The sequence below is a fragment of the Taudactylus pleione genome, unplaced genomic scaffold (assembly GCF_031769625.1).
Source record: "Taudactylus pleione unplaced genomic scaffold, aTauple2 ptg000127l, whole genome shotgun sequence".
Classification (NCBI taxonomy): Eukaryota; Metazoa; Chordata; class Amphibia; order Anura; family Myobatrachidae; genus Taudactylus; species Taudactylus pleione.
In genome coordinates this window covers 8,087,477-8,159,565 of record NW_028284529.1, presented here as the reverse complement: position 1 = coordinate 8,159,565, position 72,089 = coordinate 8,087,477, and the positions used below count along the sequence as shown (strand labels likewise).

General features: G+C 43.2%; 2 pseudogenes; one reads left to right on the top strand and one right to left on the bottom strand.

Annotated features, from left to right (window-relative positions):
* The first annotated feature begins 26,686 nt into the window (after positions 1-26,686).
* On the top strand, positions 26,687-60,237 carry LOC148523817 (uncharacterized; annotated as a pseudogene).
* Positions 51,306-51,423, bottom strand: LOC148523818 (5S ribosomal RNA; annotated as a pseudogene).
* Positions 60,238-72,089: the final 11,852 nt, after the last annotated feature.

Sequence of the window (72,089 nt, the reverse complement as noted above, 5' to 3'; positions counted from 1 at the left end):
ACCTAGGGGTCCACACAATTCATTAAGAAAATCATCCTTGATTCTCTTTTTTGTAATTCCTTGCTTGTGTCACCCCCCTAATTCCTAGATGTATTTTCTCAAGTCCATATGCTTTCAGATAGCAAGGATTTCTGTAATGTTTTTTCAGAAAATGCCTTGCTACACTTGGAATGGATTTGAATTTTTCTTGATCTGTTTTTCCATTTTTTATGTTTCTTGCATGCTCCAAGATCCTTTGCCTTAATTGTCTTTTGGTCATGCCTATAATAGTTTAATCCACAAGGGCAATATAGGCAGTAAATTACTCCTATGGTCTTACAGTTAATGTATTCTTTGATATTTATCTCATTTCCATATCTATCTTTAGTTTTCTTTCTTTGATATATGTATCTGCATGCTGAGCAATCACCGCATATGAAACATCCTGTCGTTTTTTTCATATTATTCTTCATCTGTTTGGTATATTCACTATGTACCAATTTGTTTTTCAGGGTAGTTGATTTTCTCCAGCTGATATTGACTCTGTCTCTTAAAGTTCCCTCCAAATCTGGATCCAAGGTTAGTATATTCCAATGTTTTTGTAATATATATTGTATGTCCTTCCATTCACTACAAAATGTACTCACAAATCTTACTTTTGAGCTTTTTTTTTCTTTCTTCTTTTTGTTATTTGAATAAATCAGTTGTTCTCTTTCTTTTCCCTTTGCCTGATTGTATCCTTTCTTTGTTCTTCTTGCTTTATCCTCGATCTTGTAATCTGTCTCTAAGTTCTTTTGCTCTTTTCTCAAATATTTCTTCTTCCATACAATTCCTTTGTGTTCTTAGAAATTCTACCTTTGGGATTCCTCTGATATTTGCTGGAAGGTGAGCACTGGTGGCATGAAGGATACTGTTAGTAGCTGTGTGTTTCCTATAAAAATCTGTAACTATTTTAATGTCTTCTGTCATTTCAATTTTCAGATCTAGAAATGTTACTACCTTTTGACTTATATCACTGGTAAGTTTCAAGTTGTTATCATTACAATTCAGTTTTTCTATGAATTCTATTAATGTTTCCTTTTCACCTTCCCAGATAATCAAAATATCATCAATATATCTGAACCACAATGTTATATGTTCAGTATATCTCTCATTCTCTATTGAAAAGACATGTTCTTTCTCCCACCAACCGAGGTACAGATTAGCATATGTCGGTGCACAAGTTGTGCCCATCGCTGTACCTCGGGTCTGTAGGTAGAATCTCTCATTGAATGTAAAGTAATTCCTTGTTAGAATGAAGTTTAGAAGTTGAATAATACAATTATTAACATCGTTTTTTTTCTTTCATATTTAGAAAGAATTCAACTGCACATAAACCTTGTTCATGGTTAATGCTTGTATAAAGCAATTCAATGTCACGTGTGCTTAACAATGTATTAGATGTCACTGTAAGATTTTGAATCTTTCCCAAAATATCCAAAGTATCTCTGGTGTAGGAGGGTAGTTCTTCTACAAAGTTGCATAGATGGTTATCTACAAAAATGCTCACTTTCTCTGTTAACCCTCCTATACCTGACACTATTGGTCTACCTGGTGGTTGTTGAAGATTTTTGAGAATTTTGTGTAATACATAGAATGTTGGTACCTTGGGATGTTCAACCCATAGATAGTCTCTTTCACTTTTAGTGATATATCCCAAAGAAAAGTTGTTTTCTATAGTTTTCTTATATTTACATCTATAGTTAGCAGTAGGATTAAATATTAGTCCTTTATAACAACTGAAATCATTGAGCTGTCTGTGTATTTCTTTTACATAATCATCCTTTTTCCACAAAACCACATTTCCTCCCTTATCTGATGTTTTAATTTCCGCATCATCCCATCCATCAATTTCTTTCAATGCCACAGATTTATATTTTGATAGATTACAATTTTTTTCATAATATTTCCTTTTTTGTATAATTTATCTAGTTCTTTAGAAACCATTTCCAGGTAGATTTTGGCTTGTGGACATATTTGTGGATTTGGGAAAAATGTGGAGTGTTTCTTAAGTGAAGTTTTCTTAATTATAGATGTTTCTGGCTCATCATTTTCTTCTTTTAACTCCTCCAGAATCTGTAGGGCTTCTATCTCATCAATATGAGTAAATACAGGATCAGCCATATTTGGTTCTAATGGTTGGTCTGGTCTCATTTTTTCAAATGAACCTATTAGAATACATAATGCCATGTCATAACACACTTAATCCAATGAAATTCGTGACAAGAGTATTTAAACTGGGAAAGGAGAGGGCTCGGATTGCACCGCCCATAGGTGAAACGCGCGTTGGTGTTTCCTGGAGTAACCGCTGATCAATATCATATTATAAAAAATAAATCTTGTCACTATACACCTTCCAATTATATCCGAATATTACAACTAATGTGAATATATGTGTGCTATCTATGCTGACAGAGTTATGAGCAAGTGAGATACGGGGATAGAATCCGAGCGTTCACAGTGCTAAAAGCCGGGGTTATCTAAGAGGCTAAATTTATAACACTGTAACTTTTGTACTGCAATATGCTTGACACAAATTGTACTAGAAGGGGATTACAGGAGAACAAACCCCTTTAGCTAGCACTACACTATATCTCCATTGGGATTTATATTTGAAATTTGTGCTTAAAATCAAAGTCGGGATTCATAACACATTAAATCCACATAGTGATCTGTGCTTACAGATCTCTGCTGAAGTTAAAGTCAGGATACGTAGAGACACATAACCTGAGTGAGCTTAGCAATAGGGGATAAATGTTGTTACAAATATACAGCATCTTGCAAATATAAAATAAAGATCTGGGGAAAAGGGGTTCAATTGAAGTATCAATAATCACAGTTGTTAACCACACTAGAAGGGGATTACAGGAGAATAAATCCCTTTAGTCAGCACCACATCACATCTCCGTTGAGATTTTATATTTATAAATTTGTGCTGAAATTAAAGATGGGATTAATAATACATTATATCCCCGCAGTGATCTGTGCTCACAAAGGAAAGCCAGAATACGCAGAGATACATAACCCAAGTGATCTTAACAATAGGGGTTAAACATTGTTATAAATACACAGCAACCTGCTAATATAAGCTAAAGATCGGGGGAAAGGGGTTCAATTGAAGTATTAACAGGCACAGTTATTAAAACATGGACCTGTTTATTGGCGCTTAACATAAATTAACAGACAAAGATTATTATAACTAATCTCTGTTTTATTGAACTGTAAGATATATAGTGTAATCTATGCTGGAATGAAGCTATAAAGAGATCTAATTCCCATAGGTAATACTGTAATATATTCCTGCAATTAGCAACAAGAGAATAATTGCAGCAGATAGAAGTACACTGGGTAGGAGCCACCAATAATTAATCTACCCAGTTATTACTACACTATAAACACATTTCTTCTTTATATTTGGAAAAAGTGATACAGGACCCTGGAATCACTGACTTGGGTTTTATACAAGTCATTATAATAATTTCTTAATAAAGAATAGGATCAATCGGTAGTGTAATTATATACAGTGATCAGTGGTGAAAAGGGAATTTTTAAATATAAAATACAATTTCTAAAAGTAAAAATATATCTTTTTCACATTCTTACTTTATGCACAATTTATTATTTTAAATTAATATTTTGCCTACTTGTTGAACCCATTATTTTAAGATGGAATTAATAAAGTTTGATTAAATTTTAAATATTATTTGACAGGATATTTATCTAATACTGATTCTTAGTGCACCAAAATAAAAACTCTGCCTGTTTCTTCTTTTTCTGTATAAATATTTCCATTATTAGTAGGCATGTGTGTTGGTTTACTTTTTGTTTTCCTGGTAAATTGCACTTATGACTTCCTACGTAAAGGGGCCAAAGAGGGGGTTTGGAAAGAGCGTGTAGACTTAGCCAAGTACAGTAATTTGTGGGAAATGCTCTTGCTGTTAGGGACATGGAAAAATTTCCCTAAAGATCATTGAGGTGATATTTTTACATCGTTTGTCAGATGATCTCTGCATTTGCTGTATGAGATTGGCTTATCAAGCAAGATGAACACTGTGCAGCACTCCTGATGTCAGGAGCCAATCTGACTGGTTTTAGAATGACAATCGGCCCCAGGTGCTATGTACAAACTGCACAATAATTGGATGGATTGGCCAATAATTGGCTTATCGGTCCGATTATTGCACAGTGTGATCCTAGCTTTACTCTATTTGGGAAGGGGAAGGCTGCTGATATACAGTAGTCATATTTGCCAAATGTCATCTACCATATGTCCTCTTCATACTTTTCATATTATTTGTCATATGTCATATGCATCTCCTCTCTGGGCTACTCTGGGACAAGCCCAGAAAGGAGATGCAGATGATATATGATGGAGCCGTGGCACTATGCGTCATTATGCCCCAACCCTCACAGCAAAATGTTGCTAATTACAGGACCACGTGGAGGGGACAGGATTCCTGGCATTATCCTCGCCATCCGGCACCCTTCATTAGGAAGTGGGCAGGATGTAGGAGGACCAACCACTGTTTCCAGGTCCAGCGGAATCCCTGCAAGTTTGGGAGTCTCCTGGCATTTGTCTAAGGGTATGTATGGATATAGGGCCTGATTCAAAGATATACGTTAATCTGATGATTAAAGTACATCTCCGTTGTTGAGGGGTCTGCGCCTTAAGTGACAAGCACCTGGTCAGACTACAGGATGCTTCAGCTCCAGCAGCCTAGCCAAAGGAGCAGGGGCGGTGCTTCCATTAGGCAGCTGCCTAAGGGTGCAGGGACCTGAGGGATGGTCTGCTGAGACTGCCTGGGAGAAAAATGAGACATCCTTCTTTTAGAGCAGGGGTCAGCAACCTATGAACACTGGCACAAAGAGGGGGTGGAGCAGGTACTTGTTGGGGGCCATGGGTGCTGAGGGGGACAATGGAGCCACTATTGCCTCCTCAGGAAGGACTGCACCAATCGCTACATTAGCAGCATCAGCCAGCTCTCCCTTCTGTGTGGAGGTGTTCATCGGCAACTGCATAGGATCCGGCAGTGGTCAAACAATCTAGGACGCAGCACCGCGGGAAACCACTCATCGGCAGGAACGGAGATTTTCTCTCTGCACCACAGGATAGTTGAAAGCATCCAAACTACACCTGTGACACACTGATTGCTGCCCGCAATGTGTAGGGCGCCACAGCAAGTTCTCACCGGTGAGAGCAGAGAAAGTCTTTCTGCACCACCGAACTGTGACCAGCGGCGTCTACAGCAGGCTTGCAACAAGTTAACCGCAGCCAGCAAGTCAGCCAGACTGGCTACGTGCAGATGCGAGTGGAAAGCAGAAATCAACCACATCAGACAACTTCGCCACCGGGAGGGAACCAGGAAAGGTACATTACTAAGCTCATTGAACAGCATCAGTGTACCAATCAGACTTCTCATTTACTAGGACATCCCCAACTTACCCCCTCTTTCTCACCCATCCCTATCCATGTTTTATTGTTGATTGTATGTTTCTTTGACTCGTGTGTGTGTGTGTATATATATATATATATATATATATATATATATATACGGTATATATAAAGTATGTATTCATTCCTATTCCTATACATTTCCAATAAATAATCATATTTTATTATATATATATATATATCTATACATCCCCATCAATCTCTCTCCCTCTCTCTCTCTCTATATATATCCTGCCTTTGTCCCCCCCCACTCCCTACACTACAGGCCTGAGAAACTCTCAAATTGTCATGTCATGCATAGTGCTTTTTTACATATTATTGTTTGGAGGGGTGTTTGTCTATTTGACAGCAGTGGTTGTGGAACTGGTTACACACTGGCATATTGGCCATTCAATTGGGCGATATATTGTGTGCATGTCGGCCAGTGTGTACAGACATATTGTGATGGCTGTGAAACACAGCTGATGACAGATATATCTGCTCATCGTGCTGTGTACACTTGTTGCAGAGGCCAATGGTGAGGGGGTTGTGGCGCGAGCCCCAGGCCAGCAGAACCCTTGGCCAGAGGCAATGATGGTTTTTCAGTGTGTATGAACAACCATCATCTGCTGATATAACTGCAGATCAGTCGATCTGCAGTTATATCTTTCCAGTGTGTACCCATGACACCACCTCCACTTCACTTTAGGGGCTGAAAAGTGGGTATGGGGGGGCATAGGCAAAAGTTTTGCCTAGAGTGCCGAGAAACCTTGCACTGACCCTGCAAAGTAGTAACCCTCGCCACCATCGGTTGCTGGCACCCCTGAATTTGAGATGGACGGAATTGCACAGCCACTTGTGTGCGGCTCTGCAAATCCATCCATCTTTGAATAAGGCCCATAGTTATTAGTGTGGACTTTAAAAAAGTTAAAATTGTATATTTGTGTCTTCTTCAGTTAGCAATTCACATGCTCCAAGTGCATTAGGTACTTCTTAACTAAACTTTCCTGTCATTTACTGTAAAGTGTATGAATTGTGTGCTGTTCTTGAGCAGCTTTTGTGTGCACAGTGATGCCATACCTCCTGTCATATTTCTGGCGCATATGCTCCTATTACTTGCTTGGGGAGGGACCCACATTTGCTACCAAGGCATTGCGCATTTGCGGCCAATTCTGAATAGGTAGCAATATGCTATATTTTTTCATCTGATCACATTTTAAGTTTGCTTTTAGCTCATATATGTTACTTTATTCAGGAACAAATCACAACTTATTGGCTTAGAGAAATGGTCCAGGATCATGCAAGTTATACACAAGCAAGGAAATGTTTGGCTTTAGAGCACTATACTGGACAGGCTGCACTGTATGTGCTCTCTATCAGAATATCTGGCACTAATTATTACTGACCACAGACAGTAACCTCGTCTGTGGTCTGCCAGAATACAATTAGGTCAATAAACGCCTAAAATCTCTGAGTCTGCACACTAAGGCGTAAGATTCATCTGGTATAGGTAAGTATTATGTTAAGTTATACTGTCACGGTGTGTGTGTTTTGTCTTTTTTGAACTATTTATTTTACAGTAAAGTTACAGGTACCGCATGTCTGCTGGCACTTGTTGTTCCACAAGTGCAAAATGGCAGGCATGCTGGCACTTGTAGTTCCACTGTAAAACACAATAGTTTTACATTATTTGGCCCCCCCATTACCCCCATACCAACTGCTCCAGGGGTATTGGGAAGAGCCCCGGGCTTCGGTGTAAGCCTGGGGTGCTCGGGAGGGGGGTACCCTTCTTTAGGGGGTCCCCAACTCCCCTGAGATCACCGGCTTGCACTGACTGACTTGGGGTGCTAATGCTTTGGACCTGCAGCCCTGGTGATTGGGTCTCCGGGCTGTGGCATTACACCCCGGTCGGTTGGGTCTGGTGCTTGTCTTAAATAATGGGGGTACCCCATGTCTTTTTTGCCCCCTATATTTAAAACCAGCACTAGTCCCTGCAGCCTGGTGTTGGTTTCTATAATACGGTGGAACCGTACACATTTTGTTCCCCGTATTTTTAGAAACCACCACTGGCTGGCAAGCCTGGGGCTGGTTTGGCTTTTTGGGGGGAGACCTTATGTCATTTTTTTTTTAAACTTTTATCCCGTTTTTTTACAGGTAGAAACATAACGGGAATTTGCGGGAAATATTCCAGGGGACACCCTAAAGATGTTTAGACATAGGGGATCACTATGGGTACCCCCATTTTTATCTCCTAAAGAAAGTCGGGATTTGCAATAGCCGCTGACAAGTGCATTTTTGCTGGATTTATAAAAAATGACTTTAGCAACTTAAAAATATGCTAGTACCCATTTTCATGTACCCCAAATTTGATGGGACCACTTAAAAAACTGAAAAAAAAACCTAACTGCTCTACTGCAAGACGGGAAAAAAACACCTGCCGCGGCTATTTAAAAACCCCGACTTTCTTCTGCAGGCAAAAACGGAAGTACCCATAGTGATCCCTGAGGTCTGAACATCTTTATAGGGGGATCTTACAATTATTTCCTGAAAAATTCCCATTTTTTTTCGCCGATCCAAGTATCGCCAGGTCCTGTTTTCGCCTACTTTGAAATTGAGCACGGGGATACGCGCTCACGCACGCGATACTTTAACGCCTGGAAAACAGGCGAAGTTGGTGTTAAATTCAGGCTGCATTAAGTTAACGCGGCTCGGCTCAAATTGAATACGGGCCTAAATGCTTCCCCTCCAGATAACTAATATACCTTTCCTTAGTAACATGCAAGATAAATTAATAAAATAAGAGCCGTAATTTTTGCCAGCAAAAGATAACATAGGGATATTGTGGGTCTTTTCTCAAACAACTGCTCACTATCAGTTGCATCTTCTCTACATACACTACATGGACAAAAGTATTTGGCCACACCTGTTAATTATTGAATTGAGGTGTTTTCATCAGACCCGTTGCCACAGGTGCATAAAATCAAGCACCTAGCCATGCAGTCTCCATTTGCAAACATTTGTGATACAAAATGGGTCATTCTGAAGAGCTCAGTGACTTCAAGCGTGATAAGACGGTTGGTGAAATTCATCCCTGCTGGATATTCCACGGTCAACTATAAGTGATAGTATTAGAAAGTGGAAGCATTTAGGAACAAAAGCAACTCAGCCACAAAGCGGAAGACCACGTAAAGTCACAGAGTGGGATCAACGACTGCTAAGGTGCATGGTGCTTAAAAGTCGCCAACACTCTGCTGATTCCATAGCTGAAGAGTTCTAAACTTCCACTGGCATTAATGTAAGCACAAAAACTGTGTGGCAGGAGCTTAATGGAATGGGTTTCCATGGCCAAGCAGCTGCATGCAAACCTCACATCACTAAGTCCAATGCCAAGCATCAGATGGAGTGGTGTAAACCACACTGACACTGGACTGTGGAGCAGTGGAAACATGTTCTGTGGAGTGATGAATCAGACTCCACTGTTTGACAGTCACATGGGCGAGTCTGAATTTGGCGGATGCCTGGAGAATGTTACCTGCCCGACTGCATTGGGCCAACTGTGAAGTTTGGTGGAGGAGGGATAATGGTATGGGGCTATTTTTCAAGCTTTGGGCTAGACCCCTTATCCGCAGTGAAGAGAAATCTTAATGCTTCAGCATACCAAGACATTTTCGACAGAGCTATGCTTCCCAGGGGAGTAGCGAGGGTAGTTACGGTGGAGCATGAACTCTGGGCACGAAAATGGACAGAGGGTCCCGGAATTCATGGGGCGCTGCACAGTATGATGGCTGCCTGTTAATTTTATCTCATGTGTTTGCTCTATCTCCTAAATACGTTATGGATCTGAGATCCGTTTCTACATTTCATGCTGCCTCAAGCTGCCCAGATTACCTCCCCTCTGGCCCTCCTTTCTCTGTGATCATCTTCTGTCACCTCACCTTTCCTGTCAGATTGATTACATTCACTTCTCACCGCTTTAATTCCCTCCCCTCTCTTCCCTGCGATCGGCTCTTTGCCCCTCCCCTCTCCTTTCTTATTGGCTTTTGTCACCACCTCTCTCCTCTCATTTTCTAATTGGCTTCTATAACCACCCCTCTCTGATTGACTCTTCGCCTCTCCCCTCTCCTTTCTTATTGGCTTTTGTCACTACCCCTCTACTCTAATTTTTTTATTGGCTTCTGTCACTGACCTGAAATAATAATAGTGGTGATAGACAGAACATGACATGGTTAGTAGTACTCACATAGGTGCAATGTATAGTTGCAAAGTAGGAGAATAGCTGAGAAGGGAGCTTCCTATAGGTGTTCCCACTCCAGTGATAGCTGTTTGGGGCAGCAATTGCAGTCATAAGCTGTGTACCCTGTGGCTTTTAACTCTAGCACATGTATTCTGTCAATTTAAGTGAAATGCTCAGAATATATAATACAATCTCCTCTATTGACTAATAACTATGATTCAAAGGAGATAAAAGTCAGATCTAGGTGCTATACATAAAGAAAGTAGTGCCATAGGAGCTACCCCATAATGTCAGATTCTATTCCCCCAATGGGACCTCAATGCCCAGCATAATACTGCCACTGTTTGCTGTTTTCTTTTCACTTCAGTATTCCCCCCCAGACTGGCCATCCCACTGGCACAGTTTGGTACAGGGGGGTGCTCTATGACATGCACTTTCTCCGGGTGCTATGGTTCCATGTTGCTCCTCTGATGCTTCCAACTTTGTGGCAACAGTTTGGGGAAGGTCCAAAATTACTGTGCCCCAGTACACAAAGCAAGGACTATAAAGACATGGTTTGATGAGTTTGGTATGGACGAACTTGACTGGCTCGCACAGAGCCCTGACCTCCAAGGATGAACTGGAATGGAGATTGCGAGCCAGAACTTCTCGTCCAACATCAGTGCCTGAACGAATGGGCACAAATTCCCACAGAAACACTCCCAAATCTTGTTGAAAGCCTTCCAAGAAGAGTGGAAGCTGCAAAAGGGGGACCAACTCCATATTAAAGTATATGTATTTGAATACAATGTCATTACAGTCCCTGTCGGTGTAATGGTCATGCTGCAGGGCCAGTGCTGGTTTTAAATATAGGGGAAAAAAATTGCGTATGGGTCCCCCTATATATAAAACCAGCACCGGACCCAAACCGACCGGGGTGTAATGCCACAGCCAGGAGACCCTATTACTGGGTCTCCATGGAAAAAGCATTCTCACCCCAAGCCAATTAGGCCAGGCCAGGCCAGGCCAGGGATCTCGGCTGGGATCCACTTGGAACCAGCCAATGAGCAACTGCTACATGTAAAGCGGCCGCTGATTGGCTAGTGGCCTGTGAGAAATAACAGATGATTTTGGTCATCTGTCATTTTGCGTGGTGTAAGTATATGTAACAATGTATATGGCATGCTTCGCGTAAGTAATTTTTTTGTTTTGCAAAGACCCTGGATGCTACGGAGAGTGGCACCAGGATGGAGGTGAGTATGGGATCTTTTTTTCCAGGGAAATCCATGGATTCTGCATCTAGAAGTGGACCGAATGGCTGGTACAGGTAAGTATGTGTGAGTGGGTTAGGTGTATGGAATAAAGTTTTATGAGATACAGTGTGTGTATACTGTGGTTTTTTAACTATTTGTTTTACAGTGGGGGTACGGGTGCTGGCCACCTGCTGGCACTTGTAGTTCCACAAGTGCCAATGGGCAGACATGCTGGCACCTGTAGTTCCACTGTAAACTACAATAATTTTCTTCTATTTTACACTTTATTACTCCCATACCCACAGGCCAGGGGTGCAGGGAAGAGCCTTGGGATTCAGACCAAGCCTGGGGTTTAGGGAGAGGGGGGACCCCTTCTTGTGGGGGTCCCCACCTCCCCTGAGATCCCCAGCCTGGCCTGATTGGCTTTGTGTGAAAATGCTTTGGCCATGGAGACTTGGTAATAGGGTCTCCTGGCTGTGGCATTACACCCCTGTCGGTTTGGGTCCGGTGCTGGTTTTAAATATAAATGGACCCGTATGCATTTCTTCCCCCTATATTTAAAATCAGCACTGGCCCTGCAGCCTGGTGCTGGTTCCGAAATTACAGTGGAACCCTACTCATTTTGTTCCCCATAATTTTCGGAACCAAGACTGGTTGACAAGTCCGGGGCTGGTTATGGCTTTTGTGGGGGGACCGACCCTACGTAATTTTTTTTTTTTAAATCCCTATTTTTAATATTTACAGGCAGAAACATACACAAATCACACTGATGTATGTGTGTTTTTGGCAAACTCGCAGCTCTGGAGGTGAGTGTTTAAAACTTCAATTTGGCAAAGAGTTTGCTGTCATCTCACCTGAGATTGTCATCTCGATTCTTGGTAAATTTGTGAGCTGTATATTTTAGGTGAAAAGTACTTCCGAGATTGCCCGATGGTGATAAGATTCGAGTTTACGATCTCATCCGAGTTTTACGAGGGAGAAGAGAGAACCTCCCGCAAACTCACACAATAGAATCACTCCTGGATCAAGTATTGCTAGTATTTAGCCTATACTACAGTATTATTACAATCTAGTTTTTACATCTATAATCATTTACTATTTTGAGTTACTTTAAGTTTTTCCAAAAGCTTTTCAGAACTTCTGTTAAAAGGCAAAATTACTTCTAATATACTTCTATTTAATTCCCTCCAATATTACTGCCTTTTCAGTTATGCCACTACATACACAGCAACATTTCAAAGTTGTATTGTCAGTCGTATAATAGGTATACCAAAATGGCATTGCTTATCATGGACCTTTCAATATAAAAATATAATAAGTACTACATTCTATGCAGCAGCATGAAGCAGTCATGTGAATACCTTAGTCACTAACAGCTGCTCACATTGTGGCCTATCTGGTCTCTGACTTTTTACTACCCTAAAAGGTACAATGTACTTGGACAAGTGTATGAGACTTACCACTCCAACTGGCTGATTCATTTAAAGAAGACATACAGTGCATACACACCGTCAGATTTAAAGGACGATTTAAACGATAACGATATAGTTTATCTTTTGATCGTTTAAATTGTCCTTTTTTTGCCCCCTCAAATGACCAAACGATATGTGGGCATGGTTAGCCTGGTTACTATAGGGACCCCAGATTGTTGATCAAGGGTCATTATAGTAGTTGGGGGAATGGTGCATGTGCTGGATGTTCGATAACGATCATCCAGCACATGTAGGATGATCAGACGATATCTGATCGTTGTCTGATCTGACCGTGTGTACGGTCCATTACTTTACCACCTGGACCCCAATAATGCTTACTGAACTGTTATAGTATTGCACAAAGTTTGTATTTATTTTTGCAGACAACTTGATATGAACATTTGTGTGATTTTGGTTTTTGATAAGTAAAACCTTCAACAATATATTTTATGTCCTCCAAATGTTAAATAGCTGACAAAATACATGCAACTACACACATAGGGACATATTTTTTAATTATAGGGACTTGGGGGGTGATTCAGCAGAGGATGCAATGCCAGGAATCATGCAGATTCATGATTATTGGGAATCTGCACTTGCGCCTGACCTGTACTGCGCATGTGCAGTACGGGTGTGCGATCCCGCACGCAGTCCGGTAACAGACTGTTAGTGATTGATAATCTGCTGTCATTTCTGAGCGAGCAGGGGGCCGCCATTGGGGAATGGAGGCTGCTGGAGATTTCCTGGCCTCTTTTACTCATCTGTGTTGCCCGGCTTGCATGACCCCATGGACACTCAGCAGGCCGGATGGATCGCAGATGATCCACTGCTGCATCCTTGGATGCAGCTCGGATCAGTAATGCATGCAGGAGGTGTGACGCTTCCTGCTGCATTACCATATTACAGCGATTGCAGCTGCTAACATTTTAGCAGCTGCGATAGCTCCTGCTTCTTCTGCTGAATCACCCCTTGGTTCCAATAATTATAAATTCTTATTGGCGCTTATCTTGGCAAAAAGAAATTAAGAATCGCCAGGATTTAACAAATGTGCCCCATAGTCTTAAGCTGGCCATACGCCTACACGACCAGCATAAGATCCGATTCATCATACGATTTCCCTTCAATTCCCCGGAGCTCCTTGGCAGTCCCGGCAGCATGTTTTTCTTAGCACAGGATCTGTCGTAAGATCGATCCTGTGTCTCACAGGCTCATAAGGGAAACAGTAATTGAAATTACTTGAATTGCTATACAATGCATCGCATGAACAAAATAAACGGCACGATCTGCACACGATACGATGGAACATATGGGCTGCACATCTGATCATAAGATCCTATTATAGGAGCTACGGGATCGCGCATCGGATCTTATCTTACTAAAATAATTAGGGATGAGCGGGTTCGGTTCCCTGAGATCCGAACCCACCTGAACTTTGGGGATCCGGGGCGATCCGAGCCCAAGCTCGGATCTCCCTGTCTGCCCCGGATCCCTCTCCCGAGGCAAAACCTCGAGATCTGCTGTCGGATCTCGAGGTTTTGCCTCGAGCGGCCATTTTAAAAAAATGCCTTTGCCTTTAATGGGAAAAGTGCTAATTGGCTGACAGAGCCGTCTGTCATGGCTCTCAGCCAATCAGCATTATGGTGCTCATTTGCATGTAGCACGGACTCGTGAGATCCGTGCTACATGCATCTGTGTGATTGACAGTGACACAGAGCACAGATGGGTCAGTGAGACCCGTCTGTGCTGCTGTGTATTTCAAAGACACAGATGCACGCATGGACCAGGAGATCCGTGCTACTTGCATCTGTGTCATTGACACAGAGCACTGACAGGTCCGTGAGACCCGTCTGTGCTGCTGTGGTAAAAAGAAAAAAAAAATCTGTGTAAAAAAAGAAAAAAATGGCATGCACCCCCCCAAAAAAGAGCAACCAGCCCCGGGCATTAGTGACCCAGTGCTGGGTGTGCTTAAATACAGGGGACAAACGACGTAGGGGTCCCCTGTACTTAAGCACAACCAGCACTGGGCTTGTCAGAACCAGCACTGGTTGCCAAAATACGGGGGACAAACGACGTAGGGGTTCCCTGTATTCTGCGCAACAAGCTCTGGGCTCTGATCCGGTCCTGGTTCTGGAAATACAGGGGAAAAAAATTAGTAGTGTTCCCCTGTATGTTCCAGAACCAGGACTGGACTTTTTCTAGCGGGGGGCTGATGCCACAGCCAGGGGAGCCCTTTCACCGGGCCCCCCAGCCGCAGCATCAGCCCAGACCGCTAGTCAGCCCAGGCCGGGGATCCCTGGAGAGCTGGGGACCCCCCAATAAAGGGGTCACCCTCTCCAGGGCACCCCAGGCCCAGGCTGATAGCCCGGGGCTATCCCTGCCACCCCTGGTGGCGGTGGGTGGCGGGTTGATTGTGTGGTGTAAATAAAGAATATCAAACATTGGGGGTCATTCAGACCCACTCGCGAGCGGCAGTACGCTCGCAAGTGGGTCGATGTTCCCCACTGCGCATGTGCACGACGGAGGGAGCTCCGTCGTGCGCATGTGCGAGACCCGGCGAGCGACGGGCTTTCCATCGCTCGGGGTCTCGCACCAAAGGGGGCGTGCTGTCGATGTTGATTGACAGCATGCCCCCTTTGGTGGGCGTGCCTGCCAGACGGAGGCGTTCCCATGGGAACGCCTACCGTCTGAAGCCGGCCCCACTGACATCACTAGTGATGTCAGTGGGAGTGATTTTGGCTCTGATAGAGCCAAAATCACTCCTGGCCTTGCGGCTGGGAAACCCGACTGCAGGGTTTCCCTCGCAAGTCTGATGGTCGCGATGGTCTTGACCATCTTTTTGCACGCTCGTATATGCTGTGGGTGGTGACCCACAGCTATACGAGCGTCCAGGAGGACGCTCCATTTTAATGGAGGAGGGCCCTGATTCAGAGCGAGGGCCATTGTCTTTACAAGTAGAACTGTAAGTCCCAGCAAGCCTGCCCCGCATGCTGGTACTTGGAGAACCACAAGTATGAGTATGCAGGGCATTAAGGGCCCACTAGTACCTGTAGTTCACCTGTAAAAAAATTAGGGGTGAGCGGGTTCGGATTTCTGAAATCCGAACCCCCCCGAGCCCCCCCGATCCGAGTCCGATCCGAGTCAGGCTCGACTTTTCCCGCCTGACTCGGATCTGAAATCGAGGCAAAATGTCATCATCCCGCCTTCCGAGTCTCGCGGGTTTTGGATCCTATATAAGGTACCCGCGTCGGCGCCATTTTCTCACTCGGCTGTGGACAGTGAAGAGGGAGGGTGGGAGTTAGGGCTGTGTAGTGTAGTGTAGTGTAGTGTAGTGCTGCTGTTGTCCACTACTTCAAAGTCCATAGGGGCTGGCTGTGTTGTGCTGTGCTGCTGTTGTTAATAGGGGCTGTGTCCACTACTTCAAAGTCCATAGGGGCTGGCTGGACTGTGTTGTGCAGTCAGTTCTCCATAGGGGCTGTGTCCACTCCAAAGTCCTGTGCAGTGTCCCAGTCCTAAAGGAGTGCTGTAGTGTTGTCCAGGGGGTGCTCTGTCCATCAGGGGTGCTCCCCCCAAGTGCTAAAAAAATAATATATTTTCTGTGTTTGTGAATTGTGTGCGCAGTAGCCGCACGTGCATCAACAAAGTAGTGCCAAGCGTGCGCCTGTGTCATAAGTAAAGGGCCGGCTGGTTTGACCGTTAAAGGGTGCTGTAACCCCCGAAAGTACACTCCAGTCCAAACCAAAAAAAAATTATTTTCTGTGTTTGTGAATTGTGTGCGCAGTAGCCGCACGTGCATCAACAAAGTAGTGCCAAGCGTGCGCCTGTGTCATAAGTAAAGGGCCGGCTGGCTTGACCGTTAAGGGTGCTGTAACCCCCGAAAGTACACTCCAGTCCAAACCAAAAAAAAAATTATTTTCTGTGTTTGTGAATTGTGTGCGCAGTAGCCGCACGTGCATCAACAAAGTAGTGCCAAGCGTGCGCCTGTGTCATAAGTAAAGGGCCGACTGGCTTGACCGTTAAGGGTGCTGTAACCCCCGAAAGTACACTCCAGTCCAAACCAAAAAAAAAATTATTTTCTGTGTTTGTGAATTGTGTGCGCAGTAGCCGCACGTGCATCAACAAAGTAGTGCCAAGCGTGCTCCTGTGTCATAAGTAAAGGGCCGGCTGGCTTGACCGTTAAGGGTGCTGTAACCCCCGAAAGTACACTCCAGTCCAAACCAAAAAAAAAATTATTTTCTGTGTTTGTGAATTGTGTGCGCAGTAGCCGCACGTGCATCAACAAAGTAGTGCCAAGCGTGCGCCTGTGTCATAAGTAAAGGGCCGGCTGGCTTGACCGTTAAGGGTGCTGTAACCCCCGAAAGTACACTCCAGTCCAAACCAAAAAAAAAATTATTTTCTGTGTTTGTGAATTGTGTGCGCAGTAGCCGCACGTGCATCAACAAAGTAGTGCCAAGCGTGCGCCTGTGTCATAAGTAAAGGGCCGGCTGGCTTGACCGTTAAAGGGTGCTGTAACCCCCGAAAGTACACTCCAGTCCAAACCAAAAAAAAATTATTTTCTGTGTTTGTGAATTGTGTGCGCAGTAGCCGCACGTGCATCAACAAAGTAGTGCCAAGCGTGCGCCTGTGTCATAAGTAAAGGGCTGGCTGGCTTGACCGTTAAGGGTGCTGTAACCCCCGAAAGTACACTCCAGTCCAAACCAAAAAAAAAATTATTTTCTGTGTTTGTGAATTGTGTGCGCAGTAGCCGCACGTGCATCAACAAAGTAGTGCCAAGCGTGCGCCTGTGTCATAAGTAAAGGGCCGGCTGGCTTGACCGTTAAAGGGTGCTGTAACCCCCGAAAGTACACTCCAGTCCAAACCAAAAAAAAATTATTTTCTGTGTTTGTGAATTGTGTGCGCAGTAGCCGCACGTGCATCAACAAAGTAGTGCCAAGCGTGCGCCTGTGTCATAAGTAAAGGGCCGGCTGGCTTGACCGTTAAAGGGTGCTGTAACCCCCGAAAGTACACTCCAGTCCAAACCAAAAAAAAATTATTTTCTGTGTTTGTGAATTGTGTGCGCAGTAGCCGCACGTGCATCAACAAAGTAGTGCCAAGCGTGCGCCTGTGTCATAAGTAAAGGGCCAGCTGGCTTGACCGTTAAGGGTGCTGTAACCCCCGAAAGTACACTCCAGTCCAAACCAAAAAAAAAATTATTTTCTGTGTTTGTGAATTGTGTGCGCAGTAGCCGCACGTGCATCAACAAAGTAGTGCCAAGCGTGCGCCTGTGTCATAAGTAAAGGGCCGGCTGGCTTGACCATTAAAGGGTGCTGTAACCCCCGAAAGTACACTCCAGTCCAAACCAAAAAAAAATTATTTTCTGTGTTTGTGAATTGTGTGCGCAGTAGCCGCACGTGCATCAACAAAGTAGTGCCAAGCGTGCGCCTGTGTCATAAGTAAAGGGCCGGCTGGCTTGACCATTAAAGGGTGCTGTAACCCACAAAGTACACTCCAGTCCAAACCCAAAAAAAAATTATTTTCTGTGTTTAGCCGCACGTATATATCAAATCGATATAACATAAATGGAGGACCAAACTTTCTCCGATAAAAATAAAATAGAGAAAGATCAAGAACCACTTCCTCCTAGTGCTGAAGCTGCTGCCACTAGTCATGACATAGACGATAACATGCCATCAACGTCGTCTGCCAAGGCCGATGCCCAATGTCATAGTAGAGGGCACATACAATCCCAAATGGCAAAGTTCAGGTAAATGACCTTGAAAAAGACATTTAAATCAGCTGAAGAGAAACGTAAACTTGCCAATATGCCATTTACGACACGGAGTGGCAAGGAACGGCTAAGGTCGATCCCTAGTATGTTCATGACTAGTGGTTCAGCTTCACATGACGATGGAAGCCCTCCTCCCACTAAAAAAATCAAAAGAGTTAAGCTGGCAAAAGCACAGCGAAGAACTGTGCTTTCTAAGAAGATATCACAAATCCCCAAGGAGAGTCCAAGTGTGGTGGTGGTTGCGATGCCTGACCTTCCCAGCACTGGACGGGAAGAGGTGGCTCTTTCCACCATTTGCACGCCCCCTGCAAGTGCTGAAAGGAGCACCCACAGTCCACTTGCTGATATGCAAATTGAAGATGTCACTGTTGAAGTACAACAGGATGAGGATACTGGTGTAGCTGGCGCTGAGGAGGAAGTTGGCGAGGAGGATTCTGATGGTGATGTGGTTTGTTTAAATCAGGCTCCGGGGGAGACAGTTGTTGTCCGTGGGATGAAAAAGCCCATCACGGTCATGCCTGGGCAGAAGACCAAACATTCCACCTCTTTGGTCTGGCAATATTTCTATCCAAATCCGAACAACTGTCTTGCCATATGTACCATATGTAAAGGTGAAATAAGTAGGGGTAGGGACGTCAACCACCTAGGAACATCCTCCCTTATACGGCACCTGCAGCGCGTTCATAAAAAGTTACTGTCAAGTTCAGAAACTTTGGCTAAGACCGTAAGCAGTCCAGGGACACCTAAATCCCGTTGTCCTGTTGTATCCAAGCGCCTGCAAACCACACCGTCAACTCCCTCCTCGTCAATTTCCTCCTTAGTTAGGATCGGAAGTAGTCCTGCAGGCCATGTCACTGGCATGACTGACTCTCCTATCCGGGATTCCTCCGGAGGATCCTGCATTGCTACGCCTACTGCTGCCGCTGCTGCTGTTGCTGCTGCTGGGAGTCGTTCATCATCCCAGAGAGGAAGTAGGAACACCACTACTTTTACTAAACAATTGACCCTCCAACAGTCCTTAGCGAGGAGGATGAAGTACGACAGCAGTCATCCTGAAGCAAAACGTATAACTGAGGCCTTGACTGCTATGTTGGTGTTAGACGTGCGTCCGGTATCCGCCATTAGTGCAGTGGGATTTAGACAATTGATGGAGGTAGTGTGTCCCCGGTTCCAAATCCCGTCTAGATTCCACTTCACTAGGCAGGCGATACCGAGACTGTACAGAAACGTCAGAAAAAGTGTCCTCAGTGTCCTGAAAAATGCCGTTGTACACAATGTCCACTTAACCACGGACATGTGGACAAGTGGAACAGGGCAGACTAAGGACTATATGACTGTGACAGCCCACTGGGTAGATGTATCACCTTACGCAGCAACAGCAGCAGCGTCACCAGTAGCAGCATCTCAGAAATGCCAGCTCGTTACAAGGCAGGCTACGCTGTGTATCACCGGTTTCAGTAAGAGGCACACCGCCGACAACCTCTTAGAGAAACTGAGGGAAATCATCGCCCAGTGGCTTACCCCACTTAGACTCTCCTGGGGATTTGTGATATCTGACAACGCCACCAATATTGTGCGGGCATTACATCTGGGCAAATTCCAGCACGTCCCATGTTTTGCTCACACAATAAACTTGGTGGTGCAGAATTTTCTGAAAAGCGACAGGGGCGTGCAGGAGACGCTTTGGGTGGCCCGAAAAATTTCTGCCCACTTTCGCCATTCAGCGACTGCGTGCCGAAGACTGGAGCGCCAGCAAACACTCTTGAACCTGCCCCGCCATCACCTGAAGCAAGAGGTTGTGACGCGGTGGAACTCAACCCTCTATATGCTTCAGAGGATGGAGGAGCAGCAAAAGGCCATACAAGCCTATACATCCACCTATGACATAGGCAAAGGAGGGGGTATGCACCTGACTCAAGCGCAGTGGAGAATGATTTCCGTGTTGTGCAAGGTTCTCCAGCCCTTCGAACTTGCCACACGTGAAGTCAGTTCAGACACTGCCAGCTTGAGTCAGGTCATTCCCCTCATCAGGCTTTTGCAGAAGCAGCTGGAGAAAGTGAAGGAGGAGCTAAGACGGAGCGATTCCGCTCGGCATGTGGGACTTGTGGATGAAGCCCTTCATTCGCTTTGCCAGGATTCCAGGGTGGTCAATCTGTTGAAATCAGACCACTACGTTTTGGCCACCGTGCTCGATCCTAGGTTTAAAGCCTATGTGGTGTCTCTCTTTCCGGCCGACACAAGCCTGCAGAGGTGCAAAGACCTGCTGGTGAACACACTGTCAGCTGAAGCGGAACGTGACACGTCAACGGCTCCTTCTTCATTTTCTCCTGCAACTGGGGCTGCCAGGAAAAAACTTAGGTATCCTAAGCAACCCGCTGGCGGTGATGCAGGGCAGGCAGGACCAAGTTTGGACATCTGGTCCGGACTGAAGGACCTGGCAACAATTTCTGACATGTCTACTGTCACTGCATATGATACTGTCACCATTGACAGAATGGTGGAGGATTACATCGGTGACAGCATCCAAGTAGGCATGGCAGACAGTCCATACCTGTACTGGCAGGAAAAAGAGGCAATTTGGAGGCCCCTGTACAAACTGGCTCTATTTTACCTGAGTTGCCCCCCCTCCAGTGTGTACTCCGAAAGAGTGTTTAGTGCAGTCGGGAACCTTGTCAGCGAAAGGCGTAGGAGGTTGCTTCCACAGAATGTGGAGATGATGTTCATCAAAATTAATTATCAGCTCTTCCAGGGAGACCAGCCTCCAGAAGGTACAGAGGGACCTGTGGTGGTGGATTCAAGTGGGGACAAGTTAATACTTTGTGAGGATGAGGATGTACACACTGAAGAGGGTGAGGAATCGGTGGATGAGGAGGATGAGGATGACATCTTGCCTCCATAGAGCCAGTTTGTGCAGGGACACATTAATTGCCAGCTTGTTTTGTGGGGGCCCAAACGAACCAATCATTTCAGCCACAGTTGTGTGGCAGACCCTGGCGCTGAAATGATTGGTTTGTTAAAGTGTGCATGTCCTGTTTATACAACATAAGGGTGGGTGGGAGGGCCCAAGGACAATTCCATCTTGCACCTCTTTTTTTTCTTTGCATTATGTACAGTTTGGGGCCTAGTTTTTCAAACTGCCATCCTGTCTGCCACTGCAGTTTCACGCCTAGATGGGTCACGTGTTTGTGCCGCCCACTCGTGTCGCTTAGCATAGTCATCCAGCTACCTCGGTGCAACGTTTTGGACATAAAAACACTATTGTGAGGTGTGAGGTGTTCAGAATAGACTGGAAATGAGTGGAAATTAAGGTTATTGAGGTTAAAAATAGCATAGGAGCAGAAAAACCTACAAATTCTGTGATTTTAGCTGTTTTTATGCTTTTTTAAAAAAAAATACAGATCCAAAACACAAAACCCAGAACCCAAAAGACGGAAGGGTGGTTTTGGCAAAACCAATCCAGATCCAAAACACGAAGAAAGATCCAGATCCAAAACCAAAACACAAAACACGAAAAGTGGCCGGTGCACACCCCTAAAAAAAATGTTTAAAAAAAACACAGGACACACACACCGTGACAGTATAAGTTTATTAAACATACTTACACACACATGTACACATACACACCTATGTAACCCTGTAGCATTGGTCCACTTGTCCGGTAAAGGAACCGCAGGGTAAACTTTAATAACGTTGCGGCTCCAACCATTGACTACAATGGAGGGAGCCGTTCATTGGCTGAGAGAGATGGGAGATGGCCTCTCTCAGCCAATGAATGCTTAGCAGCGGGGTTTCCATGGTGATACCCCGCCGCTAAGCTCTCATTCGGCAAGTACCGTTCTATAGAACGGTACTAAGTTCGTGGATCGGGTTTTCGTTTTTTTTTTTTGCCAAGTCCGGGGATGCCTACTTTGGAACGAAGAGGACAGAACCTCGCATAGGAGATGGTGAGTATGTTTTTTTTCACAGGTCCCCTATGGATACTTTACCGGACAAGTGGAGCGATGCTACAGGGTTACATAGGTGAGTATGAGTACATGTGTGTGTGTGTGTGTGTGTATGTATGTTTAATAAACTTATACTGTCACGGTGTGTGTGTCCTGTGTTTTTTTTTTTTTTTACAGGTGAACTACAGGTACTAGTGGGCCCTTAATGCCCTGCATGCTGGTACTTGTGGTTCTCCAAGTACCAGCATGCGGGGCAGGCTAGCTGGGACTTGCAGTTCTACTTGTAAAGACAATGTTTGATATTCTTTATTTACACCACACCACCAACCCGCCACCCACCACTACCAGGGGTGGCGGGTGATAGCCCCGGGCTATCAGCCTGGGCATGGGGTGCCCTGGAGAGGGTGACCCCTTTATTGGGGGGGTCCCCAGCTCTCTAGGGATCCCCAGCCTGGGCTGACTAGCGGTCAGGGCTGATGCTGCGGCTGGGGGGCCCGGTGAAAGGGCTCCCTGGCTGTGGCATCATCCCCCCCTCTAGAAAAAGTCCAGTGCTGGTTCTGGAACATACAAGGGAACCCTACAAATTTTTTTCCTCTGTATTTCCAGAACCAGGACCGGATCAGAGCCCAGAGCTGGTTGCGCAGAATATGGGGGACCCCTACGTCGTTTGTCCCCCGTATTTTGGAAACCAGCGCTGGTTCTGACTAGCCCGGTGCTGGTTGTGCTTAAGTACAGGGGACCCCTACGTCGTTTGTCCCCTGTATTTAAGCACACCCAGCACTGGGTTACTAATGCCCAGGGCTGGTTGCTCTTTTTTGGGGGGGTGCACGCCATTTTTTTCTTTTTTTACACAGGTTTTTTTTTTTTTTTACCACAGCAGCACAGACGGGTCTCACGGACCTGTCATTGCTCTGTGCCAATCACACAGATGCATGTAGCACGGATCTCCCGGGTCCGTGCTACATGCAAATGGGCACCATAACGCTGATTGGCTTCCTGTCTGCCACTGCAGTGCCACTCCTAGATGGGCCACGTGTTTGTGCCGTCACTTGTGTCGCTTAGCATAGTCATCCAGCTACCTCGGTGCAACCTTTTGGCCTAAAAACAATATTGTGAGGTGTGAGGTGTTCAGTATAGAGTGAAAATGAGTGGAAATTAATGTTATTGGGGTTATTAATAGCGTACGAACAAAAAAAGGCCCATTTTATGTGATTTTAGCGTTTTTTTTTTTTTTTTAAGAAAAAATCCAGATCCAAAACACAAAACCCAGAACCCAAAACACGGAAGGGTGGTTTTGGCAAAACCAATCCAGATCCAAAACACGAAGGAAGATCCAGATCCAAAACACAACACACAAAAAGTGGCTGGTGCACACCCCTAAAAATAATAAACGTTTTTCACAAGATCCATCTTATGACTCATCGAAAATCGGGCAATCGTCCTGAAATCGTGCAGGTGCATGGCCAGCATTACAGTAAATATCAAGTGAGACCAATTTTGCAAGAGGACTATAATATATACACTGAATTCTACAGTGTTTGGGGCTGAAAGCACAATTTTCTGATAGTATCCTAAGTTTCAGAGTCTCATATTGCCAGAGCTTGCAGCATGGTGTATCATATCGTTGCTGGAGTGACTGAGTGCATGGACAAATTGTCTATAAAATGTTGGGAAATGCTTTACAGGCTTTCATAAACCCACTTACATATGTGAGTGACTGCACCTCCATCAGCTGTGCCATTTATATACCAATAGCATAACTCATCAACCAATAACATATATTTAAATATAACAAGCTTGGTTCACCTTCTACAAACATCCACAAATCAGGCAGGGGACATAATAATGAGGGAATCTTGGACAATAGCCAAAATGTGGTCTTAACTCCATCCCTAAACATATTAACATTTCTAAATATATTTATATAGCGCACACAGATTCAGCAGCACTTTAAAAAGAATATCTGGCCATTCACATCAGTCCCTGCCCCAGTGGAGCTTACAATATATTTTTCCTACCACGTACTCACGCGCTAGGGTAAATTTTTGTTGGGGGCCAATTAACCTACCAGTATATTTTTTTGGAGTGTGGGCGGAAACCCATGCAAGCGCAGGGAGAATATACAAACTCCACACAGTTAGGACCGCAGTAGGAATTAAACCCATGACTTCAGTGCTGTGAGGCAGTAATGCTAACCATTGCACATCTGTGCAGTATACAGTAATTATATAAAATAGCTTTAATACTAGAGAAGGCTGTTCTTTAAACATACAGATGCTTGTTTACTGTTCGCTGAAAAGATTGCCTTGCTATCGATTTCCTATTTATGTCCTATATTTTATTTATTTGTTGTATTCTCATACTGTATATATAAATATTCATGTTTTTGCCCTTCTTTTTTTAATTTTTAATCAAGCTGTGTTCCATCTTTAATGCACACATACTCATTCCTATGTGAGTACATCATTATTAGTGGCTTAGACAAGTGAACCTTTGCACAGGTAATATGAATGCTAAAATCTAAACTACAGTAAGCTGCTGCCAGAATGTATTGTACTTTGGTTACTGCAATTCTGATTACATACTAGACGCGTTAGTGATACACACACAACATCTACAGATTCTATCTTAACTTGTCATGACAAACTTTTTTTCTACAATGTTTAGCTGGCTCTGAAAATAAAAAGAGCAGAGCATGTTTGTTTTGCCTTAAATACTCTGACAATATGGTTAATAGTGTTGACATTTGCATAAATGAATTGCAATATGTCTGTTCAGTATATACTGGGATGATTCTGTAATCCTTTTTTAATGAGATGGATGTTAGAAGTACACTGAACTCACAAGCTGCACTCCCTGTAGTGATACCATACAGGCAAGGAATCAATCACCATGACTCAAGTTGCCATGGAAACTAATAGCTGCTGTACCTCTGTCTAAGTGGCAAATGATTGGTGGTGTACCCATAACAGAGGGAGAGCAATGAGTTTTTATATCCCGTCCAGCAGCTGTACCAGTGAGTTAATTAAAAGCTGAGAACACAAAATACATCTAAATCTGTGAAGAAATGAAATCTACAGTACAAATTGAATTCCCGTGATGTAAAAAAAATAAATAATAATATGCAGCACAAAGCATAAAACTGCTTGAACAAGCAATAGCAAAAGACCTTTGGGGAAAAAATAGCACCATAGAGGCTGTAAATACTTATCACTATACAGTACTTATGCAGGGCTTTGTGTTGACTAATGCATGCAAGTTGCAACCTTAAATGTTAAAGAGTCTGCGCCTCTCTAAAAATGCAGGAAGAACAATGCTTAACTAGGATTTAATTAACAAACTGGGAGCAAAGGCAATTTATCTGCAGAAAACAAGATGTTTGTATATGTTTGAACTACTGCGAAAGAAAACGCCTGTGTCTGTGAGCATCCATATGGTTTTAGTGATAAGCTAGAAATATTCTATTTATATATCACTCATAAAATAGGCTCCCATATACATGTACATGCTGAGCAGAAATGGCTTTCTTAGCAAAACAGAAAAGAACAGAGAAAAGAACATAAATAAATATGAAGAATATTAATTACAAGATGGGCAAGTAATGGGATAATTAAAATTGCATCAGCTGGTAATGTTTTTTCTTGATTCTTTTGGAATAAATATTGTATTTTTAAAGTGTGAGCTCCCACACTAGAAATATCCTTGTATTGCACAAAAGCATATACAGTACATATGCTCTACAAAAAAAATGAAATTAAATACTTGCACCAGTAAGAAAATAATGCTTTAATCCCACTAACTATAATAAACATGGAAGCTTAATTAATAATACCCCTTTTCCAATGCCCAAACAACCTGGGTTATTGTCGGGTCTACTTGGGTAAGGCCGCAGTGTAAACGGCTCCCAAAATATTACCCCGGTCGATTTACCTGGCAACTCTACCCGGGTCTCGACCAGGGTTGAACACGGAAGCTCATTCAGACCCACTCGCTACATGCTTTCGCTCGCTCCCAGCGTATGCAAATCAAACGCAAGCCCAGCAAGACAGGCGATCGTACGGCAAGGCATTAGCACGCCATTGGCATGCGATCACTTAGTGTATGCAGACGACCACCAGCCATTCATAAGACGCCCACTTGCACACGTCATGTCCTGGAAGTGCATGAAAACATTTGTACATCGAGCACCATCGGATGTGCTTGCAGCGCTTGAGGTTGACTATACCTTGCCGCAAGCACTGCGATCACTTCAGTATGAAATACAATCAGGTGACGTGTACTATGACGCTGAATGTTAATTATGCACACCTCTGAAATGGCGTTGAAACACTCAGGCACACCTGCGTTTGCACCTCCACTCCCCCGTTTGTAGTGGCCTGCCCCTGTTACCACCCACAAGTGGCCTCTCCTGTCACTCATTTAACTGGGCTGTCTATGCTGGGTGAGTGAGCGCTTCCCGATCTTTCGCAGTGGTTCGTGCACGCGCATTGCGAAACATACACATGCACAAATTGCAAATATCGGGCAAATAAGAGCGATCACATCCTAGTGAGTGGGTCTGAATCAGCTCCACTGTTCGAACCCAGGTACCATGGCAGTGGAAACGGACTCTAGGCGATACGTGTAAAGCTTCTACATGGTGATTGGAGCTTCTGGGGCACTGGCAGATGATGTCATCTGTCAGTGTCCCGCAGTGAGAGGAGAGAGATGCATGGCAGATCGGAACAGTGTTGTTAAACACACACACAGCCTGAACCACCCACAGTTAACATTTCCACACACTGTTCATCACCTGCAGTGCAGCCCAGGCAGAAAGGCAGCCACAGCCACAGGCTGACCCGCACCCTAAACTGCAGCCTGACCAGCACCCTATACTGTACAGCAGCCTGACCAGCAGCCTATACTGTAGCCTGTCCCACCTGACCTGCAGCATATTTTCCTCCAGCCGGACTGAGGCAGAAATGAAAGAGCTCCTACTAATCAGGGGTGAGGAAGAAATAAAACACCAAATGACAGGCACTGTAAAAGATGCTGTTGTGCACAGGAATATTTCACAGAGGTTGGCTTCCCGTGGGATAAACTGATCACAGCAGCAGGTGGTGAACAAGTTAAAGGCCTTGTGTAAATAGTTCTCCAAAGTACATGACCAGGATCGCAAGAAAAGTGTAGCAGTGCGTCAGGAATGGGTCTTTTATGACTTATGCTACAGTGCTTTCAGTAATACAGTGCTCACGAACCCCTTAGCACTGTCCTTCTCAAACTCACCATCCTGCTCAACCCAGATTGAGAACAGTCAGGAGACACCAGCTACACAGTCTACAGCCCCGAGCTCCCAGTGCCCTACTCCGCTGCTATTTTGTGAAGACTCCACTGATTCCAACATGATGGAGTCCAGCATACGTGACAACAGTGTGAATGCAACTATAGAGGGAGTAACAGAGGCAAGCTACGAGACAGCGCACAAATGGAACCCGATGCTGCGCTCAAATAAGTTAAAAACAAACACATCACACACATTATATTCACTAAAATCAAAACAGTAGCTATTGCAGAGTGTTGCTAGGTACGGTTGGCGGAAGACCACGAGCACATGTCCGCAAACACAACTGCTACTTTTATATACGCTTACTGCTTATTGTCATTTGTTTTATTTTGGTTTCTCCTCCTTGCAGTCTACAACGTACCGCTCAGGAAGAAAAAGTCAAACAAACAGAGCAAGCTGCAGGAGCCATGACAACTGTAATTGTCAAACATCTCTGTCAACTGGACTCTGATATGCAGGTGCAGGAGGATGCTCGATTGGAGAGATTTCTGGAATCTAAAAGGCAAATGCATCAGTCCTTCATGTTGCAGCTTATGGGAATGCAGGTCAGGCAAATCTTTTTTTTTTAAAGCATTTTTGTTTGTGCTTTAGGGAACCAGACACAGCATATACCTCAGGCACAACATATACTTCAGGCCCCAGCCTACCCAGTACAATCATATGGCCAATATAGAGGGCCTAATTACTACAGCTCTAGCACTAGTAGTCCTGCGCCAACAAACCCAAACTCACATTCTCCGTTCAATAACGGTGCTCAGTTTGAGAATGGATGTGATGCTGGATTTAATCAGTGCTCTCCTCCTGCACTAATATTGGCGTTAGGATCTAGCACTCTCAGCCAAGAACTGCGCTCTCCTCCTCGAACCTGCAGAAGGTAGCACAGGATGAGAAGATGCATCATGCTCCCTGTAGCTATATAAAACAGCAGAAAGCTGCAAACAGTAAGGAAACCAGGAATACACACACATGTGCTCCATCTGCCATCATTGCTGCAATGCTGTTAGCAGTCCCCACCCCTCTCTTTTGTTCCCTTTTGTGACCTCATCTTTGTGAACCTGAAAAAAGTAAATTTTTGATGACATCTGTGATGTACTGGTGCACCACTAGCACCGGGTTCAGGTGTGTTCAGAAATGCTTCGGTGACCGATTCTTCTGTAGCAAAGATAGGACACACCGTGACAGAGAGGCAAGTTTGCTAATGTTCCCTTTTTGCAGACACAGTAACCCGACCGGAAGGAGGATACAACGCAGTTTTATTATTTTTACAAATAAGTTAATTACAGCAATTTAAAATGTATCATGAACAGAATACAATCCTGCAAAATTTAACACCAAGCTGATTACTCAACACCTCCCTGTCCTCTACCGGTGACTTCAGTTGGCAAAGCAATAGTTATGACCACAAACAAGAGAGAAGGATTTACCTAAGGCTATTTTGGAACACCTGTACACCGTTAATCTGAGACTGAACATAAACCGCACCCAACCTATGCAGCCATGGCAGTGCACCTGCTGTGACAGAAAACAGTCTAATTCCAGCGATAACAGCTAACAGTTAATGCAGAGTAAATAGCTCTAAGCACAATAATGCACATGCAGGTTAGGCTGGTACTTGTAGTTCTCCAGCTGTAACGACTAACAGTCTATGCAGAGTAAATGGCCCAAGCACAATAATGCACATGCAGGTTAGGCTGGTACTTGGAGTTCTCCGGCTGTAACAGCTAACAGTCTAAAACACAATCCAATAACCAAGAGAGGGTTGCCAACTGAGGTTACACAGGTTTAAGAGTTTATCAGCTACCAGAAAACAATACTAGACAGGTAATGCAGTGGTTAAGCAGGTATAGATTTAGCATTAATTCAACTAATACATTTGAAAAATACAGTGAGCAGTAAACAGCATTACAGAATAGTATGACAGACGAAGGACCACAGCCGGTCACTATCAAACAATTCATTAACACCAATGGCCAACATCAAATAGAGAAAAATACATTTCAATGACATGACATTTAGTTTCAGGATAAACATTGGAATATATGTGCATCACCCACAATGGTATCGGACATGAGCCGACCCAAATAAATCATGTTTCCTCCCAGACATGAGCTGGAGGTTCACAGAAAGAACAACAACACCCCAAATCAGCTACAGGTTTACTCAGTGAGGGGGCATCCTATCCTTTACTTCCCCCATTTCAACAGACTTTAGAAGCTAAGGGACCTATCCTGACCCCCAAAATGACTCCCTTGCTTCCCCTTTTACTTTATGGACCCTGGGGACATAGAGAGGGCATAGAAGCAGGCTAAGGGGTACGCGTAGTGGGTGGGGAGGTAAGGAGAGGGGGCACAGATAAGTTTAATGAGAGAGAGAGGTGCACGGTCTCACCACTAGCAGGGGCTCTTCCGCCCAACACGATTCCAGTGTTACGCCAACTGCATGCCCGGGATGCTATGCACCGAGCCAGGCCGTGCTATATCCGGAGGAGCAGTTGCAGGGTGATTTAGGTGACTAAGAAGTGTGAGGCAGGGTCCGGTAAACAGGGGCTATTTTCTCAGCTGTGTAGGTATGTCCCCTCTGATGACACCTCTCCCCTCTGGGCCCCAATGCAGGGACATGATCACAGCTGGACGCTCCTCCGCGCTCCTTCTCGATTCTTCTGTGGGGTCCTCTCTCCATTGTCGATCCTCCTTTGGGGCTGTCCTCTCTTCTGCCCGCATGGCTGAGGGTCCTCTTCGTCGCTCGTGGGACCTTTACCTTCACTGGGACCTTCTTCCCGGGCAGCTCCTCTTCTTTCCAATCACCCGCGGACTTCACACGAGCGGGACGCTGGCAACCAGGCACTCAACTAGGCAACCCCAGCAACAGGTGGGGTCCTCTTGAACTCCCAGTAGGCCCCAGTGGCTGTGGAGAGGGTGGACTCCTCTCCTTGCAGTGCAGGCTACAGCAGTGTCCTGGGGAAATCTCCACTGCAGGCCCAGCGGTCCAGTGAGCATTGAAGTCAGGCAGGAGGGTTGACTTTAAAAGGGGAACTTAATCCTCCTTCTGGCTCCCACTGAGGCAAACTCCCCACGCAGAGCTCCCTGTTCAACAGGCGCACCTTCGGGTGGCCGGGAGCGGATGATATCCTGTGCCTCTGGGTTTTTGGACATACCAGATCTATCGAGACCGTGGGTCTCTGCTCCAGCAACAGACAGCCAACAGTGTGAGTACAACTGACCGGCAGCACAGTCAAGTGCACCCTGACAGACAGGAGGTAGGTAGCTACAGTCAGGGGATGCTTTTATTTGTAATCCAGTGTGGTTTACTTGTCTGGCTCATTGCAGCATTTGTAATCCAGGGCAATAAAGGGGTGAACACACCCTTCCTAATTTTCACAGATCCAAAGGTACTTTACAGAAAATCTTCACAGGCTGCACCAGGTGCGGTATTTGTAATCCAGGATAAATGAGAGGGGTTACTGCACACCTATTTGTACAGATCCAGGGACACTCCACGGAAACACCTCACAGACGATCCTTTTTAAGAAATTCCTCCCACACTCAGCACTGGCAGCCCTGGGGAGGTATTTTATAAACTCTTCCATATTCTCCTCCCTGTCGGTCCGGCATCTATGAGTGGACAGGGGGACCCCAGCAACAGGCCGCCTTCAGGGATCTCTGCCTGGACACCCAGACTACCAATCAATGGGGCAGGATTTTCCCTCCAAAAATGGGTCGCTGACCAAGGGGCACTTTCTACCTCCCTGTTTGCACATGCTCAATATGGTCCGAGGGAGTAGGGTCAGCAAAAGTTCACTGTATTATCCTATGAGGCCAATGGTGCTGTATGATCTTATAATAAAAAAACTGACAGGGGCTTGCATATCCCCTAACTAGTTAAAGGGGTAACCCAATAACTATGGGGGTACCACACATCCATAGGCTTTTAAAGGGCTTATTCGGCTTCAGTGTGAACGGGCCAACACAGGAATATCCTGGGTTGAAGTGCTGTGGAAACGGGGTCTGAAGCCGGGTCCGACCCAGATTCTACCCGTGTTCAAAATACCGGATCCAACTCGGGATTTTGGTGGAAAAGGGGTATTACATGGAGAATAGAGCAATAAAAGGGTGAGAGAACTACCACCCAATCACATAAAAACTATTTTCAGTCTACTGCAGGCTGATACCAATATCTGCTTGATATGACATGAAGACTCATTTACAAAGCAAAATAAATAGCTCCAAAACTGATTTAAAATACCTAAATGTACCTAATTGTCGGTCATACAGTTTCAACATACATGCCCACTTCCTGATCCTTGGAACTGCCCCTGAAAATCACCCTATGCCTTATTTTGTAGTTTTGTCTACTTTTGAGGGTTTGCCGACCCACATAACATGTACAATACATGATGGAAACAGTAAAATACTATTTCAAAGTCCAAACTTTTACCAATCTCAGACTACTTTTCATACTTTATGCTTTTCCCCTAATGTACTGCTCAGTTTTCTTTAATATATGTCTTAATTGGACTAAGGGCCTTATTCAGAGTTATACACTAATAGTCTTTGGACAAAGCAGAGATGCTAATTTGGTAATGTTGCAAGAGATGTCTGAAGAAAAAAAAAAGACACCTTCTGTTGGCATAGCAGATGCAAGTGCTGCATCCAAAGACGCAGCATTGGATCACGCAGACATTGCCCATCTGAGTAAGTCTAAGTTACTCAGAATGGGAAATGGAACACGCAGACCCTGACCTCGGTACTCCCACAAAATGAAGGTGACACACCCATTCCCCACACACTGGCGTCCAGGGCACTGCAACTGGGGTTGAATTGGCATCTCAGCACATGCGCACTGCTGCCTGAGGCATGCGCGGTCCCCAAAACATTGGTTAATTGTGACCGATAGGGGACTGCATACAATTCTTAATCAGGCCCCATGTGAGTAAGGAGATGTGGTAAAAGCAGGGTGAAAAATAAAGGTTAAGCCTGCTTGGCATATTCTCCCACCAGTAGTGCTATATAACTGCATAAAATGTAGGCTGTTCTATATATACTTTAATGTTAAGGCTACATTATTAATGTCACCTGGTGAGTTCTTTAGACACCGATAGAATCTCTATCATATTTAAGGATCTACTAATACCCATCTGACAGCTGGCACCTCCAACAATTTTGTTAGCTGCTGTGCCATCCAACTTTGTGGAATTTGTACGGTTAGCATTTAGCCATATTGGGCCAGAAGTGGTGGTCAGCCCCTAGGCCATGCTCCCTGGAAAATACTTCTAAGTATATAGAAGCTGTTTAGTTGCTATAGGTAATGTTTCCACCTATACACTTCTTCACTCTTTAGGTTTGATACATCTCCACCAAAGTCCTTAAGAAAAGTCTTTACTGTAAATGTTCTTTTTACTCATTATCAATGACAAGAGAAAATGCAAATGGTTTATACATATGCAAATTCAGCATATGTATCAATTTGTGTCTTAATCTCATTGGTAACAGTATACAGGTGAGTTTGATGCAAAACATGTCATACATTGGAAAATAAATTTGTCAGCTTAAGATAGCAACCCAGGTTTATTCAAATACTACAAAAATGGACTCGGCATATGCTGGGTCATCTCACCCTGCCCCTCTCCCAGCCTGCCCCTGCTCCACTTACCACAGCTGTGATTTTCTTCCCTTTTTCCCTGCCACTTTAGTGGAAGCCATTAGTTGGAAGCGGGGGGAGGTGCTTACTGCAAGCTCAGAACATACTAGGGGTGTGCACTGGCCACTTTTCGTGTTTTGTGTATTGGTTTTGGATCTGGATCTTTCTTCGTGTTTTGGATCTGGATTGGTTTTGCCAAAACCACCCTTCCGTGTTTTGGGTTCTGGGTTTTGTATTTTGGATCTGTATTTTAAAAAAAAAAAGAATAAAAACAGCTAAAATCATAGAATGTGTTGGTTTTTCTGCTCCTATGCTATTATTAACCTCAATAACCTTAATTTCCACTCATTTCCAGTCTATTCTGAACACCTCACACCTCACAATAGAGTTTCTATGTCCAAAAGGCTATGCTAAGCGACACGAGTGGGCGGCACAAACACGTGGTCCATCTAGGAGTGGCACTGCAGTGGCAGACAGGATGGCAGTTTGAAAAACTAGGCCCCAAACAGTACATAATGCAAAGAAAAAAAAGAGGTGCAAGATGGAATTGTCCTTGGGCCCTCCCATCCACCCTTATGTTGTATAAACAGGACATGCACACTTTAACAAAGCAATCATTTCAGCGCCAGGGTCTGCCACACAACTGTGGCTGAAATGATTGGTTTGTTTGGGCCCCCACAAAACAAGCTGGCAATTAATCTGTCCCTGCACAAACTGGCTCTACGGAGGCAAGATGTCGTCCTCATCCTCCTCATCCACCGATTCCTCACCCTCTTCAGTGTTGTGAACATCCTCATCCTCACAGACTATTAACTTGTCCCCGCTGGAATCCACCACCACAGGTCCCTCTGTACGTTCTGGAGGCTGATCTCCCTGGAAGAGTTGATAATTCATTTTGATGAACATCATCTTCTCCACATTTTGTGGAAGCAGCCTCCTACGCCTTTCGCTGACAAGCTTCCCGGCTGCACTAAACACTCTTTCGGAGTACACACTGGAGGGGGGCAACTCAGGTAAAATAGAGCCAGTTTGTACAGGGGCCTCCAAATTGCCTCTTTTTCCTGCCGGTACAGGTACGGACTGTCTGACATGCCTACTTGGATGCTGTCACCGATGTATTCCTCCACCATTCTGTCAATGGTGACAGTATCATATGCAGTGACAGTAGACATGTCAGAAATTGATGCCAGGTCCTTCAGTCCGGACCAGATGTCCAAACTTGGTCCTGCCTGCCCTGCATCACCACCAGCGGGTTGCTTAGGATACCTAAGGTTTTTCCTGGCAGCCCCAGTTGTGGGAGAAAATGAAGGAACTGTTGACATGTCATGTTCCACTTCAGCTGACAGTGTTTTCACCAGCAGGTCTTTGCACCTCTGCAAGCTTGTGTCGGCTGGAAAGAGAGACACCACATAGGCTTTAAACCTAGGATCGAGCACGGTGGCCAAAATGTAGTGGTCTGATTTCAACAGATTGACCACCCTGGAATTCTGGCAAAGCGAATGAAGGGCTTCATCCACAAGTCCCACATGCCGAGCGGAATCTTAGCTCCTCCTTCACTTTCTCCAGCTGCTTCTGCAAAAGCCTGATGAGGGGAATGACCTGACTCAAGCTGGCAGTGTCTGAACTGACTTCACGTGTGGCAAGTTGAAAGGGTTGGAAAACCTTGCACAACACGGAATCATTCTTCACTGTGCTTGAGTCCGGTGCATACCCCCTCATTTGCCTATGTCATAGGTGGATGTATAGGCTTGAATGGCCTTTTGCTGCTCCTCCATCCTCTGAAGCATATAGAGGGTTGAATTCCACCGTGTCACAACCTCTTGCTTCAGGTGATGGCGGGGCAGGTTCAAGAGTGTTTGCTGGTGCTCCAGTCTTCGGCACGCAGTCGCTGAATGGCGAAAGTGGGCAGAAATTTTTTGCACCACCCAAAGCGTCTGCTGCACGCCCCTGTCGCTTTTCAGAAAATTCTGCACCACCAAGTTTATTGTGTGAGCAAAACATGGGACGTGCTGACATTTGCCCAGTTGTAATGCCCGCACAATATTGGTGGCGTTGTCAGATATCACAAATCCCCAGGAGAGTCTAACTTCGGTAAGCCACTGGGCGATGATTTCCCTCAGTTTCTCTAAGAGGTTGTCGGTGGTGTGCCTCTTACTGAAACCGGTGATACACAGCATAGCCTGCCTTGGAATGAGCTGGCGTTTCTGAGATGCTGCTACTGGTGACGCTGCTGTTGTTGCTGCGTAAGGTGATACATCTACCCAGTGGGCTGTCACAGTCATATAGTCCTTAGTCTGCCCTGTTCCACTTGTCCACATGTCCGTGGTTAAGTGGACATTGGGTACAACCGCATTTTTCAGGACACTGAGGACACTTTTTCTGATGTTTCTGTACAGTCTCGGTATCGCCTGCCTAGTGAAGTGGAATCTAGACGGGATTTGGAACCAGGGACACACTACCTTCATCAATTGTCTAAATCCCACTGCACTAATGGCGGATACCGGACGCACGTCTAACACCAACATAGCAGTCAAGGCCTCAGTTATACGTTTTGCTTCAGGATGACTGCTGTCGTACTTCATCCTCCTCGCTAAGGACTGTTGGAGGGTCAATTGTTTAGTAAAAGTAGTGGTGTTTCTACTTCCTCTCTGGGATGATGAACGACTCCCAGCAGCAGCAACAGCAGCAGCGGCAGCAGTAGGCGTAGCAATGCAGGATCCTCCGGAGGAATCCCGGATAGGAGAGACAGTCATGCCAGAGACATGGCCTGCAGGACTACTTCCGATCCTGACTAACGAGGAAATTGACGAGGAGGGAGTTGACGGTGTGGTTTGCAGGTGCTTGGATACAACAGGACAACTGGATTTAGGTGTCCCTGGACTGCTTACGGTCTTAGCCAAAGTGTCTGAACTTGACAGTAACTTTTTATGAACGCGCTGCATTTGCCGTATAAGGGAGGATGTTCCTAGGTGGTTAACGTCCCTACCCCTACTTATTTCACCTTTACATATGGTACATATGGCAAGACAGTTGTTGTCTGGATTTGGATAGAAATATTGCCAGACCAAAGAGGTGGAATGTTTGATCTTCTGCCCAGGCTTGACCGTGATGGGCTTTTTCATTGCACGGACAACAACTGTCTCCCCCGGAGCCTGATCTAAACAAACCACATCACCATCAGAATCCTCCTCGCCAACTTCCTCCTCAGCACCAGCTACGCTAGTATCCTCATCCTGTTGTACTTCAACAGTGACATCTTCAATTTGCATATCAGCAAGTGGACTGTGGGTGCTCCTTTCAGCACTTGCAGGGGGCGTGCAAATGGTGGAAAGAGCCACCTCTTCCCGTCCAGTGCTGGGAAGGTCAGGCATCGCAACCGCCACCACACTTGGACTCTCCTTGGGGATTTGTGATATCTTCTTAGAATGCACAGTTCTTCGCTGTGCTTTTTCCAGCTTAACTCATTTGATTTTTTTAGCGGGAGGAGGGCTTCCATCGTCATGTGAAGCTGAACCACTAGTAATGAACATAGGGAAAGACCTTAGCCGTTCCTTGCCACTCCGTGTCATAAATGGCATATTGGCAAGTTTACGTTTTTCTTCAGATGATTAAAAATGTTTTTTTTAAGGTAATTTTCCTGAACTTGTTATTTGGGATTGTATGTGCCCTCTACTATGACATTGGGCATCGGCCTTGGCAGACGACGTTGATGGCATGTTATCGTCTATGTCATGCCTAATTGCAGCAGCTTCAGCACTAGGAGGAAGTGGTTCTTGATCTTTGCCTATTTTATTTTTATCGGAGAAAGTTTGGTCCTCCATTTATGTTATATTGATTTGATATATATGTGCGGCTAAGGCGCACACAAACACAGAAAATATATTTTTATTTTTGCTGGAGAGTAGTGCACTTTGTGGGTTACACCACCCTTTAAGAAATGATCCAGCCGGCTCTTTACTTATGGGACACAGGCGCACGCTTGGCGCTGCTCCTTTGTTGTTGCACGTGCAGCCACAGTGCACACAATTCACAAACACAGAAAATATTTTTTTATTTTGTTTGGAGTGTACTTTGGGGGTTACAGCACCCTTTAACGGTCAAGCCAGATGGCCCTTTACTTATGACACATGCGCACGCTTGGCACTCCTTTGTTGATGCACGTGCGGCTACAGTGCACACAATTCACAAACTCAGAAAATATTTTTTTTAGTTTGGAGTGTACTTTGGGGGTTACAGCACCCTTTAATGGACAAGCCAGCTGGCCCTTTACTAATGGGACACAGGCGCACACTTGGCGCTGCTCCTTTGTTGATGCACGTGCAGCCACAGTGCACACAATTCACAAACACAGAAAATATTTTTTATTTTGTTTGGAGTGTACTTTGGGGGTTACAGCACCCTTTAACGGTCAAGCCAGATGGCCCTTTACTTATGACACAGGCGCACGCTTGGCACTACTTTGTTGATGCACGTGCAGCTACAGTGCACACAATTCACAAACACATAAAATATATATTTTTTTGATTGGAGTGTACTTTGGGGGTTACAGCACCCTTTTATCGCACAAGCCAGCCGGCCCTTCACTAATGGGACACAGGCGCACGCTTGGCGCTGCTCCTTTGTTGATGCACGTGCAGCCACAGTGCACACAATTCACAAACACAGAAAATATTTTTTATTTTGTTTGGAGTGCACTTTGGGGGTTACAGCACCCTTTAACGGTCAAGCCAGCCGGCCCTTTACTTATGACACAGGCGCACGCTTGGCACTACTTTGTTGAGGCACGTGCGTCTACTGTGCACACAATTCACAAACACAGAAAAAATATTTTTTTTTTGCACTTGAGGAGAGCACCCCTGATGGACAGAGCACCCCTTTAGGACTGGGACACTGCACAGGACTTTGGAGTGGACACAGCCCCTATGGACAACTGACTGCACAACACAGTCCAGCCAGTGCCTATGGACTTTGGAGGAGTGGACACAGCCCCTATGGACAACAGCAGCACAGCACAGCACAGCACAGCACAACACTATACTGCACTACACTACACTACACTACACAGCCCAGCCAGCCCTAACTCCCACCCACCCTCTTCACTGTCCACAGCCGAGTGAGAAAATGGCGCCGATGTGGGTACCTTATATAGGATCCAAAACCCGTGAGACCCGGAAGGCAGGATGATGACGTTTTGCCTCGATTTAAGATCCGAGTCAGGTGGGAAAAGTCGAGCCTGACTCGGATCGGCCTCGGATCGGGAGGGCTCGGGGGGGTTCAGATTTCAGAAATCCGAACCCGCTCACCCCTAGAACATACCATTCTTGAATATTATAAAAACTTCATCACTCCTCATCAGTAAGATATGTCTATAGTCAATATGACAGAAGGATGCTTCCTAAGGATTCCACTCACTCCAATGGCACGTGACTCATAGATATACATGTATTTGTCATTTTCAATCGATTATCTCAAGAACACTTCTGATATGAGTAAGCAGTAGGTAAATTATCATTATCCAAAATGTTCAAAAAGTCTCAAAGAACATGTTCTAGCTTTAAAAAAAAAAGGATTATTATTATTAATAATAATAATAATAATAATGACAATATATCACTCATTATTCATCAAATACTTGTGTTTTCAAAGTTTAATACTGGATCACTTGTTCTGGTTCATAATATTTCTGCATAAAAGACAGTACTCATAAGGAAGAATCCTGATCTATATGTCTGCAGACAAAAAGGCAAAACATATATTACTAACACTTATGGTGCTTGTCACAGAGCAAATGATCACTCAAAGATTATCCCAAACCTGTAGGTACATGTGGTGAATCAGTTAGTTGATGTTAGGACTTAATACAGGAATCAGAAATAAAGTCTTCATAGTAGACATAAAGGAAAAAAATTATTTAAATGATTGACAGTTTCAGGACCACAAGGATTCCCCAGTATGATCCCCTACCACCTATGGTGTAAAAGGCAAATATTGCTCACTATTAGAAACCCACTGTGGCCACACCATATAGCATATATCCCTATGATAATCCTAAATGCTATTGAAAGAGAGCAGTGAAGGAGGTGGATGTGGAAAATATAGCACAACAGAACTTGGACATGAGTTTCACTGTTGTGACTCGCTCTTCCTAGAGTCACCATCTTCTTTTAGCTCCATCATAGTCAACACACTATTATTTCCGCAAGCTCGCTTTTTTATGTCACCTCTGGTTTGCTCTACTATTCACGTTTTTTAAAAAAAAAATCCACTTGCCTCCACCTCCAAATATTGCTAGAAAATGCCATTTACTAGCCCAAGATGTAAGCAAAATTACTGTTCTTTCTCATAATCTATTGTTATGACTACTGAAAACTACTCCTATCTGGCCTTTCTTGCATCCATTAACCCCTGCTTCAATCTATCCTAAATTGCACTGCAAGAATTATATAATTTCACTATTCTACATTCTCTTTTCCACTCTGTAGGTCCCTACACTGGATTTCCATTTGCCTCAGAATACAATTCAAATTACTCTGCTTGAACAATATAAGAACTTTGTGGGCCCCATAGCAAAATCTTGAAGCTTTCCTTCCCCCTTCTAGAGAAACACATATCTCTACAGCAGTTGTTTGTTTTATATACCATTGTAGTGCACTACTTCATTTTATGCCCCATAGAAGTGCCCTAGTTCATTTTATGAACTATAGTGGTGCTCTAGTGATTGCTATGCCCCATAGTAGTGCCCTAGTTAAAATTGTACCACACAATGCCCCCAGTTCATATTGTGTCACATTGTAGTGCCCCAAGTCAACAATAGGATGCATTGTGCTGCCACCAATACACATGCCACACAGATTCCTCATTCACGTTATGCCACCCAGTGCTTAGCAGGAAATTCCAGGAACTTGGTAGACAAGTTTATGACCTGGGTGAAGTTAAGTCAGGCCCCAGAGGTGGGCCCCAAAAGCCTTTGAGCTCCATAGCAATGACACTCCCTGCACCTGCTATAGCTTTGCCCATACAACACTACCTTTTTATACATCTCTATCCTCTTTTTCAAATACTTACCCTGAGGTCCATATGCCTTAGACCTGTGGCTTTTCTCCTCTAGATTAAGCACCTCTCTCTCCCACCTATTAAATTTCTCCCATTTTTCTTGTGTGAGATTGTGCTTAATTTAATCAAAAACAGAACTATTGTCTTAATTGTGAATTGGTTTTGATGCTATTAAGAGTTGGGAATTGTAAAATAAAGCAATGACATATCAGTTAATGAGTGTGAAAAATATGGCCTAGAACCTAAATTGCACTTTACATATTTACAGATCACTAGTTTCATCAATTCCCTCAGTACATCGCATTCCTTTAGGGAACTTAGCTCTTTTGAGCGTCTCTGCACTTACGACCCTAGTCATAAAGGTGCTATTTCCATTCTATATTGCCTATTGGCTGGGTCTCCCCTTGACTTCAAAGAACCATTTGAACTACTGTAGCTTGGTAGACTGACCTGGGTAGGATTCTAGATGACGAAGAGTGGTCAGATATTTGTCAGACGGTGTTTAAGACATCCATTAATACCAACCTTAAAGAAGCTGCTTACAAACTTTATAACAGATGGTATATGGTTCCTGAAAAACTTAACTCCATCTACCCACTGCCACCAGTCCTTTGCTGGCGTCAGTGTGGACATAAAGGCAAATACTTTCACAGACGGTGGGGCTGCCCACTGATTTCTAAGTATTGGGATGAAGTCTTGTCGCTGATTGGCAGTATCTTCAGCTCTGCACCTATTAAAGATCCATTATGTCTTGTTATGTAAAGCATTTCCTGATACTTCTATGACTATGTGGTCATGTGCTATAATCTTGATTGCTTCTAATTGGAAAAAAATGAATTTGCCGCCTATTTCTGCAGTAATCAATAGAATTTGGTACATCGCTTCCATGGAATATATCACTGCCCTCCTCCATGACAAAATGCCAAAATTTCATAAAGTTTGGACCCCTTGGCATTCTCACTTTAGGACCCGTCCAGGTCCGGTTTGATCATCATTTTGAATTATTAGAACTATGTCCACCCCTTCCCATCCATTTTCTCTTATTTAATATTCACTACTGTATTTGCTAGGTGTTACAGTTTTTTACCACCTAGCTTTTCAAAACTAAAATCATGAAAACAAGGTAGTTTGATGTTTTTTATTATATTTTTTTTATGGCTGTATGTAATTTTTCTTTTCTTATTTACCTGTTATCTAAGTTTAATAAATAAAGAGCTAAAAAGTTAATGAGCATTACATGGATTTACAGTATGCAGTTAAAGGAATTCTAGTGTTGGAGATAAGCGAATAAATTTGGCTTTGAGGACTATCACAAATGATTTTAAAGACAAATTAGCGATTTTAGCAAATTAAGTCAAGCCCTGATCTGTTCATGTTCTACACATTTATAAAAGAAAAGCCAATACCCTCCCAACAAGATACATTCCTTTTGGTTCAGACTTTTGGCAGGAATGCACTGTTATTTAAATTGGATCAATTTCGTGTACTGATATTTTTGATTGTTTTAGCTGAATCATCACCAATTTGCTGAACTCTCGCTAAAATGTGATGATAGACAATAAGTAAACTTTTAGACAATACTGAAGAATTGGTTAATGCTAATGGGCCAATTTAATAACTATTGGGATTTTGGCCCAATAATTAGAATTTCTTATCACTGCTATTTATTGCAAAAAGAAATTCTGTAAAACCCAGATGTAGTAACATTCACACACAGGGACAGGGGATCAGACAGGAGCCGTCCATGCAATGTGTAAAGTAAAGTGATCGATGTTGCAATAATTTTACTTTGTGCTGCAGGACCCCTGGTAGCCTACTGTGCATGCGCAGTCATCAAACCATGCATGAGTGGCATTCTCCCGGGAAATTTTGTGATATGTAGCTTATAGGCTACAATGACTAACGCCATCTTAAGATGGCGATACATACTGGTGCCAAGCTAAATTTCTATTTCAGATATCACAGTCTAGTATAGCAGCCTACACAGAAACTTATGGGTGATCGAAAACATCCAGGGGATTCTTAAGTATTTTGGGTATCCCCTGAAAATGAATGTTTTAGGGGGATTTGCCACAAAATTTGTTTAATAAATATGCCCATATAAGTCTTATTAGCATATTCTTTGCCTTGGCCGAGTGATATGTATTTTTCATATATATTTGCATTAATAACATTACATAAGTAATATATTTAGATTACTTAAACCTCTCACACAGTAAACATTATGTAAACATTAGTTTCACAAGAAGGCGTCTGCCTGATAAATAGTTACAGATGGCCTGTACATTTGCTACAACAGAGGAATATATATATTATGTTATCAAATGCTGTCAACACTCAAAATATACTAACTTAAAGAAATAAAAACATGTTTTCTGTTATAAATTGTGAGGAGTGTGAATTAAGCAGTCTGTCAAAATGATAGATGGCTAAAATGAAGTGACAATCATAGCACCTAGGAAAAACTCCTGATAAATTCTGCACTGCAAAATTAAATAAAGATGGCACTATTAATTAGACTCAGCATTATATCATACATCTAGCTCCTGCTCAGACTGTAATTTAAAATCATTCACCTGTGTTTAAGAAAGGACTGAAAGAGCATATTCACTTTTGGGATAAGTATGTTAAGGTGTTTTAGTGCCATGCTGCTTTTTTCAGTTTTTCAGATTTTGCAAATACCCTAAGGTGACTGTTCATCAGGTTTTGGGACATTAGAATGACCTATTCCTCACTGTACTGCTGAGTGTCTGTACACTCACTAGGTGCTATACTGTTGTGGTCGCTAGAGAAACTATTCACATTGACAATTTCAAACTTGGTGAAGTAAGTCCCAAGGGCCAGGACAAAAGAGCAACAATATATATATATATATATATATATATATATACAGTTCCGTAGTTGCAGGCACTCCTGTTCACAGATTACTGGCCGTGGTGCTCACTGATGAAAATGAATAGAGAAGCAGGGCAGTGTCACTCTCCGGACTTGACATGAAACCATAACAAAGGCGTCAATGCATCAACGTTTCGAGTTTAATAACAACTCGTCATCAGGACATACTATGTCCCGATGACGAGTTGTTATTAAACTCGAAACGTTGATGTATTGACACCTTTGTTATGGTTTCCTGTCAAGTCCGGAGAGTGACACTGCCCTGCTTCTCTCTCTCTCTCTCTCTCTCTCTCTCTCTCTCTCTCTCTCTCTATACATATATATATATATATATATATATATATACTGTATATATATATATATATATCTCCATGGTGAAAAAATTATCCTCCAGCTAGTTTGTGATCCATTTTAAGGCTTATGGAGTAAGTCTTACAAAGCTGAAAATTCACAGTACAGATAGTATATGCCATAGCTTCATAAAAACATGAATCAATGGTTGTCCTGGCCTTAATTTAAACTATTACAGTGAAAGATAGAAACATTTTAAGGCTCCACTTACAGCTGGGAGTAAAGCTATAGATTACACCTGGACATACCATATTACAGTGCAGAAGGTAAAAGTACAATTCTTTGTCTGCATAGCGTAAATACTGTCTGCTTTGTAACACAAACATTTTGGGCAGCTTTATTTTTACACTGCTACTTATAGTTGAGCTACAAGGCATTCCACCTCCAACTCTAAATCTGTCCTCACATTAATTTAGCCCAACCCACTGCAAGACTTTGCCAGTGTACCGTCTAACTGGATTTCCTCCTACTCTAACTCTTAATAAAGTCCATTACCCCCTAAACTAAACTCAAATGAAACTAAATAGGTCTATTAATGATAGGGAAAAGAGACAACTAATCTGGCAAAAACATGTACAGTGATAATCTGTTCGTGCTTCAAGGAAAGGGGCCAGCTGCTGTAGATTAACAATCTTGGTACAACCCACTGGAAACCAAAGCATAGTCAATAACAAGAATAGTGGTGTATTAAAAAAGGGTGCTAGTTTAATGATGGGTGTGGAGAGGTATACAATGAGATGTGGGTATAAGGAATTAACTTTTCTGTAGTGCATCATTGAGCTTCAATGCAGGAATATGAAATGGTATAAAACCATATTTATTTATTAAAGCTTAAAGATATAAAATATCTCAACAGGAGATAGAAAATGAATGAAAGTACAAAATACTGTAGTTCCAACTAGGAACTGTTACTGTTACCAGTAAGGTGAGTCAAATTTACATGCAGTAGTGCTTTGGGGTCCAAAGAGATTAAGTCACCTTAATCTCCTTGCACCCTAAAGCAAGAAGGACAATACACTGACTAAGTGATGAATAAAAATAAGGTTTGAGAATCCGGACCCTCGGACTTTATACTACATGTCCGTTTAACTCACCTTTCTGGTGATAGGCCCTAGTTTGAAATATTTTGTAATTTCATTCATTGTTATCTATCTCCTGTTGAGATATTTTATATGTTTAAGCTTTAATAAATATCTTTTTATTTTATATCTTGTCACTATCGTGAGTATGGTTTCATACTAAAGATGAAAAGTATATTGGTTTAAACAATTTATATAATTTTTTTCATATACCGTACCTGAACTGTACTGAAGATAAACTATGCACTACCAAAGGAAAGTTTGTCCCTTATTTTCATTTCTATTATTAACTTCAGATAGTATTGCACTACGAGTATATGTGTTTTATGTCATTTCATATTCCTAAATTGCATTGAAGCTCAACAGCGCACTACAAAAGGGAAGTTCATTCCTTATCCCCACATCTGACTGTATACCTCTCCACACCCATCACCCCACTAGCTCCCTTTTGAATACATCACTACTGTACATACCTCCTAACGTGATCCATTCCAGGAGGGACTTCCCTCTTAATTTATGATTGTCATCACTTGTGTTAAACAAGTCAATTGATAAGAAAAGTGTTTTAACTAGAGATGAGTGGTTCAGTTTTGATTTGGTTCTTTTCACCAAATTAGCGCAAGTTCGGATTATTTCAGATTTATTTTATTGGCTATCCAAAACATGTGAGAGCCTGATAGCCAATTTGATGCAATTTTGGAGATCCAAACAAAACCTAGTAAAACTAAATCACTCATCTCTAGTTTCAACAGAGGTGATGGCAATCATAAATCAAAAAGGAAGTCCAGGAACAGAGCATTTTGTCCCTCCTGAATGGGTCATGTTGGAAGGTATGCCACTATTCTTGTTATTGCCAAAAACATGTGTTTAGAGCTTTTTCCTATTTAATAAAACCCACAGTCAGCAAAAGCTGTTGCTGAGTATCACATGGGACAGCCTATTGAAGAAGAATTGCAGCTTAACCTGTTAATGGAGGCTAGTATCTCACAACCGCTGCAACCTTCTCGCTGCTCACTTTGCGGTTTCTCGCCTGTCTTACTCTCTCTCATCTGCACATGTGTGCCCGCCCCTGGCGCTATCGCCTTCATGCCTAAACTTCTCCTACAAGTTCCTGCTTTCCCAGTGGTTTTGGGTAACGTAATCCCTAGTATAGCTGAGCTGCTGCTGCAGAAGTTTGCCAGCACAAATGACTCACTTTCAAAGATGGATTATGACACCTTTAAGCCATCTTTCACATAATTATATGGGCATTGTGCCTTGCTTTCTGTCATTTTTAATTGCTGTATGTTCTTGTTATTTTGTGTGAGTTAAAAGCCTTATAATGCCATACAAAGTATAGGAATGCCATTCAATGTGTTCAGTTTCTCCTCCTGCCAAATCATAAAAATATCCCACTAGAAAAATATGTACTGTAATTTGTTGTGCTTAGTATGGTGTATTTTTGTGCCTATACAGTACTGCTGAGGTCCAACTAGTGTCCTTGGGAAAATGTACCTATTTTCATTTAAGTGCACATGCTCATGTCCACTTCCATAGATAAATTGAACACAGTCTGTAAATAATTTGTTTTGGACACAAGAATTTGGTGTCCCTTGGTGGAATAAACCCTCAAATTTATATGTTCTTATCGCATTTCATTTAAACTTGGCATGCATTACTTATACAAATAGTTGTAATTGTGCAGTTTATAATAATCTAGTTCAAGGTGGAATAGTGGGTTCCCTTTTCAAAAGTGTTCCAATATGCACCTCATAATACAGAATCCGTAGTAAGCACATAGGCTCTCACAGGAAAATAATTAAACACATAGGTTTCACATAAAATACACACATAGGCCCCAATAGGAGAAAAACAATCACATTGGCTACGATAGAAAAAAAATAATAAAACACCTAGGCCCCTGAAAGAAAGAAAAACAATCACATAGGGTCCCACAGGAAAAAAAACATGTAAGTTTCGTATGAACAAAAATGAAAACAATTACATTTACAATTACCACCGAACACATTGGCCCCCACAAGAAAAAAATAAAAAAACAGGCTTCAAATGGAAAAAACACACATAGGCCCCGATAGGAAAAAAACAAACACATTGACCCCCACAGGACTTAAAATATATAGGCTTCACATGAAAAATACAAACAAACATACAGGCAGAGTTACATAGAGAGACAACCACATACATACATGCATACATACAGGGTTACATATAGAGACGCGCAGAAGGGTTACATATGGAGACATACAAACATGCATACAGACAAGGTTACATATAGAAACATACACACACATACAGACAAATTTACATATAGAGACATACACACACAGTTACATACAGGGTTACATATAGAGACATACACACACAGTTACAGACAGGGTTACACACAGTTACACATAGAAACATATACACACACATACTACACACACAGTGGGTGTACTCCCTTGTAGCATTACCCCCTCTCACCTTGATGTGGAGCTTCCTGCAGTTCCCTCATCCTACATACTGCTAGAACTGAAGATCAAGACTTGTACAAGTCGATGTAGCCTGGCCCCCCTACTCGGGTCAGAGGAGCATGTTTGCTGGGCTCCTCCAATCATGGTTAAGCACATGCTATTCTGACCCCCGGGTGTCTCACCATAGAGAAGCAGCAGGAGGGAGCTGCAATGAGTACTATGGGCCTGATTCAGCAAGGATCACTATTCTGCTAACCCAGTTGCTAATATCAGCGGTGATATGCAAATAATTGTATTGTCATTGCAAACGCAGCCTAACTTAAGGACGCCCACTCCCCCTTACTTACATCTGTATACTTTAGCACAATAGAGAAATAATCGGTAACATCGAGTACCATCGGATCCATACGCACATATAAGGCAGGTAAGACCTCACTGGTGAACTGCTTGCTACAGTGCATGCTATGAGACCTCAGGCTGATTATGCTATCGCGACGGCTAATTTATGCACACCCCTGCAATGCCGTTGAACCACACTGGCACGCTTGTGTTTGCCCGACCACCTCCCCATCACCACACACAAACTGCACTTCCTGACAATCACTCTGTGATGGGTCTGCGTAGTCACTGCGATCACAGTCCTGATCACAGTGGAGTGTTCGCGCACGCACACTGCAATGCATACGCAGAACGCAACAACCTGCTGATTATGTGCGTATTAGCAACTGCGATCCTTGCTGAATCAGGCCCTATGTCCTGTCATTGCCCATTCCCTGATGAAGCATGGCGGCTGCAGGCAGGCTCCAGGCCAATGGCCCAAGTTCTATTACACAGAAATGATGCTGTCCAGAAATGGAACTAGAGGTAATAGATATGCTCACTATCAAATGCTGCCTAGGCAGGGCCGTAGCTAGGGTAGTGTGGCCGGTGCCATTGCACAGGCTACCACAGGTCAGGGGGTGCTGTTTGGGCCTGTCAAATTTCTGTTTATTATCATTCTTGCTTGTAGCTTCCTCTTATTTCATCCCCAGCATCTCCCGGCCTCTCCTATCTCTTCCCTGGCCCTTCCCCATGAAGCCATGGCCCTTTTTTGGGTGCATTATGTCCCTTTGAAAAATGAGGGGGGCGCCAATGCTCTTTCTGGCACAGGGCACCAAAAAGTCTCATTACGGCTCTGCTAAAAAAATCAGGGAACTAAAGGTACAACTAGTTGCTAGCATTGCCTGACATGCGCAGATCACATCCATGGTCCTGTGAGGGAAACAAGTCAGACTCCTTCTCAGCCATTAAGCAATGTAATTGTACTGTTGTGAGTGACCCATATTGTCTATTCAGCCAGTCATATTGTGTAGCATGGTCAGCAAATGGGCATCATAATGCCGCAGTCTGGACCAGACCCTTGATAGCATTTATGTGTTTTTTGCAATGTCATATCATTGTCAAATTTAATTTTCACTCCAAGTTACATTCCTTATCAGGCATTTTCTTTTATTTAATCATATGACATTTCTACCAAAGTGCAGATTTCAGTTTTACAGTATAACTATATGCTCTTCTCGCAGCTTTGCAAGAGAGAATCCTAAACCAGAAGATCAATAATATTAGCTCTCTCAAGAAATTTTATATCATGTTGTTACCAAGGCCACAGCAGTCCCTCCAGGAGGCTTTAAATGTAACATGAATGAGCACAAAGCAGAAGGAAGCTGGTGATAAAAGAAGATCTTTCATTAGAGTTTACAAGAGGGAATATCATGGCTTTTTATATGCTGAAAATATTTTAAATAATAATGGATAAAACTAATGTTTTCTTTCCTCCCTGTCTCTCATAGTCATACATACATCAAAGACACCCACACACACGCGCGCACACACTGACGCACACACACATTTAGGCCCACATTTAGACTAGAGATAAGCAGTTTGGTTTTGCTGAAAACCGAACACACCCAAACTTCGTGATTGCAGTGACTACACAGACCCATCGCAGAGTGATTGACAGGAATTGCTGTTTGAGGGAGGTGACAGGGGGGTGGTCGGCAAATCGCAGGCATGCCAGTACATCCGAACGCCGTTGCAGGGGCGTGTATAAATTATCCACTGCGTTGGCATAGGCAGCCTGTGCTCTCACTGCGTACCGGAAGGTTAGCAATTTCTGAGTAAGGTCTGACCTTGTGCAAGTGTGCGTGAGGCTCCGATGGTAGTCAATGTTACCGATGGTTTTGCACAGTATTATGGATGTGTGTTAGGTAAGGTGGGCGTCCCGTGCTGCGACGGCATAGCGATCGCAATGGATTAGCATTAATCACAGTCAGACTGTGTGCATAATCGCAATTGTGATCCATAGTGAATCAGGCCCTAGGTTTGGAACTCGGATCTCAAAAACAGGCTTTGCGTGTTATAGATTGCATGTAAGTCCCTCCCTAGTGTCATTTCACACAGGAGGGTGTATGGAGAAGGTGTGGGCTGTAGTTCATGCTGCAATACAACATGCTAGTCACCATTAGTGAGAATGCAGGTAGGTGAAGTGGATTTAAAGTGTTTTCAGTGCTTCAGTTTGCACAGTAAGAAACATATACAACACAATAAAATAAGTAAGATAAAAATATAAAAAATGGTAGCAAAAAACCCCCAGTATTGAGCTTATCTCAATTTAAGGTTAGGAAGGTCCAGGAAGGCAAGATAGCACTGTCTCAATGCGTTTCATCTGATATCTAGACTTCTTCAAGGGGATGTCCTTCATGTGTAATGTCCCTGTATTTATACCCCTTTGGGAAGAGATAGATCCCCTTCTGTAGATGTACGATGATGTCATCTGCCAGTGTCCAATGTCATTCCCTACCATTCAAGTGGGCATAGCAGGGGAATATATTCTTGTTGCGAGCGAAGCGAGCCATCATGCCCGTAGCATGGCATGATATTTTTGTGGAAAGTGTGGGCAGAAATCTCCACTTCTGCCCTCACTCAGGTCACTTCCAGGTACGGCTACTGAAGGGGTTTTATGCTCTTCCATATCCCTTTGCCTGATGAGCTCTGTAACTGGGAAGGGTTTGTTATGATGTCACTTCCGGGTGACGAATATCCTATATCTTGCACAGAAAGTTCAATAGAAGCCTTCTAACAGGACTACAAATTATGTTAAGCCCTTACTCTAAGGGCGCTATCATATGTAATTATCATTACACATATAACTGGGGCTTATATGTGTATAAATTGGGCTAAAAATCATAGGGCGGATGTGACATCACTTCCACCAGTACTAGATATTCACGGTGTATCCTTGTGCCACTGCTCTGTTCGGGTGGGATGGACGTCGCTTTAGCCCATCATAGTGCATCTATTGCACATGTGCGCCCATATTTTAGTTGTGGCGGCCATTTTTCTGGATCCCTTTTCTTCACTAGCAGTACTTAATAGTGGTGGACATTTTGTTAAATCCCGATGTAGTTGTGGTGGCCATTTTACCGGATTCTTTGTCTTCACTATAGGTGCTTTATTAGCGTTGGCCATTTTGTTGTATGCTGATGACGTTATCTCTGTATAACTTCCCGAAGATGACATCAACCTGCTCAGAGAAGCTTTTATTCCCAATAGTATGTAGGGTCGTTTTTAGAGAGGCCACGATTCTGTTGTGCCTGTGACCAATATTTCAAAGATTCTTTTTAGATGATTCCTATGTAGTCAAAACATAAATTAGAAAAGCGTATACAGGTTGAGTCTCCCATATCCAAATATTCTGAAATACGGAATTTTCAGAAATATGGAATTATTTTGGCATTACTGAGATAATGAAACCTTTGATTTTTGATGGTTCAATGTACACAAACTGTCTAAGGCACAAAATATTAAAAATATTCTATAAAATTGCCTTCAGGCTGTGTGTACTGTATAAGGTGTATATGAAACATAAATGAATTTCATTTCTGTACACAAACTTTGCTTGAGCCACAAAATTATTGAAAATATTGTATAAAATTACCTTCCGGCTATGTGTAGAAGGTGTGGGGTCTCATTCCCAAGATATTTCATTATGATAAACAAATATTCCAAATTACAGAATATTCCATTATCCCTAATACCCCTGGTCCCAAGCATTTTGGATATGGGAGACTCAACCTGTATATAGAAAATATAAACCAATAGGGCTTTTTTTTATAAGTGGAGACACCCACATTGGACCACATGTATATGGGGGACAATCCCGCATACATGAAAAAATAATAAAAAAATAACTATCCCACAGATCATTTTTTGAGAACAAACTCATTACCTATAAACCATAATTTAGTGTTAAGTTGAATTAGCCTGGATCAAGAAGGATACATCTCAGTCAACATTAAAATAGGCTAAAACAAGGAAAAAAACAAGACCAAGAGCCCGACAAAAGAGTATGTAAACCAGATTTATTGTTTATGTATCTGATGACTACAGCTCCTGGTATTCCTGGGAGGTCCCCATCCCAATACTAACCCAGCCCAACTATGCTTAGCATCCAAGATCAGACGAGATTGGGCATTTACATGTTGGTATGGCTGTAGAAAGATTAATAGGACTTAAGATTTTATCCATGTATGGGGCTCCGGTCTTGGAAAATTTAAAAGAACTAGCTAAAACGGAAGAAGGTTATTAAGAAATTAATTGTTCATAAAAACTGAGCTATCTCATAATTATCATTGAAGTCCGTTGGAGTTAGGGTAAGTAGCTCGAATATCCATAACATCTCCCGCTTTGATAACTTGTTGCTCAGGTCCCATCCCCTCTCACCTAACGTGACATGTTCAATAGCTTTGAATGATTGGATCCGTGTTGTGAGATAAAATGTCTTGAAACCATGTGGCTTTCAATTTTATTTTGATGTTTCTGATATGCTCTCTTAGTTTTGCCCACATATTTAATGCCGCATGTAAATAAGTAAATGACAGACATACAGTATAGTGGATATAAGAAATCAGATATAGGATATCAGGATACAGGAAAAAGATACATGTTTATCACAACTATGTTTTATTAGATTGTTGAAATTGTGACTTACTTTATGGTTTTATATCCAATAAGTGCTGAAATCTGTTTCTTTATTACAATAATACCATGATTACTAGACATGAATATCTAAAGCAAGTAACGGTACATAATGTTAGATTATTGCTGTCACAAGTGTTTATTGTATATGCTTTTAATAAATAATGAATTTTATTTTTAAATTCTATTGTAATTTCTATCACATCAACACTGTTTTTTATATTTTAGCATTATGGCTAAAATGTCAAAGGTCCTTGATCATTACAATTTTATGTTCAAAACAGAAAATATATATGTATGAATTATAATTCTCAGGAGCGCATGTGGTTCTTTTTTCTGGCCTCCTCAGAGAAACTAAAATGCCTTGCTACCATTAAGAACATGTTAGGATGCTGTTGTGCTAGCATTAAATATGATATCCGGTCTAAAAAGGTAAAATTCATATCTAAGTGCATCCATTAATGGGTACCACATTAGAAAAGGTTATGAACTTCTAATATACATTAACTTCGGGTTTTCATCCATTGACAGTCCATTAGTAGCTTATAATGCTGCTTTGTACGCTAGATAAAAATATTTTTTATATTTGCACAAATTCATGAATATATGATAAATGAAGTATATATGTTTCCTATGTCATTTATGACTTTTAATTAGGGGTGAGCGGGTTCGGATTTCTGAAATCCGAACCCCCCCGAGCCCCCCGATCCGAGGCCGATCCGAGTCAGGCTCGACTTCTCCCGCCTGACTCGGATCTGAAATCGAGGCAAAACGTCATCATCCCGCCTTCCGGGTCTCGCGGGTTTTGGATCCTATATAAGGAACCCGCGTCGGCGCCATTTTCTCACTCGGCTGTGGACAGTGAAGAGGGAGGGTGGGAGTTAGGGCTGGCTGGGCTGTGTAGTGTAGTGTAGTGTAGTGTAGTGCAGTGTAGTGTTGTACTGTGCTGCGCTGTGCTGCTGTTGTCCATAGGGGCTGTGTCCACTCCTCCAAAGTCCATAGGGGCTGGCTGTGTTGTGCTGTGCTGCTGTTGTCCATAGGGGATGTGTCCACTCCTCCAAAGTCCATAGGGGCTGGCTGTGTTGTGCTGTGCTGCTGTTGTCCATAGGGGCTGTGTCCACTCCTCCAAAGTCCATAGGGGCTGGCTGTGTTGTGCTGTGCTGCTGTTGTCCATATGGGCTGTGTCCACTCCTCCAAAGTCCATAGGGGCTGGCTGGACTGTGTTGTGCAGTCAGTTGTCCATAGGGGCTGTGTCCACTCCAAAGTCCTGTGCAGTGTCTCAGTCCTAAAGGGGTGCTGTAGTGTTGTCCAGGGGGTGCTCTGTCCATTAGGGGTGCTCCCCCCAAGTGCAAAAAAAAAAAATATTTTCTGTGTTTGTGAATTGTGTGCGCAGTAGCCGCACGTGCATCAACAAAGTAGTGCCAAGCGTGCACCTGTGTCATAAGTAAAGGGCCAGCTGGCTTGACCGTTAAAGGGTGCTGTAACCCCCAAAGTACACTCCAAACAAAATAAAAAAATATTTTCTGTGTTTGTGAATTGTGTGCGCATTAGCCGCACGTGTATCAACAAAGTAGTGCCAAGCGTGGGTCTATGTCATAAGTAAAGGGCCAGCTGGCTTGACCGTTAAAGGGTGCTGTAACCCCCAAAGTACACTCCAAACAAAATAAAAAAATATTTTCTGTGTTTGTGAATTGTGTGCGCAGTAGCCGCACGTGCATCAACAAAGTAGTGCCAAGCGTGCGCCTGTGTCATAAGTAAAGGGCGGGCTGGCTTGAGCGTTAAAGGGTGCTGTAACCCCCAAAGTACACTCCAAACAAAATAAAAAAATATTTTCTGTGTTTGTGAATTGTGTGCGCAGTAGCCGCACGTGCATCAACAAAGTAGTGCCAAGCGTGCGCCTGTGTCATAAGTAAAGGGCCGGCTGGCTTGACCGTTAAAGGGTGCTGTAACCCCCAAAGTACACTCCAAACAAATTAAAAAAATATTTTCTGTGTTTGTGAATTGTGTGCGCAGAAACTTTGGCTAAGACCGTAAGCAGTCCAGGGACACCTAAATCTCATTGTCCTGTTGTATCCAAGCGCCTGCAAACCACACCATCAACTCCCTCCTCGTCAATTTCCTCCTTATTCAGGATAGGAAGTAGTCCTGCAGGCCATGTCACTGGCATGACTGACTCTGGGATTCCTCCGGAGGATCCTGCATTGCTACGCCTCCTGCTGCCACTGCTGCTGTTGCTGCTGCTGGGAGTCGTTCATCATCCCAGAGAGGAAGTAGGAACACCACTACTTTTACTAAACAATTGACCCTCCAACAGTCCTTAGCGAGGAGGATGAAGTACGACAGCAGTCATCCTCAAGCAAAACGTATAACTGAGGCCTTGACTGCTATGTTGGTGTTAGACGTGCGTCCGGTATCCGCCATTAGTGCAGTGGGATTTAGACAATTGATGGAGGTAGTGTGTCCCCGGTTCCAAATCCCGTCTAGGTTGCATTTCACTAGGCAGGCGATACCGAGACTGTACAGAAACGTCAGAAAAAGAGTCCTCAGTATCCTGAAAAATGCGGTTGTACCCAATGTCCACTTAACCACGGACATGTGGACAAGTGGAACAGGGCAGACTAAGGACTATATGACTGTGACAGCCCACTGGGTAGATGTATCACCTTATGCAGCAACAGCAGCAGCATCACCAGTAGCAGCATCTCAGAAACGCCAGCTCATTCCAAGGCAGGCTACGCTGTGTATCACCGGTTTCAGTAAGAGGCACACCGCCGACAACCTCTTAGAGAAACTGAGGGAAATCATCGCCCAGTGGCTTACCCCACTTAGTCTCTCCTGGGGATTTGTGATATCTGACAACGCTACCAATATTGTGTGGGCATTACATCTGGGCAAATTCCAGCACGTCCCATGTTTTGCTCACACAATAAACTTGGTGGTGCAGAATTTTCTGAAAAGCGACAGGGGCGTGCAGGAGACGCTTTGGGTGGCCCGAAAAATTTCTGGCCACTTTTGACATTCAGCGACTGCGTGCTGAAGACTGGAGCACCAGCAAACACTCTTGAACCTGCCCCGCCATCACCTGAAGCAAGAGGTTGTGACGTGGTGGAACTCAACCCTCTATATGCTTCAGAGGATGGAGGAGCAGCAAAAGGCCATTCAAGCCTATACATCCACCTATGACATAGGCAAAGGAGGGGGTATGCACCTGACTCAAGCGCAGTGGAGAATGATTTCCATGTTGTGCAAGGTTCTCCAGCCCTTCGAACTTGCCACATGTGAAGTTGGTTCAGACATTGCCAGCTTGAGTCAGGTCATTCCCCTCATCAGGCTTTTGCAGAAGCAGCTGGAGAAAGTGAAGGATGAGCTAAGATGGAGCGATTCCGCTCGGCATGTGGGACTTGTGGATGAAGCCCTTCATTCGCTTTGCCAGGATTCCAGGGTGGTCAATCTGTTGAAATCAGACCACTACATTTTGACCACCGTGCTCGATCCTAGGTTTAAAGCCTATGTGGTGTCTCTCTTTCCGGCCGACACAAGCCTGCAGAGGTGCAAAGACTTGCTGGTGAAAACACTGTCAGCTGAAGCGGAACGTGACACATCAACAGCTCCTTCTTCATTTTCTCCCGCAACTGGGGCTGCCAGGAAAAAACTTAGGTATCCTAAGCAACCCACTGGCGATGATGCAGGGCAGGCAGGACCAAGTTTGGACATCTGGTCCGGACTGAAGGACCTGGCTTCAATTTCTGACATGTCTACTGTCACTACATATGATACTGTCACCATTGACAGAATGGTGGAGGATTACATCGGTGACAGCATCCAAGTAGGCATGTCAGACAGTCCATACCTGTACTGGCAGGAAAAAGAGGCAATTTGGAGGCCCCTGTACAAACTGGCTCTATTTTACCTGAGTTGCCCCCCCTCCAGTGTGTACTCCAAAAGAGTGTTTAGTGCAGCCGGGAACCTTGTCAGCGAAAGGCGTAGGAGGTTGCTTCCACAAAATGTGGAGAAGATGATGTTCATAAAAATGAATTATCAACTCTTCCAGGGAGTTAATACTCTGTGAGGATGAGGATGTACACAACACTGAAGAGGGTGAGGAATCGGTAGATGAGGAGGATGAGGACGACATCTTGCCTCCGTAGAGCCAGTTTGTGCAGGGACTGATTAATTGCCAGCTTGTTTTGTGGGGGCCCAAACGAACCAATCATTTCAGCCACAGTTGTGTGGCAGACCCTGGCGCTGAAATGATTGCTTTGTTAAAGTGTGCATGTCCTGTTTATACAACATAAGGGTGAGTGGGAGGGCCCAAGGACAATTCCATCTTGCACCTCTTTTTTTTCTTTGCATTATGTACAGTTTGGGGCCTAGTTTTTCAAACTGCCATCCTGTCTGCCACTGCAGTATCACTCCTAGATGGGTTACGTGTTTGTGCCGCCCACTCGTGTCGCTTAGCATAGTCATCCAGCTACCTCGGTGCAACCTTTTGGACATAAAAACACTATTGTGAGGTGTGAGGTGTTCAGAATAGACTGGAAAATAGTGGAAATTAAGGTTATTGAGGTTAATAATAGCATAGGAGCAGAAAAACCAACACATTCTGTGATTTTAGCTGTTTTTATGCTTTTTAAAAAAAACAAACAGATCCAAAACACAAAATCCAGAACCCAAAACACGGAAGGGTGGTTTTGGCAAAACCAATCCAGATCCAAAACACGAAGAAAGATCCAGATCCAAAACCAAAACACAAAACACGAAAAGTGGCCGGTGCACACACCTACTTTTAATAGTGGCATAGTAAGCATGATATACAATTTATTCTATACATGCATTTCATCATTATCTCTGAATAAATAGAGAATTGTAAATGTTTTTTTATTAGTACAAAATTAACTTTATAAAAGTAAAACGTTATTGTGGAAAATCACATAACTTCTGCATGTTTCCTTTTTCCTTAACATTAATTTTTATTATCCCAATCTACAAATATATATTTGTGGGACCTTAGAAGAGAAAGTGAACAAAGGGGAATTAGTAACAAATGTAATATTGACAAATTACATATTCCATTGGAATATATTTATTATGAAATAATTACAATGTACTTTCCAAGCAGTTTTGAGTTTTGAAAGTTAATACTATTGTCAGTAGCAGTGTTCAGTGATGGATTTGTGCTCGGTCATAACGATTTAATAGCACATTGTATTTGCAGGTTCATAAGGGCTAACAGAGGCCAACGGACTGATATTAATGCAAAAAATTAAATGGATTTATTAATGCAAAACACAGAGCCATTATAATAAACAGGGTACTTATTAGTAGCAGCAAAAGCAGTTTTAAAATCCAGCAAAGCGTGATAATGAGCCCCTGCGCCAGCAACATAATGCTGCCAAATCTTACATAGTTTAGTATCAAAAATGTAAGCTATTAGACCACATATCGACTATGCAACAAAGCGACATAGCGACAGATTGGGATGAAACCAATGCAAGGTGGTCCAGTTGGATCCTGGCCAGGTTTTAGGGGAGTTCTGGTCCTGGTCGGACCTCTTGTTGATATATACTGGGCAGAACTTTGAGCAGGGGAGCCTGTTCTGAGCTTTCCACTAGATGGATTTGGTAAGATTGGATCCCAGAAGACATACTAGGAGGTTGAGGCCCTGGTCAGACCTCCTGCTGGTGTACACTGGGCAGAACTTTAAACTGGGGATGCTGGGCAGAACAGAACTTTGACCCGGGGAGCATGTTCTGGGCCATCCACTGGATGGATTTGGATGAAAACTTCACAGAGGGGTGGAAATTGGTCTGGGATGCCTAATGGAGTGGTTGGGGTCCCAGTCATACCTCATGGCACAGTGCGCCAGGCAGATTTTTGACCCAGGGAGCCTTTCACTGGATGAATTTGGATGAATCACATAATAAAACTTAATAACTTAAAGATTTAAACCCGTGCAAGGAAGGATACTTCAGCTAGTTGATCAATAAATATATATATACATTAGAGTTTGTATTGTCTCTGTAGCTTGTAATATGGATAACTGAATACAAAATGGAATCTGAATGATCCAAAATATAATTGCATTGTAGCTTTAACACTGAATTCTAAGTTTTGCACAAAAAGATTGTTTTTGGTTGCCTTGTATAAATATATTTGGAAACAAAGATTAGCTGTTGGTGAATCATAGGTATGTGGTAGTTTGTGGTTGGGAACTTTTAGAAGCAATAGAAAAGTTAGCATTTATGGAATGTTTCTGATATTGTAGTCATAATCATGAGATTGGGGGATTGCCATTACGGATGTATATTATAAATAAATCTGGTACATAAGGTGGATAACTTCTATGACAATTTTAATTATGCTTGCTCTGAATGGACGCGCTTAATACATTTTTACTAGCCCATTGTATACAATTATTATTCCACTTGTGACATTGTTTTCATCAAAATGTCAAAATTGTATGGAAGAATTATCATACAAATTTTAATAAAACAGTTTATATATTTTATCTCTAATAGTATTCTAAGTGACCTGAAATGAAAGCACAAGAATTAGACCTTGTACTGTACCCAGTCATGATTACTGCTTATATTGTACCAAGTATTAGACAACATATTGAACACAGCATTCATTACTACAGTGGCATAGCCAGGGGGAAGAAGCAATATTAACAACAGCACCTATCAGGGGACAGGAGTGTCAGAACAGGAGCACATTACTCTTCCTCTCTTCACATGGTTGAGGCTGTGTAACCTATTGCTGCAGTGAATGGTCCCTACCTCCTCTGTGGTGGTCACTTTTCCTCACAGCAGAGGGACCTGTTACCTGCATTTATAAGTTTCAGAAGTTCACATGCCCACCTACTGCATTTGATGATAGAGTGGCTACAGCACATAGGAGGATTACAGGGCAACATCACAAAGAAAATAAGTACATTAGGAATAGGTAAATGGGACTGGGAGAGTTGCGTGGGGATAGTGAAATAATAGGTAAAGTTGAGGGAAGTTAATTAAATGAGTATATTTTATTATATATAAAGAAATTATTTAAAATAGTTAATTAGGGGGCATGGCCTGGCTGTCAGGCAGTGCATACGTGCCTTCTTCCAGCTCCCGGGAAAGTTCCTCTATTCTTTGGGCCCCATGGTCCTCTGTCCCTACATGACCCCCTGTGGATTCGCTCCCCTCCTCTCTGAGCTCCGTGAGTGGATCTGTGGCTCCAGGGATCGCACGGCCTACGCTGCCTTCCGAAGCCGCGGGCTAAATTTTGAGTCCTGCCGGCGCTTCCCGGACCAGTGCTGTCGCGGCTGCTGCTTGACTTCACTACGACTTGCCTTTCCTCTGCAGCCCTACTCTGCATTGCCAGGACCCCAGGTAAGATGCCATACATCCACCTGGAACCTCTGGGACCCCTGGGAAGTGGCCACGATAAGAGCTGTGAATCGCGGGTGGTAGCCATCTTGTGATCTCCCTTCTCTAATAGAGGTCTCTCCGTATAAAGTCTGCTGCATAAGAAGTACATTTGAGTATATCTGAGAGCTGCCCAGGCTGTTTTTTGCCCAGTGTCTTCTACCTTGTACTGATTCCTGGGGACTCTGGTTTGTCCACTACAGTGTTAAGGCAATACAACTTTAATTGATAAATTGCCTTGGGGGAGCTTCTGTGCAAGATTGGGGGCCTCCCTGCACTCAGTGGACCTTAAGCACTAGAATGCATGTCCTGACAGCTTCAGCTAAGATATAAATATATGGCACTGAGGGGAATCTGAAATATGACACCCATTTTCTGCTATGCCTGGTAATCCATCTTTTCCTCATTACGTCAGTCTGCTTTGATATGTTTCCTCATTGGGAGACGGAATATAGCTAAATGCCCTGCTGCTACTCCAGTTAAGCCATCATCTAACACTGCTTTCCATACACTTTTTGGCATTTCAGCACCTGCGTCTGGTACACCACCAGGAACTACCTCTCCACATATGGCCTCAGGTGGCTCAGATGGAGGCTGTACCTCATCTAACCCCACCTGTCCCTGCTAATCCATTTGATATTGGGGAGATCCTGCAACATTTACGGTCGTTACCGACTCGGCAGGACATTCCACAAGATTTACAATTACTAGAAAAATGGATTCAGGAAACAGTCCAGACTCACATCTCCTCCATCCGTTCAGACCTTACTCACATAACAGAGAGAGTGGTTTCCTTGGAAGATCATGTGGAATCTGTGGATACCCAGCTAGGTGACTACAACGATTTGCTCTCTCACCACTCCCGTATATTGTTGGAGATGCAGCATAGACTGGATGATGTTGACAACAGGGTCCCGGCGAAATGATTTGCGGATTCGTGGGGTCCCTGAAAATATTCCTCAGTCAGGAATTGAAGATGCTCTCACTAAAATATTTAATGAACTTTTGCACGCTAACCCGGATGCTAGGATCCAATTTGATAAAGCTCATAGGGCATTGCGCCCCAAAGGTATGCCCTCTGAAAGACCCAGAGACATTATCTGCCAATTGCACTACTATACAGTAAAGGAACAAATTCTACGACAAGCCAGGCAAACAAAGGAGATCAACTTCAATGGATGTGCAGTACAGATTTTCCCGGATCTCTCATGGTCAACGCTACAACAGAGGCGCCTTCTCCGTCCGCTCACAGAGGAATTGCACAAGCGGGACATAAAATTCCGCTGGGGTTTTCCGTTAAGTGTACAAGTAAAGCATGTGGGGAAACTCCATATTCTTCGAGAATCTGCTGAATTACCCCAGTTTTGTTCTTCTCTCGGTTTGCCTGCTGTTTCAGTCCCCAGCTGGCTGGATTTTTTGGATACCAGTGTCCCCTTGCCACCTCGTAGGGAGACCTGGCAGCAAGCTCGAGGTTCCAGATGTAGACCATGAAGAGATCCTACGGCTGAGAGTGAGGAAACTACATGATCAGGAAAGCTATTATTGTCCGTAATATCCTTTTTATGCTCGTTGCCTTTTTGTGGACTATTTGTTGATCTATGCTGTTCCCCTACACCTTCTAGGATGCTTGATATTGTTATATTTACATTTAATTGAGATCCTGGTGTATGTTTACATAGGTCCAATAGGCCCTGAGCAGTTCTTCTGTTTAGCCTGACTATCCAATGTTTATTTCTAATGCTCTAGCTTAATGTTTTTATATGGATTATATATATCTTATTGATCTAGGCGATATTTTGTCTTTATATTACTTTAGATAGGTCCCCTTTGTTTTTGGACCTACTTGGGTGTCATGTTTATTACTACCCTCCATTTTCCCCCTACTCCGTTGTGAATACAATGTCCATGGACCCCACAGGGGTTTTCATGGCTTTTATTACGGAGTTTAGTTTTTATGCCACTACAATATTATGTTTTCATTTGAGATATATTCCGATGCTAATATGTCTTTTGTTTCTTATGATTTGTTATGTGTTTTTCTTGTTTTTCTTTCATTTTCTTCCTTCCCTCTTTTTTGGCTCCTCTGTGTCCCCTTTTCCCCAAATATTTCTTTGCTGATAGATACTGTCTGCATTCAGGTAATTGATTTATGTAACCAACATTCAAGATGCCCACCCACACACTTTAAATATGGCTAAGTTATCTATTCTTTCTAATAATGTAAAGGGTCTTAATATACTGGAGGAAAGATCCCGTCTTCTACATACATTGCATATAGATATGGTGGATATAGCTTTTCTCCAGAAGGCACATTTTAAAAAAGGTGTGGCTCCGTCCTTGCGATCTCGTTATTTTTCAGTGGGGTACTTCAATGATTTCTCTGAAGCCAAGGCTAGAGGTGTGGCCATCTTGTTTTCAAAACATTTGGTGCTCTCTGATATCTCGGTTGTCCATATTGGAGATGGTAGGAGATTATTGGTCAAGGTTACCATAGCTAATCAAAAATATTAAATAGTAACTTTATATACTATTTATATACGTATACCCAACAGGGGTCAGTATGACTTTCTACATAAGTCATTAGAAATGATAGAGGACCAGTTGGAAGGCATCTGAGTGGTTGGTGAAGATTTTAATTGGGCCTTGGAACATTCTCTTGATACCGAGATATACTTGACAGAGGCTCTTGACTCTTTTATAGAAGAAGAATTATCTGCTGCTATTAAGTCCTCTCCATCTGGCAAGAGTCCCGGGCCTGATGGCTTCATGCTGTCTTACTACAAGGCATACCACTTTTGTTACGGGCCTGTAAAGCTGTATCTGTGCACACTCCTTTTTCCGTTCAATCGCTTGCAGCACACATTATGGTCGTCCCCAAGGAGGGCAAGGATCCATCATTACCAGCAAGTTATTGCCTCAATATCTCTTTTAAATGTGGATGTCAAGCTTTATGCTAAGCTTATAGCAAATCGGCTTAAACTGCTTCTTCCGTCTATCATCCATTCTGACCAAGTGGGGTTTGTACAAGATAGAGAGGTGAAAGACAATACTACCAAAGTACTTGGTTTAATGCATCATGCAATCTCCTCTGACATTCCCATGATGCTCCTCTCCACTGACGCTGAAAAGGCTTTTGACCGGGTGGATTGGAGCTTCATGACAGGGGTGTTACAGAGATTAGGGTTGGGTGCAGTCTTCCTTTCAAAAATTCTGGCCATATATAGAGCCCCTTCGGCCCAACAGGATTTTTTTGGCCCCAGTTCATATATTGAATGGTACTCGCCAGGGCTGTCCTCTCTCTCCCTTGGCTTTTGTACTGTGCATGTAAGCCCTGGCGAGAGCAATTAGAGTGAACCCTAGTATTACCGGCCTTAAAGTGGGTTCATGAGATTATCACCTTGCCTCTTTGTGGATGACCTGCTAGCGATAGCAACTAATCCGTGTACCTCTCTTCCCAATTTAATAAAGAAATTAATTAATTAAGATTAATTATAGTAAATCTGTTGCCTTGAATGTCACTGCTTTGGTTGAGACAGTGTCTTCACTTGGTGCCTCCTTCCCCTTTAAGTGGCAGGCTTGTTCTCTTAAATATTTAGGCAGATTTATTCCTAGACGTTTATTTGACTTATTTGTCCTTAATCATACACCTTTGTTTAGTTCCTTATGCAAAGAAGTGGATCAGTGGAGTTTTCGTGGCTAGGTCATCTAAATATTATAAAGATGAATATACTTCCGCGCCTCTTATATCAGTTGCAGACTACACCAATTGCCCTCCCCCCAAGCTTTTTGACTGAAGCACATACCCTCATCCAAAAGTTTGTCTGGGGTGGTAGGATGTCCAGAACAAACATGACATGCTCTTTAGGCAGACATGATGGGGAGGCCAACAATTGCCAATGATATCCACTTATTATCAGGCCATTATACTCGGTAGGGTTCTGGATTGGACTTGGGGCACAGTGGGCAAGCAGTGGGTGGAACTGGAGGCGGAATCGTCCAATCTTCATTTGAGCACTTTGCCGTGGTGCTCTAAAATTGCTTGTTCCACACAACCAATAGTGGGCCCTACATTGGAGATGTGGAAAAAATTGCATGTTAAACCTGGGATATCTTCAGTGGTATCTCCTCTTACTCCTATCCTTTATAATACCCTTTTCCCTCCTGGGACCTCCGGGAGGTTTCCCTCCACATGGTCTGCTGCAGGGATTACTAGAGTGGGTTACCTTGTGGCTAGTGGCCAATTTATACCCTTCTCAGATTTATGTGCCAATACCTATCTTACAAACCAATGTTTTTGGGCTTACACTCAGATATGACATTTTGCCTCCTCTCTTGGGTATCCTTCAGTAATTGCTAGGGATATGACACCCTTTAAATCTATGTGTTCACAACGGCAGCCTCCCACACATATAATCTCAGGTATATGTAAGATTTTATTGCATAACATGTTTACAGGTGATCCTCTTTTTGTAATTGCATGGGACAGAGATTTTATTAAAAAGGACATACATATTAATTGGGACAAAGTGTTTCAAGTTACTAATGCATGTTCCAACAGTTTGAAGGTTATAGAAGCGCAATATAAAGTCATTACAAGATGGTACCACTGCCCAGTCATTCTCCATAAATGCTATCCCATGGTGTCCCCTCTCTGTTGGAGATGCCTTGGGGAAACTAGTATGATGATGCACATCTTGTGGGATTGTCCACTAATTTCCCCCTTTTGGGGTAAGATAATAGCCTTGGCTTCGGAGATCTTGGCTACACTGTTCCATCTGGCCTGGATTTCTGGTTGCTCTCACATACATCTGATCCGATATCTCTATATAAAATGTCCCTTCTTTGACATAGTAATAATGCTGCAAGGGCAGTACTCTCAGTCCGTTGGCACTCTCGGACTCCTCCTACAATGTGGAAATGGTGTCAAAGTCTTGATTTCTATATGACCATGGATGATGTACTCCGCTCCTGAGAAACACTCTGAGTTTACTGCTCTTTGGTTCAGCTGGATTGATTTTAAATCCTCTGCCTCATATGCAGCCATCATTCCATATTCTTAATTCCTAAATATTTCTGTTTAGTTTTAGATATCGGTTCATTCGGTGACTGTTTGTATTCCCCCCCTTGTCCCTCCTTATCTTTCTCTCTCTGTTATTTCTTTTTACCCCCTCCCCCTTTCTATTTTCTCTAAAAAATAAAATAAAAAAATGTTATAATTATTTTATAGTGGAATACGCTGTACTTTAGACTTTACTAAATTAATTCTGTTTTGTTATCTGTTTTTTGTATGTCTAAATATGGATCTGTATTATTGTGCTTTTTACTATACAGTAAGTATATTTTGTGCTGATTTTCTGTGACAAAAATCTGTCTTTGTTTTGGAAAATAAAGAATTTATAAAAAAAATAATAATTAATTAAGATGTTAATGTTTTTATTTGGGTTAATAAAGTTGAAGTTATTTTTATTAGACAGTGATTAATGAGGGTGTTAATAAATAGTAATGAAATTAATTGATGATGATTAATTAATGATTAGGATGAGGGAGTCAATGATTTAAAGGGCTTATTATGTAGAATATGGTTTTTATAATGATGCTATAAATTTATGATTTTTGAGGAGGGGTTAATTAGAAGTGACAATTTGTGTGTCAGTCAACAAAATGCTCTTTATATTGTATGGCAGGCACAAAAGTGCTCTCTATTGTATGGTGGTGTCAAAGTTGCTCTATGTATTGTATGACGGTCACAAAAATGTGCTCTCTATTGAATGGCGGTCACTAGTATGCACTCTGTATTGTATGGCTTTCACTAGGAGACAGCTTGTATTATATGGCGCTAATGAAGATGCTCTTTGTATTGTATGGTTGTAACTAAGGTGCTCTCTGTATTGTATGGTGGACAAAAATGCCCTCTGTGATGCATGGTGATCACTGTGATACTTTCTTTACTGTATGATGATCATTGAGTTGTTTCTGTGTTGCTTCCTACTGTTTCCGTAGGGCATATGTGTAGGGGTATTAATGTAATGTCAGGGGTTACTATTTATGTCATTTAAATGCAGATAATGTTTTCCCATTTTGGTCCCCTCATGTGAAAATCTGGCTTAGTCACTGGATTACTATCAACCTTAAAAATATGAAAACAATTGGCCCTATACCATATCCACTGACCCAGAGAAACTCCCCAGAATACAGTAGCACTTGCAAAATTCAAAATAATAATTGGCAAGACAGGATATATCAGTGCCAATAAAAGACAAAGAGATCATTGGATCAGATTGTGATTTTTATGTACATCCTGCATTGCTGCTTATTAGCAATTCAAGATGTTATCACTGTAATGTATAACAATAATAGTTGCTAGAGAAGTGTTGTGCAATCACCCACAATCTTGTCTCTCTGTATCTCATCTGCTTTCCTCTGATGCAATATTTACTGCAGTGTGCTCAGCTTCAACTCCATAAGGCCATGAATGCACAGTGATTGGGTGCATTTTTCCTCCATTGGGGCCATTGGAGTTGCCGCCATTATTAGTCATTTACTAAATAGTTAGCGACTGATCTTGAGTCTCCGACTTTTTCGTCTGGCCTTGCTGTCTGCTTACTACCTTATGGTAAAGTGAGAATACACCGCTATATACTAAAAATCTATATGACTACATATGGAAGCCTATCCCGTCCACTGTTCTTATGTCTGCAGCCATCAATCATATCGGGACTTACTGGGTGTAAAAGATCCATCTCTATCCACACCCCACAAATGATAATTGAAGTCAGCCTTCATGCCAAGGAGACCCCCGTTAGATGGAACAGTTCCATGCAACCGTGCAATCTCCTGGTCACTGTCCAGTTACCGCCCAGAAATACCCCTCTTCTCCCATTTCATGGCTGGTGTGGTCCGTACACACTAGTAATCACCGTCTGTGTGCATATACCTGATTCAATGCATGTAAAGAAGACAATTTTTGGGGGGACATGGGCTTTATACAGAAATCTGTGAGATCCGTGCGCACTGTGATTTGTGCGTGACTCAAAATCAGCCCCTTCTTTATAAATTCAGCATTTTGCCATTATACATATGGTGCTTGAATGCTTTTCACAAACCTGCCAATGGTCTAGTCTCTCTGCTCATTGCTGGGAGACTATTACGGTACTAATGAAAGATCCTATTATTACTGGGAGAAACTAGAGCACCACTACAAGAAAACAAATGGAGCAGCAGGAAGCTCTTCAAGCCACAAGACTTCCCGCATCACTAACAGCAGCCATTTATTAGGTAATAATGGTGAATGTCTAGTTCACTTTATTATAAGTATGAAAATGTTTTATTTAAAAGAAAAGCACAGAAAAAGTTATAGAGCCAAAATGTTCCAAAACCTCCTCACTCTTCTTGCTGCTACTGTACATATTTCCAGAATAACATCTGCTTCCTCAGGCAATTGGAGTTACAGGGAGAGAGCTTGCTTTAAGAAATGAAAGTAGGTCCCTGATTGCTAATTATCTTACTTTGCCACATACGAATAAAAAAACTTTAATTTAGGTTACTGATGTATCAAACATAAAAAACAGCATACGCTTAAGCATGTTTTTAGTTACAATACAAGATATGCATTTGAAGATATGTAGTAAATCAATCTAACTTTTCTGGTTAACAATTATTTTGCAGTGAACGGTGCAAAGTACAGTATTGCTACTGAAACAAATTAGTATCCAAATAATATTTGTAATATTATATATAGGCAAGTATTATGATCCTGTGTTAAGTATAAATGTAATCTAGTGCAGATTACACCAGGCTCGAAAATGTCCTGAGAACCAATAAATGCATTAACTATATTAAAAGAAAGATTAGTTGATGGAATCAAGTTTTTATATACTAGTCATGAAATTGAATGTATAGATAAAAGTATATTAATTGCACATGAATTAGTGTAGATGTAAAACTGTGATGACCGATCACTCAGATGTTTGTTAGGATTATGGTCAGTGGGTAAAGCTGGCAATAGACTGCATGATAATGCAATCGATCCGGTGGAACATTCAATGGGTAGAACGACGCCATAGTTATCGGCGGGTTTCCTTACACTGCAAGATGTATTATGGAGGTGATCTTTGGGAGGATTGGACAGATTTGATAACCAAACTATTTTCAGCTGTTTTCAGGCTGTGACTTATAATCGTTCATGTCCATGCACTGAACACTGAACATATTCTGAACAAAGGGCCTGATTCAGAGCCGAACGCTCTGACCAGAGCGCTCGCTCTGAATCAGGGCCCTCCTCCATGAAAATGGAGCGGCCTCCTGGCCGCTCGTATAGCTGTGGGTGACCACCCACAGCATATGCGAGCAGCCAAAAAGATGGTCGCGATGGTCTTGACCATCGCGACCATCGGACTTGCGACGGAGACCCTGTGGTAGGGTCTCCCTGCCACAAGCCCTGGAGTGATTTTGGCTCTATCAGAGCCAAAATCACTCCCACTGACATCACTAGTGATGTCAGTGGGGCCGGCTTCAGACGGTAGGCGTTCCCATGGGAACACCTCCGTCTGACCGCCACGCCCCCGGCACGCCCACCAAAAGGGGCGTGCTGTCAATCAACATAGACAGCACGCCCCATTCGGTGCGAGACCCGGAGCGATGGAAAGCCCGTCGCTCCCCGGGTCTCGCGCATGCGCACGACGGAGCTCCCTCCGTCGTGCGCATGCGCAGTGGGGAACATCGACCCACTTGCGAGCGTACTGACGCTTGCGAGTGGGTCTGAATGACCCCCAATATACATAGTTTCAAACAGTGCATTCATCGTCAACTCTGACCATTCTTCAGCATTTGGCCAGAGAGCAATGATGAAAATGCCAGTGACAAGTAATCTAAAATGTATAATATGTGAAAATTACAGGTAATATATAGTGACTGGTAACTGTATCAGTTGGTAAGGTGAGAGTTTTAAACAATTCCACAACATGCAATTAGAAGTCAAAACCCCATCTACTGAAACTATTTGTTGCAGTAACTCCCCTACAGAGTCCCAAACAGTCACAATGCAAACCAATCTTGATATTTTCAATAGGTTATTGCAATCCACAGACATTTTCAGGAATATACAGGGCAGGATGTACTCAGCCTGAAAATGCTGCAAAAACTCTGAAAATTCCATTTTCGGAGTTTTGCCCTCATTCCCATATGTACCAAGCTCCGGAATGCAATACATTCCAGAGCCTGATCCCTTCCAGTATCCCCCATGTCATGCACGTCATTCTGCACACGCGCATATGGACTTCTGGGTAATAAAAACGGAAGTCCCTCTATTGAAAATGGCAGCTCTTATCGGGAGAGATCTCCTTTGCTATTTGAAATTCATTTCTAAGTACATACCGGTGTTATTCATTTAAGTATGTACCCGATAAGTGCAATGATGTACTGCATTGCAGATGCAATGCTTAGTACATCCTGTCCTCAGTATGACCATTTGAAATTAGATTGCATGTTCCTTCATCTGTGGTCTGAAATGTGATGATGTCACTGCGTGGCTTCCTTACATTGTGCAGAGGAGTTTACACAATGCGGAGAAGTTTGTGTAATGTGGATTTTGGCTATTTTAGATTTATATTAAGATCTTATTAATTCTTATTTCTGCTTTATGATCTATCTTTATTGAAACAAGCTTGGTCTATGGGTGGTGCTCAGCGGGGCATAAAACTGAAAAAAAGAGCTGAGTCCAGTGGGGCATAAAGCAGAGAAAAGATCCAATAAAAAGCTGGGTGCTGCCAGTAAATGCTGAGAGGGCTGCATGGTGTTAAGTTGGGTGCACACCTAAAAATGTATCTGTCCAATCTGTCTGGTTGGAACGACAATCTGCTAATGTATGAAATTAAATGACAATTGGCCATTTGCTCCTAAACACTGAAAAACAGACAATGATCGTTTAGACAAATTGGTTAATTTTCCAGCATTTGGGTGAAAATGGTTGATTGTCCTTTGCTCCCATACATTGCCAGATTTTCATTCCAACCAGACAGATTGGACAGATAAATCTTTAAGTGTGTACCCAGCTTAAGTTTAGCAGTTCTTTGATAAATGGTTTGTTTAAAAGTGGTTTGATAAATATGGACTGCAAGATCTTGGTTATATTGTGTTCCCGGGCTGGGATCTAGGGCAGGAGCTGAAGTAGGAGCTGTGTGCAGAATAGAAGGCAGTTTGATGAAGTTCCTTTGCATAGATGAATACAAGTGGGCTTCAGTGAGCCTGCTCCCATATACGCCCCAAGCATCTCTGTGCGATGGTGCAGACACTGCATAATATTTTCTGACAAATTCTCCACGCTCAAATAGCGAACCTTCTCCAGATCAAAGATGTCTTTCAGTAATTCAAGAGATTTATCCTACTTTGATCCTCCCTCATAAATTTTCTTCAGAATCAAAAAATATCCTTGCCTACAACTATTCCATAAACATACTCCATCTCCTTCGGGAAAATTAAGAGAAACTGGACTAGGACCAGTTTAGGATCAGTAGTGCTAGGAACTGCACTAGAGCCGATAATCTGATACGCAGGAGCCGGGTTGGGACTGGTAGACCATAACACTGCATTACACTGGAACTGAGCTGAGGCCAGTAATGCATAACACTAGAATAGGGCTGGGACTGGTAATGTGTAACACTGGAACCAGACTGGGACTGGTAATGTGTAAAACTGAAATCAGGCTGGGACCTATAATGCATAACAGTGAAACCGGGCTGGGATCGGTAATGTGTAACACCGGAACTGGGCTGGGACTGGTAATGTATAACACTGGAAACAGGCTGGGACCTATGATGCATAACACTGCAACTAGTGGCGCTGGTAACCGGGCTGGAACTGGTGGTGCTGGTAACTAGGCTAAAACCAGTGGTACTGGTAACACGGACTGGAACCAGTGGTGACCAGACCAGAACCGGTAGTGCTGGTGACCAGACTGGAACCAGCGGTGCAGGTGACCAGACTGGAACTGGTGGTACTGATGGTCGGGCTGGAACCGATGGAGCAAGTACAGTAAGTGGCAACACAGTAGTGTTAGGGCAATGGAACAGATGCTGCTGAGGCATGAGACACTGATATGGAGCGACATTGCACTGGCAATCAGCCAGCCATTTAGGAAGCACTTTTATAGTGGCTGCTGATTGGAAGGCTGGGTCAGCTGTTCCTGGGCAAATACATAATTGGTGATGCAGTGGTCAGTGATTCCATGGAAGATGGTGGTGCGCAGAAGCAGGAGCTTGTGGAAATTGCACAGGGAGAGATGCCAGAGCTGCCTGCAGCATCACAGTGCAGGTGCCCGTGGTGAGCAGTGCTGGAAGGGCAGGCGACAAGACCCTTGCAGGAGGCATGAGAAGAGATAAGGAGGTATGTATTTGTCAGGGAGATCCAGAGTTGTGACATGAGCTGACTGCATGTCTCATCAGAGGTTTGGGAAATGCGTTCAGCATGTGAAGCTGATGTGAATTTTAGGGCATGGAGGAGATTTCTATGAAATCTCCTCCAAAAGTCCTATGTGAAAATAAAATACTGTAAAAAGGGTATGAAATCATTCATTTTAACATTATGTACAGGGTAATGATTTTATTTGGCATAATAATTTGTCATTATTTTTAATAGAGTTCCACTCTAAGTTACTATTGTCTTGGATAATGCTCCCTACAGTATATGGATAGTTAACGTTTTAGATATAATAAGGAAAAATTTCAAAACTGTTCCATGGAAAATTCACTCTATTCCACATTTGACCTTCCCAGTCCCACTCCAACTACACCACACAGAAAAGTGAACTGAGCATCATCATGCCAGCAATATTTATACAATATAAATTCTGCAAAATGCGAATTTAGAAATTTTCAGTGCAAGCTAGCAATTCCTCTGTGTCATAGCTGGGTTTCCAATGCCTCTTACTGGGTCCGGCGGTGCTGGCTCCCTGTAGGATCAGTGACTCCACAGTGGGGGGAAGTCCATCAGCGCCCGCCGGTACCTGCTTATAGGGAATGGGACTGCTCTATTGACCTGTTACCTGGGAAAATGCCTTCTCGTGGAAGAGTATGCCTTCTCTCGCTGTCAGATACTCAGGTGTGTCTGAGTATATTAAGGAGAACCTTGAATGTGGGTTCATTGGAGAGTCCAAGTCACCCACGTGAGCTGGCCTATTTTTCATCAAAAGGAAGGATGGAGGTCTAAGGCTGGGTATTGTTTACTGGGATCACCATCAAAGACCGGTATCCACTACTCCTGATCTCAGAACATTTTGTTTGGATAAAGGGGCAAATATTTTTTCTAAGTGTGATCTTCACTGGGCTTACCCTAATTAGGATTTGGCCTGCGAATTAGTGGAAGACGACCTTCAATACTCGTGGCAGGCTTTATGAGTACCTGGTCATGCCTTTTGGATTTAGCAATGCACCTGCTGTTTTCCAAAAGAACATGAACAATATCTTTTGAGACTTGTTACACAAGCACATAATAGTGTACTTAGATGACACCTTGATATTTTCTTGTCACAGTGCCATGGGTCCTGGGGCTTACTTACTGGGTCCGGCAGTGCTGGTTTGCATTCGGGCAACGGCCGGGAAGTCCCGAGTGCTCATTGCTAAAGTGCTAGAGCTTCCTCTCTGCTGCCGGTTGCAGCTCCTCCTTACAGCCACGACTTCCATAGGGCTGCATGCACCACAGAGATAAATTTAAAAAGACAGGAGCACCAATAGTGATGTCACTGTGTGTAGCAAATTTGAATTGTAAATATATAAGGAGAAGCCTG